Consider the following 72,089-nt stretch of genomic DNA (forward strand, 5'->3'; position numbering starts at 1 on the left):
ACGTCATGGTTCATTTCTAATTTTCATTTCGTTTGTTTTATCCATGCCTTGCTTTGTGTGGCAGCCAGTTGAGCACCCAAAAAGTCAATTAAAGGACTGCTCCAACCTAATTCAGCGAGCTAATAGATCTGCCTCCTTGTTTTAATATTCTGGGGGCCAACAGGGTTAGCATGCCAAGGCAGCGCAATGACCCAGGAGCCTCTCACCAATGTGGTTGCTGTGAGTTTCAGTCCAGCTCATGTTGACTTGCTCTGGTCGGGGGTTTCCTCCAGGCTCTGCACAGTTTCGTCCATCCCTAATGATGGCTGTCGTTGTATAAGTGAAATATTCTTGAGTATGGCGCAAAATACCAATCAAATGAATAAACCTTATCAGCCTTTCAATCTAAATGGACTCAATTTGCTAATCTAAAATTCTGACATCACATCAGTTTTACTGTTATGATGAATGTCAGATGGACTCTATGGACTACATAAACTTGATACTGTAAGAACTCCAGCAAACCTTTCATAGTGTTACATGGACGTACATTGCTATTGTCAGCACCTTAGTATGGTCATGGTAATCAACGCCCATCTCACAAAGCTTTCTTGATACTGAGCGTACATGTCCCTTCACTATACATTGCCGTGGACGTGACGCCAGGCACATCATGGGACTGCTTCGTAAGACAGTCCCCAGTAGTGTAAGCATAATGGCAACCTGTGGATCGTCGTGGGTTACCACCGGGCTTTGCTCGGTTGCCTCCCACCATAATGCTGACTGCCGGCGTATGAGCGAAATATTCTTGAGTGCGGCGAAAAACACCAATGAAATAAATAAAATAAATAAATGTAAGCATAATATTGCCCTAGTACATTAAAGTACTAGGGCAATAGGGCCTGCTAGCTGATACTGTTCATGGTATTACACTGTAGTTTTCACTGTAGCAGGCCAACTGTAGTTCAGTTGCCTGAATTGCGTTTACTCCAGATTTACATATTATATTGAATGTTCATTTCATCTGCCATGTTTTTGTTGTTGTTTTTTTATTTTTTGGGTTTGTTTTTTTTTTTTTTTTAATTAAGCTGCCATCAATTATCACCATGGCCACACCTGAAAACACGCTTTTGGTGCGTCATCTTCCAAGTGAACTGACATCTGTTGAGAAGGAGGGACTACTTCGTCATTTTCATGCGCAGAAAGTAACAGTCATGGTAACCAGCGGGAGAATGGTGAGAATATGAAGTTGTCTGGAATATATCTTAGTTCCATTAAGTCCATGAAGATCATCATAGCTGTTGTTTACATGTATATGTTCTACTTCCAATATCATGCTGGCTTCCTTTCTGACCGTACATGGCAAGGTCTCCCAGCAAACTGCGGATGGTCACGGGTTTCCCCCGGGCTTTGCCCTGCTTCCTCCCACCATAATGTTGGCCGTTGACATATAAATGAAATATTCTTGAGTACTGCGTGAAACAGCAATCAAATAAATAAATAAATCTACGCTAACATGTTTCTTAAGCATATAGATGGTTGGTTCAGTCTCACATTAGAGGGGCAGCATGTGACATGATTACCCTCACAGAACAACCGCCAGTCAGCCATATTGGAGTCCTGTTAAGATGGGCTGCTATAGTCATAGTACTCCAATATGGCTGCCAGAAGAGTGTCATGCAACCCCTCTATTTGTACTCTATTTTGCAAGTAAAATTTGGTGTCACATACATGTAGTTATCACTGCTTATAACAGTTATTAACTGAAAGATTTAAGATTAGTATAAGATGCTTTTGTAATAAAGACTGCATTTACAAAAGTATCACGCTGGCTTCCTCTCTGGCCATAAGTGGGAAGGTCTGCCAGAAACCTGTGGATGGTCGTGGGTTTCCCCTGGGCGCTACCCGGTTTCCTCCCACCATAATGCTGCCTGCCATTGTATAAGTGAAATATTCTTGAGTACGGCATAAAACACCAATCAAATAAATGAATAAATAAATGCAAAAGTATTATGAGATGCACTAACACAAATTAAAGGGAAAAATAATTTAACATGCCTCTGTTTCATGTTTAATGTGTTTTTTTTTCTCAGAAAAACACAGCCTTTGCCACATTTGACAGCCCTGAAGCAGCTAAAAAGGTATTCGGTTATATTTTATTTGGTTTATTAATTTGGTGCCATCTTGTATTAGTGTATTTATTTTAGCTCTGTCAAGTTTCTTGGACCGGCCCGGATAGCACAGTTGGTAGAGCGCCCGCTTCGGGACCGGTAGATCCAGGATCAATCCTTGATCGAGTCACACCTAAGACTTTAAAAGAGGAAGTTGTAACTTCCTCGCTTGGTGTTCGGCATGAAGGGGATAGTGCAACGACTGGTTGACCCGTATCAGTATAATGGCTCGGGCGGGGCGGCTTACTTGCCTTCGGTAAGTCGTCTCAGTGATGCAGCACTAAATAAAAGAGCGGTGGAAATCCGTCCTGCAACAAGGAGGCACATTTCACGTACATGCACCCTAAGGATTCCTTCGTCGTCATATGACTGAAAAATTGTTGAGTACGACATTAAACCCCAAGCACTCACTCACTCACTCAAGTTTCTTGCGTCCATAAATCTGCCCACCAGCAGGTAATAAATGAGATCTTGTTGAGTGTGTACGTGGTCAGGTCTGGCACCAACCTGCAGATGGTCATAGTTTCCTCCTTCCTCTGCCCGGTTTCCTTACACCAGAATGCTGTCCGCCCTTGTATAAATGAAATATTCTTCACTACGGCATAAAACTTCAGTGAAACAAATAAATAAATTGTTGAGTGTATAGAGGAAACCAAGGATCTTGGAAAATGACATTTATAGACAGTGGTTAAGAGCAAGTGCATCACATTGATTAGTATCTATAAAATCCTTATGAATTCTTAACTCTACTCTTGCACAGTAAGAAGCTTTGTGGATGTTAAAAGCTTAGTGTATTACAAATATGAAGAAAAAAAACAGTTGTGCCTAAAAGCATTGATTGATATGGTACAAAAGGCATCAGTAGAGGATTCCTGTTTTCTTTACTTCATTCAGAAAGAAAAATCTGGAAAAGTAAATTTTATTTTCAGATATGTTTTTAATTGGATTTTGTAGTGATCTTTTTGGTACAAATTACCATAGTTGTCATCATGGTTTCTTGCATGACTCTTGATGATTTGGTGAATGTTTTAGGCCTTACAGAGGTTACACTATCTGAAGGTTTTGGGGTCAGACTTGGTTGTAGTTTCTTTTTTGACTCTTGATGATTTAGTGAATGTTTTAGGCCTTACAGAGGTTACACTATCTGAAAGTTTTGGGACAGACTTTGTTGTAGTTTGTTTTTTGACTCCTGATGATTTGGTGAATGTTTTAGACCTTACAGAGGTTACACTATCTGAAGGTTTTTGGGTCAGACTTGGTTGTAGTTTCTTTTTTGACTGTTGATGATTTGGTGAATGTTTTAGGCCTAACAGAGGTTACACTATCTGAAGGGTTTGGGGTCAGACTTGGTTGTAGTTTCTTTTTTGACTGTTGATGATTTGGTGAATGTTTTAGACCTTACAGAGGTTACACTATCTGAAGGTTTTTGGGTCAGACTTGGTTGTAGTTTCTTTTTTGACTGTTGATGATTTGGTGAATGTTTTAGGCCTAACAGAGGTTACACTATCTGAAGGGTTTGGGGTCAGACTTGGTTGTAGTTTCTTTCTTGACTCTTGATGATTTGGTGAATGTTTTCAAGCCTTACAGAGGTTACACTATCTGAAGGGTTTTTGGGTCAGACTTGGTTGTAGTTTCTTTTTTGACTCTTGATGATGTGGTGAATGTTTTAGGCCTTACAGAGGTATCACTATCTGAAAGTTTTGGGACAGACTTTGTTGTAGTTTGTTTTTTGACTCCTGATGATTTGGTGAATGTTTTAGACCCTACAGAGGTTACACTATCTGAAGGTTTTTGGGTCAGACTTGGTTGTAGTTTCTTTTTTGACTGTTGATGATTTGGTGAATGTTTTAGGCCTAACAGAGGTTGCACTATCTGAAGGGTTTGGGGTCAGACTGGGTTGTAGTTTCTTTCTTGACTCTTGATGATGTGGTGAATGTTTTCAGGCCTTACAGAGGTTACACTATCTGAAGGTTTTTGGGTCAGACTTGGTTGTAGTTTCTTTTTTGACTGTTGATGATTTGGTGAATGTTTTAGGCCTAACAGAGGTTACACTATCTGAAGGTTTTTGGGTCAGACTTGGTTGTAGTTTCTTTTTTGACTCTTGATGATTTGGTGAATGTTTTAGGCCTTACAGAGGTTACACTATCTGAAGGGTTTTTGGGTCAGACTTGGTTGTAGTTTCTTTTTTGACTGTTGATGATTTGGTGAATGTTTTAGGCCTTACAGAGGTTACACCAGCTGAAAGTTTTGGGGTCAGTTTTGGTTGTGGAGTTTGCCAAAAGTGCTGACCAGAAACACTTCCCCAAACTGTCAGATCCTCCTCAAAGGTATTTTTAAAAGTTTTTTTCTCTCGACTTAAAGAAAATGATAAATTAACCAAATTATGATGTGCTTAAATGCCAATAAAACTGTCCAGTCGTGAGGAACAAAATGGCATAGAAGTCCTAACAGAAAATATGTACTTTATTAAAACGAGTATTTTATTACAGGACAGCATGCCTCAAACGTGAAAAATAACTTTTTTTAATTCTCTTTTGTATTATTTGCTTATAGTGCTACTTCAGTGCTAAGAGAAGCAACGCGGAAATATTAAAATGACAAGTAGGATACCCTAGAAAACATAGGTAACACCACGGGTTCCAAAAAATTTACAATGAGTAACACTACTTAACTCGTATAAGTGAAGAGTCCTAAAAAAAACAAAATCTTCAGGAGTTTCCCTAAAATTTTTCTGATGTGATTCGATGATGTTCCATATGTGACGATGAGTCAAGTAGATGTGACGTCAAGTGAGGCAGTTATGCTGGAATGATGTCATGTGCGTATGAAAGTATGACGTCATTTGTGGCTATACGTCAGGAAATGATGACGCCAGGTGTTCTTGCCCGATGTCACATCAAGCAAAATTGGAAAGGACCGAATACTTTTGTTTCTGTGCTATCCTGCAAAACTAGTGACAATGGTTTTTAATAGATTGCTTTTTTTTTAACAATTTAGCAAAGGAATTTCAGACTAATTTGTTAAATGATAAATCTCAGTCCTTATCATTTAACTTTCTGTTATCGTAAAGACGTTCCGGTCTTCATGCTGTAGTAACTCTTTAAACACTAAATATTTTCAGTTTTCATTCATGAAAACAACAGTTATCATTCATGATTACTTTAATGTAGCTTTCAGACACAGGGTGTTGTAACCAGTTAATATGTTTTTGAGTTTTTACTGGCTCATTACAACAGGAATAATAAGTCGTCTTGCGAAACAGCTGGGTTTTTAAGTCAAGATGTATGACAGGGTCATGTAACTCTGGTTTTCTCTGCCCATAATCTAACCTAAAAAATGTCAGACCTAAAACTCCTGAGATTTATTTGATTGGTGCTTTACGCCGTACTCAAGAATATTTCACTTATAAGACGGCGACCAGCATTATGGTGGGTGGAAATCGGGCAGAGTCCGGGGGAAACCCACGACCATCCGCAGGTTGCTGGCAGACCTTCCCACCTACGGCCGGAGAGGAAGCCAGCATGAGCTGGACTTGAACTCACAGCGACCGCATTGGTCAGAGACTCCTGGGTCATTGCGCTGCGCTAGTGCGCTAACCAACTGAGCCACGGAGGCCCCAAAACTCCTGAGAAAGTTACATGTTAAACACCCATCAAATAATAAAGTAAATACTTAGCATTTGCAAAACTAAGATATGGAACTTGACAAATTCATCATAAGTTTAGTATATGTCAAGAATGAGAAACTGTAGCCAAATAACATCTGATGTATTTTTTTCTGATAGACCCGTTGTTGGTAAAGAGAAGGAAGATAAACCAGAAGAGTTATCTCCCCCTGAAATCCAGCAGTGGAAGCCCCAGCAGGATGAGGTGTACGAAAAGCATGGGTGAGTGAAGAATATTACTCAGGGTATCTCTACCAAATTTTCGCTGCATTTATGGTTATAATATTTCTGACAGAGCTAAATGTGAAAAATTGTCTTCACTTGACACTCCTCACAGGTTTGAAGCATGAGGATAGGTCTATTTGCTATGTTCAAAAGGCATTGACTAGAAGGCATGGAGATGTGATGTCTGATGTCAGTGTACTGTTACCAGGGGGCATTGAGGTGTCAGATCTGGTGTCAGTATACTGTGACTAGAAAGCATGGAGATGCCATGTCTGATGTCCGTGTACTGTTACCAGAAGGCATTGAGGTGTCAGGTTTGGTGTCAGTATATTTTCACCAGAGGGTATTGAGGTGTCATGCCTGGTGTCAGTACACAGTTACCAGAAGACATTGAGGTGCCAGATCTGGTGTCAGTATACTGTGACTAGAAGGCATAGAGATGTCATGTCTGATGTCCGTGTACTGTTACCAGAAGACATTGAGGTGTCAGATCTGGTGTCAGTATACTGTGACTAGAAGGCATAAAGATGTCAGGTCTGATGTCCTTGTACTGTTACCAGAAGGCATTGAGATGTCAGGTTTGGTGTCAGTATATTTTCACCAGAGGGTATTGAGGTGTCATGCCTGGTGTCAGTACACTGTTACCAGAAGACATTGAGGTGTCAGATCTGGTGTCAGTATACTGTGACTAGAAGGCATAAAGATGTCATGTCTGATGTCCTTGTACTGTTACCAGAAGGCATTGAGGTGTCAGGTTTGGTGTCAGTATATTTTCACCAGACGGTATTGAGGTGTCATGCCTGGTGTTAGTATACTGTTACCAGAAGACATTGAGGTGTCAGATCTGGTGTCAGTATACTGTGACTAGAATTCATAGAGATGTCATGTCTGATGTCAGTGTACTGTTACCAGAAGACATTGAGGTGTCAGATCTGGTGTCAGTATACTGTGACTAGAAGGCATAAAGATGTCATGTCTGATGTCCGTGTACTGTTACCTGAAGGCAATGAGGTATCAGGTTTGGTGTCAGTATATTTTCACCAGACGGTATTGAGGTGTAATGCCTGGTGTCAGTACACTGTTACCAGAAGACATGGAGGTGTCAGATCTGGTGTCAGTATACTGTGACTAGAAGGCATGGAGATGTCATGTCTGATGTCCGTGTACTGTTACCAGAAGACATTGAGGTGTCAGATCTGGTGTCAGTATACTGTGACTAGAAGGCATAAAGATGTCATGTCTGATGTCCTTGTACTGTTACCAGAAGACATTGAGGTGTCAGGTTTGGTGTCAGTATATTTTCACCAGAGGGTATTGAGTAACCATCCAAACAAAAATGACTCTCCTGATTTCTGTGTGTCTTTCAGCATTGTCTACCTATGAAGCAAGCATACCAACCTAACAGGAAAGACTGTTTCATGTTATCCGTTCATCAGACTAACCAACCAAACAGAAATGACTGTTTCATGTCCTCTGTTGATCAAACTAACCAACCAAACAGAAATGACTGTTTCGTGTTATCCATTGATCAAACTAACCAACCAAACAGAAATGACTGTTTCATGTCCTCTATTTCGATCTTTCAGCATTGACTACCCACGAAACCCAAATCTTCATTATCTCTACCCACAGCCGACGGTGTCGATTCTCACCAACATAGCCAATGCTTTAGCAGGGTGCCCAAAGTTTTATGTCCAGGTATTCCTCTATTTTCCTCTCAAGTCAAATTTGAACAGATTCTATCTTTGCCCATTCGTGTATGTTTTTTTCTTTTTTTTTTCTTTTTTTTTTACGGGCTGGAGGGGGGATCTTTTTTACCATGATACAGGTTTTAAAATAAGCAACCAGGACTCCTACAGGTTATGCATCGGTCGCCCACATGCTAAATGTTGAGAACAATTTCCCGTTTCTCAAAAAAATAAATAAATATATTTTAAAAATCTGTTAGAAGACGGCATCTATGAATTTCGCGCATTCTTCTATCAGTGGCACAGATTGAAACGACCTCCAAAGACAGAAGAGTTCCCCTTGTTATCAGGGCAATATTCACGTTTTTCTTCTCAAGATGGCAAAAATGAGCATGACAAGAAGACTGCTTAATGACTTGATTATGTAGCTAACAGATATTACCAGCGATGTCAACACATGGCTAAATGGTCACATTGAAAACATTCAAATCATGGGATTTCCTTGGTGACTTTATTTTTGACTTGAATGGCGAATATAAATTGACCAATCTTATCGAAAAATCGCCCACATCTGCCAAGAAACGAGGCTTGGAGGAATCTCGGGACAGTCGCTACAAGCGCTGATAAATTACGTCGATGGCTAGATCTCGGTCTAAAGGTGGCTTATATGTGCTGAAACGCGGGGACCGCTGGCCACCCTTAACCTGGGAGTTATGTGCACCCAGTTCCGGTATAATGCTTACAAAGAGCTACCTCCTCGTTCAATTCTGATGCATGAGCTTTAGATTCTCCCTGATTACACATATAGCACGGCGATTCTGAAAGCTAAAATATTTACTCACATTTTGCCACAATCACTACTTTCCCTTACATCACCATTCTCCTGTAAATCCTAGCCAAAGTCAAAAATACGCCTAATTCCATATTAAAAGATCACGGCCGAGATCCTTTGCTATTGGATGGCTAGTGGAATTATATTCACAAAAGTAACATATTGAGGCACATCAAGTCAGGGTCACTAGTGGTCCATCTAGATGAACTCAAGTCAGGGTCACTACTGGTCCATCTAGATGAACTCAAGTCAGGGCCACTACTGGTCCATCCAGATGAACTCAAGTCAGGGTCATTACTGATCCATCTAGATGAACTCAAGTCAGGGTCACTACTGGTCCATCTAGATGGACTCAAGTCAGGGTCACTACTGGTCCATCTAGATGAACTCAAGTCAGGGTCACTACTGGTCCATCTAGATGAACTCAAGTTAGGGTCACTACTGGTCCATCTAGGTGAACTTAAGTCAGGGTCCAATTTTAAAATTCTTACATTCGTCGTAACTACATTTTGATATGGGAGTAATTTTAATGAAGTCCCCATTGGTGGCATCAAAGCTTACCTGAAGTAAAAATACAAGTTCTTTTTTGTGTCTTTTTGGATTGAATTAAAAAGGTTGAAGTTGTTGTCTTAGATGGAAAACGAAATATGATAGTTTTTAATGCCAGAACATAGTTACATTTCAAACCCACTTTAAGGCCTGATGATGTCCTTAAGAGGTATTATTTAATTGTAATATTACAGAAAATTACGAGTCTCTTCTCATCCAGAAAAAGATAAGGAATTTGTAATCATTAGTCGTAGTAATTTCTGGTTAAATCAACGGGCGGCACTTCAAAGCCTGTGCAACATCGGCAGAGTTATTCCCCTTACCTACCTGAGAAAGTACCTACCTGAGTAAAGATTTTATATATAGTTGTACATTTATGACTTTTGGTGGTGATAAGTATAAAATGAAAACAAAGAACTGAATCTACACTATGTATTGAAAAATCAACTTTTACTTCAAATTTAGCTTGCCTATATGACGGACAAGTTTTAATTCAGTCAGAGTGCGAAATATCCACAACGAACGTTGAAGTTGTATTGGTCAATCACCTGTCTCTGTTTCAGGTATTACATTTGATGAACAAGATGAATCTGCCTGCTCCATTTGGTCCTGTTACGACAACACCACCTATTGTAAGTTATGTATATAGATAGTTTTTTAATTACAAGGGGGGGGGGGGGCTTCCGTGGTTCAGTTGGTTAGCGCGCTAGCGTGGCGTAATGACCCAGAAGCCTGTCAACAATGCAGTTGCTGTGAGTTCAAGCTCAGCTCATGCTCACCAGCCATATGTGGGAAGGTCTTCCAGCAACCTGCGTAAAACACCAAATAAATAAATAAATAAATAATTACAAGAGCACCTAAGGTACGGATTCAATCCTGGCCTTGGAAAGGGAATTTGTTTATTCATTTATTTGATTGGGGTTTAACGCCGTACTCAAGAATATTTCACTTATACGACGACTGTGGCCAGCACTATGGTGGGTGGAAACAGAGCAGACTGGGGGAAACCCACGACCATCCGCAGGTTGTTGCCAGACCTTCCCACTTACGTCCGGAGAGGAAACCCACATGAGCTGGACTTGAACTCACAGTGACTGCATTTGTCATTATATTGCGCTAGCGCATTAACCAGCTGAGCCACGGAGACACCAGGGAATTTGTCCCAACTCTCATGATCATGAGGGCTTGGTGATAATAAGCTGTCAACGTCACTCGACATTTATAAATCTAAAAACACCGATAAGAACTGACAGCCATGACAGAAGAGTGGTATTAAACAACAAATTAAATAAATAAACATAATGTTTTTGATTGTTTGTTCTTGAGTGTCATAGTCAAGAATTTTTTATTTGTATGTATGTATGTATCGGAAAGCCTAAGAGAAACCAAGGTACCTAACAAACCTGTTGATATAAAGCCACATCTGAAACAGCAAGAGCTGGATTTGAACCTGTGACCTCTGTGGTGTAGGTGCCATTCAGCTGCAGAGGGAATGGTTATATAGCAGACTTAATCAACAGGGCAAAATATGTATTATAGGAACAACTCAGATATGTTACAACTCAGTAGATATATGACTGGACGACGGAATGACTGAAACACAGCTAACAAGATAGTGGTATGTTCCTTGCTGTAGCCATCTGGAGATGAAGTCATTGATAGACCTGACATTTTGGAAATGGAGGAAATGGATGTCTCAAGCACGGAGGAATCTGAAATTGAAAGTGAAGAAGATGACAGGTGAGTATGGGATAGACATAAAACATTCACATCTGAACTCCTAAAAAATACAGGCGCATGTAAGTGTTCAAATCACATTTCATTTCAGACCTTAATTTATTTAATTTATAATTTAACCAAAATATCTCTTCAGGCCCAAACCTAGTCAGCCTGTAATGAAAAGACCAGCAAGAGCCAATCCCAACAAAGTCAGAAAGCGGAGAAAATTGGTGATCCCTGTGCCTCAAGAAATAACTGCTCCCCGACCCCCTGGAGTCCTTGTTATCTCCACTAGCGAAATGTTCGAACAGCCTCAGCAACAACAACAGCCGAAAAAGATTCAGTTGATTTTACCCTCCAGTGTACAGAGTGATGATGTTGAGAAGGAAGGTGAAGAGAAAACAGAGGGTATGGACATCTATTTCTGAAAACTGTCATAGTGTACATTCCACACTGTTGTAGCGTAAAGCACCTGCTTTATAGGAAAGCAGGAAACAGGCTATATCCTGAGTCCGTACGTGGGAAGGTCTGTCAGCAACCTGCGGACGATCGTGGGTTTCTGCTGGGTTCTGCCCGGTTTCCTCCCACCACAATGCTGGCTGCCGTCGTATAAGTGAAATATTCCTGAGTATGGCGTAAAACACCAATCCAATAAATAAATGAATCAAATATCCTGAGTGTGGACATGAAAAGCTTTATATCAGCTAATTTGTTTGACGTACACATTTACTTGCCTTGTTTGATGCTAATGCCACACCAATTTGAATTGTTGTTTTATGGGCAGAATAAATATCTTTTCATTATCAGAGAAGGATATAAAAATAAAACTTTAAAATCATCTAATTTGTAGAAAATGTTGACCATCCAGGAATTTTTTTTTTTTTGTTGTTGAAGACGCAAATACAAGATCAGAAAACATTGAAAAATTGGAAAATCATTAAAACGTCAATCCTCATCAGCATATGGGAAATTCTGTCAGTAAACTGCAGATGGTCACTGACTTCTCCAGGGCACTACCTGCTTTCCTCCCACCATAATGCTGACTGCTGTCGTATGAGTGAAATATTCTTGAGTACAGCGTAAAACACCAATCAAATAAATAAATAAAAACATCAAGAGTTGACAAGTCCATTTTCATTTTTATTTTTATTCCACATTGGGATTTTTTTGTGTTGGCTTGCCTGTAAAAACATGAAATAAAATTGGGCTCGCTTAAGTATAGGTGGATAGGCCAAGTAGTTGTCAGCTCAGTGTCTTTATGTGCTGTGATTTGGAGGTGGTCATGTCTAGAGTTTACAGCATAACATTTAAGTGAAGCAGCACTATAAATGTCGGTGCTTGGACTGCCTCCACACTGTCATTTATGTGACTGATACTCTGATGAAAGCAACATTAAAAAGTGATCAATCTTATAATAAATAATAACTGATTTAGATTGTTTCAAATGTTATCGTTTTAATATGAAAGAGGCTATCAATATATGTTTAAATTTACACATACCACATATATATATATATATATATATATATATATATATATATATATATATATATAGTTAAACATATGCCAAAAATAAATAATTTGAACAAAAAATAATTACTTTGGAGGGAGTACAGCTGTGTATAATAATTATTATGTGCTGGTGTTTAAGTTTCAGTCGTTAACGAGGAATCAGTACAAGGGTTGTGCCAACTGAGCCAGAGGTGGAAGTGGGCGGGTTTGGGAAACTAGAACCTGTTCCACAGGTATGTAATCATCCTGTCTGTGATTGGATGATAGAGTTTTAGCTTACAGTGTTGTTTGTCACCTGATAACAAAGCAGGTGGTCAGTACTTTGAGGGATTCCTGATACTGAGGAACTTCCAGTATTATTTCGAAAGATTGTGAACATTTTGTGTAGTTATAACCTTTTTGTTTTGTTTATAACTTTAGTTATAACCTTTTTTTTTTAGTTATAACTTTAGTTATAACCTTTTTGTCGTAGCCAGAAGAACCCGCTGAAGATTCTGTGAATATTTTGATCAGTTGTATTAGCCTATTTCTTTGCCAGAGCAACTTTCTGAAGATTCTGTGAACATTTTGATCCGTTATAGCATATTTCTTGTAAAAACAAGAACCCACTGAAGATTCTGTGAACATTTTGATCAGTTATAACCTATGTCTTGTAGCCAGAAGAACCCAGTGAAATTTATGTGAATATTTTGATCAGTTGTATTTAGCCTATTTTTTAGCCAGAGGAACCTTCTGAAAATTCCTTGACATTTTGATCATTTATAACCAATGTCTTGTAGAAAGAACCTACTGAAGATTCTGTGAACATTTTGATCAGTTATAACCTATGTCTTGTAGCCAGAAGAACCCAGTGAAATTTATGTGAATATTTTGATCAGTTGTATTTAGCCTATTTTTTAGCCAGAGGAACCTTCTGAAAATTCCCTTGACATTTTGATCATTTATAACCAATGTCTTGTAGAAAGAACCTACGGAAGATTCTGTGAACATTTTGATCAGTTATAACCTATGTCTTGTAGCCAGAGAACCCAGTGAAATTTATGTGAATATTTTGATCAGTTAGAGCCTCTTGTCTCTTGTAGCCGGAAGAACCTGCTGAAGATGATGCTGAGGATGAACTGAGAGTGGACAAGTCCAAGTTTGTCAGCTCTGACCAGCTGCGTAGAGGAAGAATATCCAGTGAAGGTATGTAACTTATTTCCTAATGTATTCATTTGGTTTACACTCAGTTATCTTTGTTATTTTGTTGAGGCATTGTCTGTCCGTCTGTCCATCCTTCCGTAAACTTTTCAACATTAACACTATATTTACAGATCTCTTTCACTTTAAATAGATCTATTAATCTTCGTGTGTACTACAATTAGCCCAGAATCTTATAGATTTCGAAGGCAAATACATAAAGAGTTACGACCCTTTTTATGATGTATTGCTTTAATTAAAACTGTATCTACAAAACCACTACACTTTAAATACAGCCTTTTGAAAATGGATCCTAGTGACAAATATTGTACAGAGTTATTCCCCTTTTTGTGATGCATTACTTTTACATATGATGTATCTACAGGTCGGTTTCACTTTCAGATTTAGACTTGTGATACCTGTATACCCACTGAAGGCCCAGAAACCCATTGGAAATGGCCACCAAGGGGCTACCTTGAAATTGTGTTCACTTTTAAGGTGTAGGTTAGGTTTGTGGGTGGAGAAAACAAGGCAAACCCAACGATCTCAACAGATGTTTTTCTGTCCATAGAGCAGTAGGATGTCCCAGGCCTAAACAAAAGTAATTGAAAATATTTTGTTTTCTCTATTCAGAAATGAAAACGTCATCTGTGTTCAGAAATTACCAGGCAGGGGAGCCCACGACACGACTGTACATCAAAAATCTCAGCAAGCAAACAACTGAGGAGGTACGTACATGCAGGGCAGTTACCTCCCTTTTTAGCTCACCAGTACATCTGCACACCTCACCTGTAGCTTATGGCATACCCTGAGCATCCGCGTTAAATAAGAGGGAAGGAGCGGCATCATAATAAGTGTTGTTGGATGTTCTGAGCTCAGGTTTTGCACACATGTAGAGCACAATAACAGGAGAGGGTTGTTCCATGCGCTGAAAGCATATTCATTGTGGTAAATTACAAAATTCACAACTTCACTGCTTGATGTATGTGAGCTGAAGTGTCTCCATGTGTCTCCTACAGGCGAGATCTTTAGCAGTCTTGCTAGCAAATATAAGCTTTGTCTGGTCTCTGTACTTTGATCTCATTTATTCATTTATTTAATTAGTTGGTGCCTAACCCTGTACACAAGAATATTTTCCTTAATGACTGTTTATTGATTTTGAGCAAACAGTAACTCTGTCCAATGTTTGTTTCTTGTAGGACTTGCTCTACATATTTGGACGATACGTGGATTTGGAGTCAGAGGAAGTTAAGGACATGTAAGTTGTACATGGAACGATTTCACAGACTGTGAAAGTCAAAAGTGAAGAGGTTGAATCTTTTAACCATTTTTTTCATAGAAGCTTTTTCAGTATTCTATTTTGGGCCTCAGTGGCCCAGAGGTTAATGTGTTCTCCTTAGGAGCCTCTCACCAATGGGGTGGTACCGGCCTGGATAGCACAGTTGGTAGAGCATAAGCTTTTGGGGGTGGTAGATCCAGAATCAATCCTGGGTCGAGTCACACCTAAGACTTTAAAAGAGGAAGTTGTAACTTTCTCGCTAGGTGTTCAGCATGAAGGGGATAGTGCGACGACTGGTTGACCCGTATCAGTATAATGGCCCGGGCAGGGTGGCTTACTTACCTTCCATAAGTCATCTCAGTGAAGCAGCACTAGATAAAAGAGCGGTGGAAATCCATCCTGCAACAAGGTGGCACATGACCTGCACTCAAAGGATTCTTTCGTTGTCATATGACTGAAAAATTGTTGAGCACGACGTTAAACCCCAAGCACTCACTCACTCACCCAATGGAGTGGCTGTGAGTTGTAGCTCAACTCATGCTGTATTCCTCTCTGGTTGTAAATATTCTTGATTAGGGTGTAAAATAAATAAATAAAACGAATATACATTTTATAAAATAATTGGCTATATCTTGTTGGTTTGGATAGGATAACAACATTTTTTAGCATTTTGTATGCTTTGATTCCCTCTCAATGCCTTCATCGTACTAAAGAAAATGTTAAAAAAAGAAAAACAAACAAACAGAATTCCAGAAATAGCACTGAATCCTGATATGTATGAATAATAAAGCCCAGTATGAATGACAGATGAACTTGTGGCTGTACTTTCACCACGTGGGAGAGTCTACCAGCAACCTGCAGATGGTCGTGGGTTTCCCCCGGGCTCTGCCTGGTTTTCACCCACCATAATGCTGGCTGCCGACGTATAAGAGAAATATTCTTGAGTGCACCGAAAAACACCAATCAAATTAATGAATAAATATTTTCACCAGGTGGGACATTCGTCTGATGAAGGAAGGTCGGATGAAAGGTCAGGCTTTCATCACTTACCCGTCGGAGAAGCCTGCCAAACGGGCCGTGAGAGACGTCAACGGTTACATTCTACATGGCAGACCCATGGTGGTTGTATCCTTTCTATTCGTTATATTCTTACGGGAAAAGTCATTTGGGGAAAGTCATGAGTTTTCTCTTATCTGGGTATTTCAATGTGGAAATGTGTATACGCACATGAGCCTATCCAACTGTCATCTGTGTGGGGCTTTTTTGTCATATGCGAGGTGAGCGAAATAAAATCCACTACTGGTAACACCTGGGATAAACAGAGTTGTCAAACAGTGATGAACTCTCGTTTTCCTCACTCTTCACCTGTGCAGCATAGGGTGAGCCAGCAAAAACATAGAAATAGAAAACTGGTGCTGTTTGAACACTCTGTTTTCAGCACTTTTGACATGGGAGAGATAGAAGAAAATGAAATCTGCACACACTGTTATAACAAAATGGCCTCAGAAGGGATGTTTGGACATCCTCTTTCACATGTCTGGCAAGCCCCCTGCTCTGCTGTGAGGGAGTCGGCACAGTAACAGATTCAGTGCACAGGCATTAGGCAGTGACTGTGGGCACGGTAACCCATTCAGTGCACAGGCACTGGGCAGTGGCCGGGGGCACGGTAATCCATTCAGTGCACAGGCACTGGGCAGTGGCCGTGGGCACGGTAATCCATTCAGTGCACAGGCACTGGGCAGTGGCCATGGGCACGGTAATCCATTCAGTGCACAGGCACTGGGCAGTGGCTGTGGGCACGGTAATCCATTCAGTGCACAGGCACTGGGCCGTGGGCACGGTAATCCATTCAGTGCACAGGCACTGGGCAGTGACCGTGGCCACGGTAATCCATTCAGTGCACAGGCACTGGGCCGTGGGCACGGTAATCCATTCAGTGCACAGGCACTGGGCAGTGGCCGTGGGCACGGTAATCCATTCAGTGCACAGGCACTGGGCAGTGGCCGGGGGCACAGTAATACATTTAGTGTGCACAGATATTAGGCAGATCACTGAGAAAGATTATTTCATTTACTACGCTGACAAATATAAATCATAAAATCTTCACTTTTTTTATAAAATACAAGTTTGTCAGAATTGTGTGAGTTAAGCTAGCGTCTAGCTAGAAAAAAATACAAAACAAAAAAGTGATGGTAGTGTTGTTTCGTGCAAGTGTATCAATTTAATAAAGGACATATTTTGTTGCATCTGTAGTGATACAAAGAACTGATCAGAGAAATTCACTGTTTACAGTCTCCTTTTCTCCAGAAATGGAAAGTTGTCCCCTTTAATAGAATTATGACATTATCATCATCGTAATGTTCATGCATGGGTGGATTTTTCTTTCTTTATTATTCTAGCCTTATATTGGAACAGCTGGTCTACGTGGTATAATGGTGAAATACTTTAGATTTTGCCACTTTGTATATGATAGAATTCATGATTTACTGTGTTTAGATGTGAAAAGTCACTAAAAGTCATGAATTTTTGCTTTGAAACATCTGTGGCAAGGGTGAACATTGCATTTTTTTTACCTCTCAGCCAATACTGGCCAAGAGGTATTGTCTGTCCATCTCCTTGTAAATGCTCTATCTCTAGAACGGTGTAGCCCAACTTCACCAAACTTACACCTTGCCATGATTAAGAACCCTATTGATTTTCAGAGACCTTGACCTTTTTTTTCAAGGTCATTGAGGTCATTTAAGTTAGACTTTTTAAAAGGCTTGTAATTATGCTATCTCTAGGAGGTTTAACCCAAGTTCACCAAATTTACATCACACCTTGGCATGAGGAAGAACCCTATTGATTTTCAGCGACCTTGACCCTTTTCTTCAAGGTCATAGGGTTCATTTAAGCTAAATTTTATATAAAAGGCTGCAACGACAGTGTGAAAGAAACAAAAAAGTTGTTATCCTAAAATGGTATTCTCTACCTCAAGTTTGACAACTTTCCAAATGCCTCTCAAAGCAGATCTACATATTATTACAAACCACCGTTAAGTTGGATCTGTTCATTACATTGTACCTGTGTTCATTGCTGAGGGGTTTTAAGTGCATTGCACGTTTTTTTGTTTTTTTTTTAACTATGATAGTTCATATACAGCATATGCAAATCAAATAAAATCAAATAACCTCACTGTTATTGCCATTGGGTTAATTTGTCCGTTTCATAAGCGGGCAACCCAGGTTCAATCCCATGTCAGGTCCCTGAGACTTGTTGTCCCTTGCATACCTGTTGCAGATAGTGAGGATGGGATAATTCTGTCGGGTGTCTTCAGCATCGCATTTTTGTGAGCACTGTAAATATGTCCTGAATTGGGGTTGCCTTTTCATGTTTACAACTGAAGTAATGTTCTGCCTGTAAGTGATATTATATTCCAAGCACAACACAACGCTATAATTGAAATTAAACTTGAATTTGGCAATAATTTATGCTTCACAAAAGTGTGTAAGTTTGACTTCACTACTTCAGAAACGGCAATTGAGTACACTCTTTCACCATATAAGAAAGATGAAGTAAATGTTTCAAATAGTCAGTGATACATTGTTCTCTTGGTATTATTTTAGGAAGTATTTTATTTCACAATTTCAAAGAGAATGACCTTAACAACCTCTCAGCAATTTGCTCGATCAGCCAAACCCAAACAACCTGAGGATGCGAAACCGCTAAGATGACCAAGGGAGACAACTTGTTCAAGATTCTATTCCCTTCCTTTTTTTGTACACGAATATTTACTGAATAAATTTATGTGTGAAGGCACATTTTTGCTTTGTTACATAGTGATTGAGACGAAGAGTTTACTAGAGGGGTCTGCGATGGAAATGCAGGTATATTTTGAAGGAAAACTGTGAATTGCTGAGACACAGGAGGTGTAGACATTTATATTGGGCAGGGAATTTGTAGACTCTCTCACTGCTTGTGGGCCTTTGGTAACAAAAGCCGGTCGCTTTCACTCCTGGGCATTTGCGTTGCGCTATGAAGTATCCACCTGTGTTGTTTTTTTTAATTTCTACATTCATAAACCTGCCTACTATATGGTCCGTGGCCGATGGGGTTATCACTCCAGCGCGGCGCAATGTCCCCGGAGCCTCTCACCAATGTGATCGCTGTGAGTTCAAGTCCAGGTCACGCGGGCTTCCTCTTTTGCCGTAGGCGGGAAGATCTTCCAGCAAACTGCAGATAATCGTGGGTTTCTCCCGGGGCTCCGCCCGGTTTCCTCCCATGATAATGCTGACCGCCATCGTATAAGTGAAATACTCTTGAGTACGACGTAAAACATCAATTAAATAAATTAATAAAATACGGTTCAAAGCCTCGGTGGTTTTACCCACTCGCCAGGTGACGTATGCCTTGAGTAATACTTACACTTACAACTTGTTCGAACCACGGGCGTCAGCGTGTATTGGAGACTGGCAATTATAGTTAAACTTTCAAAAACAAAATTTAACTTCCTAAGCTCATCGCATATATCTTCTTTGAGCTGTCCTGCTTCACATATAGGGACCCATGTAGTTACATGAGCGATACGCAGAGTTATGCTTTTACACATGGTTTTTGGATTTATTAGTAGCGCTAAATGGCTCTCTCTACATGACGTGAACAACAGAAGCAATCTCGAGGAATATATGCATTGAATATGTAACTTTATTTCCATGTCAATCAATTAATGCGGTGAATTGGTTAAAACCTGAGTGTCGCTATTAATGTAAAGAAAATGTATATATATATTAACGAAATAATACAACCATATAAACTAGATTATATAGAAAGCAAAATTTCTCCCACAACGATAGACGGCAATCATTTATGGGTTTATTTAAGTTTTATGGTTGAAGGAAACTGGGTACCCGGCGTAAACCACCAACCTTTGGCACATCACTGACGAACTGCCTATTATTTGACGTACATATTCGCACACCACATTTGTGGAGGCTGCGGAAACGGCCAAAGGGGCGTCATCGACCGCTTATAAACAATGGTGAAGTAGTCGTACTAGGCCAGTTTTGAGCCCGGACCTCGTGTATTCTAGCGATTAAAACGCAAACGTCTTTGATCACCAGACCACGGCCCTCTCCCAGTCACCACCCCCTAAACTATCAGTGAGGTCTTAGGTCCGAATCCAGGGTTTGATAATTTGACCGTAGCTTAAGGTCAGAATGTGTGTAAGGTAAACATGTACCTGTCAAACAGAGCTGGTTGACTCACCTTAATATAGACGTAAACCTGACTGTAGCGAATTAATGGGCGACAAAATCTGTAGCGCTAAATGACAACAATGAATAGTTATTTCATCTTAATGTAGATTTTCTCGTTTGACGTCGTGGTGTACAGCCATTTTTTCGGGGAAAAATAACGGAATGAAAGATTTAACCACCGAAAATGGTGACAACAAATGAACAATTGTTTAATGACGCGTCAGTGTGACAACGATCACCATACATGTACTCACTAATTTATTGTTTTGTCACAGAATATTCTTTTTTGTCGTATGGGTAGATCCTTTTCAACCAGAAAATCTAGCTAAATGGAGCATAATTTTGTTAAAAGTGAACGAGTGCTTTTCTAAATTAAAGCAGTTAATATCTTTATCATCTCTCACCAAAGCAAAGCATTTTTGCTTGAATATTTATTTATTTACTTATTTATTTAATTGCTTGGTGTTTTACGCCGTACTCAAGAATATTTCTCTTATACGACGGCGGTCAGCATTATGGTGGGTGGAAACCGGGCAGAACCCCGGGGAAACCTACGACCATCCGCAGGTTCTTTTGCTTGAATAACATTTTGTTGTGCATCACGTGACGATATCACGTGACGGTGTCACAGGCTGACCGTTACACGCCTACCACCAGCCTCAACACCACAACGAAGCCCACAATCAGCGTTACCACGAGAAATACCAGGAACGCCATCCAATCAGTGATCTCAGCGATTTGTCTCCAGGTCATCACGTGATCAGAACCGTCTCGTTTGTTGCTCCCGCTTTTTTTCTGAGCAGACGACAGCTTCTCGTCTCCTTTTGCCACTGTCCACGCCACATGTGTTTCCTGCAGTCCGTCTTCTGTCCGGATGTCCGGGCCTACTTTGTGGTTTGATATTACAGGGTGTCCCTCCGGATTGCAAACCGGACACGAACTGTTTCGTGAACACAGAATCTTTGATAAATACCCACAGTAAAGCGTTTTCAGGTACCGTGGGACTGGACCCTCGTGAAAGTGTAGACGCAGAACAATTGTGGCCACCACGACTGTAAAGACACTGATAATGAATGTTGTAGCCAGATAAACACCTGAAACCAAACAAAGAACATAATTTTTGTTATTTTTTCTTTCAAATATTCCGTTATATGAATAAATGATTATGGCTTAACGCCACTTCGGTAATATTGCCGCCATATGGCGGGGAGTCATTATATGGGAAAAAAGAACACTTCGACAAAGTTAGCTTTTAATAAAACAAGAAAGTGGAAAAATTGTTATCTTACCAAATATGTTTACTTATATGTGGTATATGCCATTTATTTATAGTTCTTTATTGACATTTTGGCGTTTAACTTAGTATTTAAATCTGAAAATGACTACACTGTCAGTAAGTTACTAATGGCATTATTGTTAAAACATTTTGATGTCTTAATTTAAAAAATTACGAATTACAACTATTTAACTGAGATCATAGCCAACAGTTTAGTGATGAGAGCATTGTCAGCAATTCAATCTTCTGTTGCCTACACTGACCACAGTTACCTGGCGACAATATTGTCAGCAGCTTTCCAATGGCGTCATCAACCTGCTACTTGCAAAATTGCCAACAATATACTAGTTGCATCATTGTTAATACTTCACTTCAGCACTACGCCAATATCTTGCAGCTCGCAACATTTTCAACAACTTACTAATCATACCACTGTTAACAACTTATTTATCGCTGCTTTGTCAACAGCTTACTTATCACGGCATTGTCAATAACTTAGTATTCGCAACATTGTCGATAACTTACTATTCGCAACATTGTCAATAGCTTACTATTCGCAACATTGTCAATAACTTACTATTCGCAACATTGTCAATAACTTACTATTCGCAACATTGTCAATAGCTTACTTATCGCAGCATTGTTAATGGCTTACTATTCGTTGCATTGTCAACTGCTTACTAATCGCATCATTGGCAACGGCTTACTAATCGCATCATTGGCAACGGCTTACTAATCGCATCATTGTCAACGGCTTACTAATCGCATCATTGTCAACGGCTTACTAATCGCATCATTGTCAACGGCTTACTAATCGCATCATTGTCAATACCTTACTATTCATACCACTGTTAAAAGCTTACCATTCGCTGTATTGTTAATGGCTTTCTAATCGCTGCATTGTCAATAACTAATTAAATACAGCGTTGTCATTAACTTATTAATTTCAGCACGTCAACTTCCCAATCGCAGCATTGTCAATAACTTAATAATCGCAGCATTGTTAATAGCTTACTCATCGCAGCAATGTCAATAACTTACTAATCGCTGCATTGTCAATAACTAATTAATTACAGCGTTGTCAATAACTTATTAATTTCAGCACGTCAACTTCCCAAAAGCTGCATTGTCAATAACTTAATAATCGCAGCATTGTTAATAGCTTATTCATCGCAGCAGAAATGTCAATAACTTACTAATCGCTGCATTGTCAATAACTTATTAATCACAGCATTGTCAATAATTTAATAATCGCACCATTCTCAATAGCTTACTAATCGCAGCATTGTCAATAACTTACTGATAACAGGGGTATGTCGGGAACTGTGCGGCATCTGATCGCTGAAGAGGGTGAGGAAAACAGCGAAGGACAGCAGGTTCGTGATGGATAGAGACATCTTCTCTCCGGCATCCGGTGGAAGGACGAAGACAATGATGTTGAGAACACTGAGAAACAACATAGGCAGAATGATATGCATCGTGAAGAACGGACGACGTCGTCTGAACTTCAGCGTGTACCAGAGGACGGACTGAGGTTCGGTGTCGAAGGTCATATCGTGACGTTCGCCATGAATGGATGAGATCTCCCACTCGCCGTTCGGACGGTAATTGTCAACGTTCACCTCTTCCGTTGTCATGTTGACTTCGTGCGTCGTGTACACCCAGGCGCCGATCATTATCTCACAGGACTGCGAGTCGAAGGGGTAAAATGTCATGTCAATCTCACAATGTGTTTTGACGACTTTTCCCGCTTCCATGGTGATTTCCCCGTTGTGTTTGATAACCACTGGGACGTCACTGCTGCCAAGTTTGGTAAACTGGTCTATTCTGTTAAAAGATATTTGCAAGGATTTATTTTATGTGTTTATTTGTTTATTTGATTGATTGTTTTAACGCCATACTTATACGGTGGTGGGCGGTCAGGTTTATAAGTGGGGGAAACCGGATTGCCCACCGGGGTAAACCCCGGCACATCGGTAAGTTTCTGACGAACTTGCCCAACTTCCTCACTCGCATACGTGCACACCAGAGCGCTGGAAGAAAAGTTGCCTTAACGAGCGTTAGCTGGTTAAATTATGGTGGGAGGAAAGCGGACGAAGCCCAGAGAAAATCTACGACCATCCGCAGGTTGCTGGAAGACCTTCCCACGTGAGACCGGAAAGGAAACTAGCATGAGCTGGACGTGAACTCAAAACCATCACATCAGTTAGAATCTTCTGGGTCACTGTGTTATTCTAGCGCGCTAACCACTAGGCCACAGAGGCGCAAATAACCACATTTATTGTCACGTATTAAGGTGCTAAGGACAGTGACAACGGATGAATATACATATTCCCTGTCCATGTATATATCAACATATGCTTAGTTTTATATATGAGCATTTTGTAAATTTGTCATCCTCTTACCCACAAGAAATGGAAGTTACTCCTTTACATAATGTAATCATTGTCATCCCTTGCAATATGTACTAGTGTATATTTTCCTTCTCTGGCGGGGCCTCCGCGGCTCAGTCGGTTAGCGCGCTAGTGCAGCGCAATGACACAGAAGTCTCTCACCGATGCGGTCGCTGTGAGTTCAAGTCCAGCTCATGCTGGCTTCCTCTCCGGCCGTACGTTGGAAGGTCTGCCAGCAACCTGCGGATGGTCGTGGGTTTCCCCCGGGCAGTGCCCGGTTTCCTCGCACCATAATGCTGGCCGCCGTCGCATAAGTGAAATATTCTTGAGTACGGCGTAAAAACACCAATCAAATAAATCAAATAAATAAATCCTTCTCTGGCTGCAAGACTTACATCATGTACAACTGGTGTTGCGTGTCAGATGTAAATGTACTAATGCATCTGAAACCATTATTGTAAATGGCTTTACTTGTACATGTTTATTGTACGTAACCCATAAAAGAAAAAAAAATAAAGATCAGCTTTGCCTAAAAAAAAAAACAGTTCCTAACCCAGACCAGGACTGAACACGTGTCTCGAGGGAATAACGAAGTACTTACGTATTAGATACGGATATATCTGGCTTCCAGACGTCATTATCGTCACCGTCGTGGACAAAGAACTTCTCAGCTCCGTCGTAAAGATTTTTATCCCATATCATTTTCTCGTCTATCCATTTCTGTAAAGGGTGAAACGGCTATCCAAGTTATCCGATATAATATTTATCTTTCTCCTTGCATATATCAGGAAAATACATCCACAATACTTATGTTTGTTACAGCGTCTAATTTTTTTTCGCAACTTATAATTTACTGAAATATTGAATGGCTTATAAAACCCTAATTGAAAAAAATTGACAAGAGGCCGGATTTCCACGTGTGACCATTTGCCAGCTATCATACTGTCCTCATTGTTCTGGTTTTACTTTTTTTGCAGCGTAAGTAAAAGAACGCTGTAACGAGTAGGCCTGTGATGATCACTTAACATTACTTACACAAAAGCCCCAGGTGGCTACTTCAATTCCTCTCTTTACACTGGGATGGCAAAGTATCGCAGCCATAGGGGGAACCAATGGTACCATACACCATACACCGTTTCACGCCATGTCCGGTAAGTCCTTTCCAAACAATGGCTGCAGTCCAAAACTGCTGTAAATGTTGGCTCTTACCTCTCAACTGCCATGCACACGCAACATCTCACATATATTCCTCTAGGCAAAATGCTAGTGTATTGTAACGTGTAGGAAAGAAAAAGTACTTACCACGACAACCCAGATAGTGGAGGCTAGCGTTTGAGTTTTAATATCCTGTGAACAAAAATGTACCGTAAGTTAGTTTTACCTTTTTTTTTTTGATGAATGATAAGCGGAAAAGAATTTGTGAGACGCATTTTTAGGAAAATACTTTTAGGAAATACCAAGACAATTATAATGGTTAACAATGTATGGAAGGTATTTATTGCTAATATATCTACACACTACAAACAGGTATTTTGCTTTAAACACATGTAAACATGTGAAATGTTTATTACACTAAAAACGTTTACATCTTAATCGGCTCTATACAAGTAAATAGTTTCAAGTCATACTTACTTGACTATTTGTGTTATTACTAGGTAAACATTTGACGCGTTTACTATAATCAACACATATCTTTAGTTACTAAACACTAGGACGCATTTTAAACTGTAGCTGGAAACACTTATTTTAGTATGTATAAATAAACGATTTTCTACGTACTTTTTCATTAAGACTAGACAGTTATATCAGAGCGGCTTTTTGATATGTGGGTTATGTCGATGTTATGTTTTCTAACCAAATTACAGGAATTCGTTTTACTTTATCTTTCATCAGAACGTATTTTCTCAGGAGAGTCAAGTGAAATATGCGTTGAAGAACATAATTTTAATTTGTGTTTCTAAACACACTGTGCTCACATCTAAACACCAGCAATCCATTTTTACAGTGTATCGTGTGTATTACCAGGGACTCCACGTTGAGCAGCTCCAATTTAAAGTGCACGTCTACAGAGTCGTTCTGGTCGAGAACAGGCCGGATGGAGTCGCTGTAACCATTAAACATGGCGGCCCGTAACGAGCTCTCATTCGTGTACGAATAGGGCATGACTGCAAGTAGAATTTTAAACTCATTAAATTTAAAACACTTAAAAAGCAGAAAAAATAAACAAGCAAATAACAAACAGCCACACTCTAATGCAAGTACTGGCAGGACTCGAATAAAAATCATTACGAACATTTTCTATTCGGAAATTCAAGCTCGTCGTGCATATTTAAGGCGAAAGAGGATTTTTTTTATCGGAAATTTTTGTAAAATTACATGAAGAAACATAAGTAGAAAATAAATATACCATCGGTGGTGGGTTTTATTCTTACCGTTCCTGTAAATGCTTAAATAGCAGCACATTACAAGACCTCTAAAAGGCTGAAGCAGAATTAGGTAAAACAAGCAGTGATGTTAACTGCAATACATTATAGGCCTAGAATTACTCAAAATGCCGTATTGTCATTATATTTAATATGCACTCAATTGAAGGCAATGGAGGCCGCGGTGATGCTTACACTCAAAAAATTAATCTGTTAACGGTAAAAAAAGTCTGTTGTTTGAGTGATGCTTGAATGTATTCTGTTTATAATGTTAATTTCTGTTGAAATTAACAGATTAATTTTTTGAGTGTAACAGGCTTGCTATTTAATTAACACCTGTGTGCTCTGGTGGTTTGGGCTGGTAGATGAATAGTTGTCCAGCCCAGGGTAAAGCACTTCACATTGGGCAATTTATAAAACCAACATTGGTGAAACCTGTTCCAGACGAATTATTTTCAGATCATTGCACTATATCAAATAATCCTGGTCTTGTGGAGGAATACAATATAAAACATTATAGTGTAGAGAGTAAAACCAGAGCAGCATCGACAGTGTGATAGTTGGGTCACAATCATACCATGACAAGTTTGCTGCATGTGTAAATATGGGAGTATGATCGACTGGCTTTCCTTGGCAAACTGTCAGGTGATGAAGGCCGCTAATGGAATCGCATAATAGCACCCATACCTAAACAAATACCTGCAATTAACGTTTACATGTACCTCCCGAGTTCATGAACAAAATCCTTTACCCTTGAGAACTTATCGGGCGTGGAATCAGTTTATATGAAGCTGCCATTGTGAAACTATTTAACATGAACACGTGCCTCTTTTATTTTTATCAACTGACGCGTGTTTCATATAGTGCAGTGATTTGATAATAGTTCGTCTTGAACAGGTTTCACCAATGTTGGATAAGGGTCCCGATAGCACAGTTGATAGCACGTCCTCTTCAGAGGTAGTAGATCCAGGTTCAATCCTGGGTCGAGTCACACCTAAGATTTTAAATTAAGAAGTTGTAACTTCCTCGCTTGGAGCATGGAGGGGATAGTGCAACGACTGGTTGACGGGTATCAGTGTAAATGGCTCGGGCGGGGCCGCTTACTTGCCTTTGGTAAAGCAGCTCTAGATAAAAGACCGCCCTGCATCAAGGAGGCACATTACATGCACTCTAAAGATTCCTTCGTTGTCATATGACTGAGTGAGTGAGTGAGTGCTTGGGGTTTAACGTCGTACTCAACAGTTTTTCAGTCATATGACGACGAAGGAATCCTTAGGGTGCATGTACGTGTAATGTGCCTCCTTGTAGCAGGACGGATTTCCACCGCTCTTTTATCTAGTGTTGCTTCACTGAGACGACTTACCAAAGGCAAGTAAGCCGCCCCGCCCGAGCCATTATACTGATACGGATCAACCAGCCGTTGCACTATCCCCTTCATGCTGAACGTCAAGCGAGGAAGATACAACTCCCTCTTTTAAAGTCTTAGGTGTGACTCGATCAAGGATTGATCCTGGATCTACCGGTCCCGAAGCCGACGCTCTACCAACTGTGCTATCCGGGCCGGTTCATATGACTGAAAAATTGTGAAGTACGAGGTTAAACCCCAAGCGCTCCTTCACTCACTTACCAATGTTGGTTTTGTAAATTCCCCATTACGAAGTGATTTACGATGGGCGGGACAATTATACAACCACCACCCAAACCACCAGTACACTCAAAGAATAATCTGTTAATTTAATAGAAAGTCTGTTACACTTAAAAAATTTGCCTGTTCAATTTTAACAGAAAATCTTTTGTCTGAGTGATGCTAGAACGTCTTCTTTTATTATAACACAATATTCTGTCGTATTCAACATAATATCCTATTAGTCTAAATGAATATTTATGTTGAATTAACAGAATATGGGTGTTATTTTTAACAGAACAATCTGTTGTGTCAACAAAATACATTGTAACGTCACCCAAATAACAAACTTTCTGTTAAAATTAACAGATTAATATTTTGGAGTGTATCTTTGTGATGCTAAAATGTATTATGTTATTATAACATAATACTGTGACATATTCAACATAATACCCTGTTAAGTTAATGTAATCTTACTTAATAAAAAGCCTGAGATAGACCAATATTTAACAGAATAATATGTTGAAATAACAGAATAGTTTGCTGAAATAACAGAATATACTCCAGCATCATCTGAACAACTGACTTTGTTAAATTTAAAGTATTATTTTATGAGAGAGGTAGAACAGAAAGGTCAGAACAATAACCACAACAACATAATGTGGTCGCTTAAAGAATAAGTTGTAATTTTAACAGAAAGTCTATTGTCTCAGTGATGCTGAAATGTATTATGTTATTATAATATAACACTGTGTCGTTTTCAACAAAATATCCTGTTGGTCTAATACAATCGTTATGTTGAATTTATTGCATAGGCGTGCTATATTTAACAGAATAATCTACTGCAAAAATAAAACAGAATACATTCTAGTATCACTCAGATAACAAATTTTCTGTAAAAAATTTTTTTGAGAGCACATAGCACAGAAAAATCGCCATATGTACCTGCAAACATTTTAAAAATGTATTCTGGGTGGGTCATACAAAATTAGAAAGATTTCATTGGTTAAGAAGATGGTGACTTGGTTCTTTGATTCTTTCTTTTTGTATTTTTTAAATGTATATTTATTTATTTATTTGATTGGTATTTTACGTCAAATTTTTATTTTTTATTGGTATTATGGTGGGGGAATTTTTATATATATAATTTTTTCAGGAGCGCTGTCTCGGTTTCAGAAAATTATAGTAAATATTGGTGTATTTCGTTTCTACATTTGGCAACTTCATAAATCTGTATTACGAATATAAACTCACCTGAGGTACAGAACATCAACACAAGTCCCAAGGTCAGACAGGCCATCTTGGATTCCTTACTGTATTTACTGACTATGGAACGCTATTTCTTCTTCTAAGGGCTGTACTTCCTTTTCAACTAAAACACGTTGGATCTTTTCTGAAACACAAAACGTTGGTCCCTCTTAGCTGAAACGTTGAACGGATTCAGATGTTGAAACACAGTGAATGGGATTGCACACCTGCCGCCCAACGTTATTCCTTTTATCTGAAACACAGTGGGATTCCACACTTATAGTCCAACGTTGTTCCTTTTAGCTGAAACAAAGTGGGGATTCACACTTATAGTCCAACGTTGTTTCTTTTAGCTGAAACATAGTCGGGTTTCACATTTATAGTCCAACGCTGTTCCTTTTAGCTGAAACAGAGTGGAAATTCGCTCTTATCGGCCAACGTTGGCACAACCTTTCTTTCATCAGGGTTTCCCTGAGGCATGCGGTAGTACTGCGCTGCTTCATGTGTCTAATTAGCCTCTATCAGCACGCATTACGGTAGTCTTTTTCTTTGAAGATTAATTCACCTCAAACACGTCAGACTGTTTTTCATCGGTGACGGATTTTCCTCTCACCTACGTATCAGTTAATCTTAGCGCCTTATCCAGGGGTCAACGTTTCTACTTGTCATCACGTACACCTTAAAAGTATATCGCACACATTTTGTCCGCTGAAAACGTCACGATGTTTTCACCTGGTGCGTTCCACCGCTGAAAACGTAACGGTGTTTCTCTCAGTGCCATTATCAACGCTTTATCGCTAAATGGCTTGCCTCTGTGTGTGTACTTTCTCCTGGCTGGCTCGCTATGTTATGCAGGGATTCAATAATCATAACAGCTTGGGATTGGCTTCGCGTATTTAAGCCACAGGGATTTACTTGTTTATTCGTTACCTGGAATTCATTTGGCGTGTGTGCACCACCAGTGCAATCCTGTAAATATCCAATTAATTTCAAAGGTTTATCATTTATGTCCGACAGGACCTTTAATAACCTCTTAATATAACAACCCTGGCGCACAAATACCGGCCGATATAATAGCTTTGTTTGCGTAGTAAAGTTTGGGTAAAATCTATTGAAACTCATCAGGGACTATTTGACCAGTTTAGAATGTTGATATCTCCGGAGGGGGGAAGCTGAAGAGGAAAAATAAAATGAGTGTAAAAAGATGGAAAAAAAACTACCTTTTTGAGGGGTTTAATTATCTTGTGTGAAATCCTGTATGCTTTGATTGATCTATACAGAAATGTAATCTAGGCGTATCGGATTGGTCCAGTAAGCAAGTTAATGGCTGTCTTGGATGCCTGGATGGTTTGACTCTGCTCTGCGTCCCATGTGATTGTTTTCAGTTTAATCGCAAATGTTTTTACGCCTATCCTTGAATGGGAATCAAAAATAATCCATACTGAATAATTATTGAAATGTTTCCTATGCGTCTTAATGACTTACCATTGCTCGCCATAACCTATGCTGAATTCTATGACGCACGGTTTATTCGGTCTAGTGTGAATACAACCAAGCACTTTGAGTAATTCCGGACCAGTGACATTGAATGCATCACGGCAATTTTTTTTATCTAGTTCTTATTAGGTCTTGCTGTGAGGGGTCCATCGCCACTTTTCAGACATTTATATAAACAATTTGAATACAACTGTGTGGTAAATTGACAATAGGCAGTGCTTCACGGGTTACGTGTGACCATCTGTCAGCTATCACACTGTCGCCGCTGATCTGGTTTTAATCTCTATGTTGTAATTCTATAATTATATAGAGGTTCTACACGGAGGCAAACGACCTAACACTGGAACTTTTCCATTGCTTCGCTTGTGACTGACCTTTCGTTCTGGCATGCTATGAGAAACGCACAAAACACGTACTCTTAAACCGTGAACAAACAACCTAAAATAAGATCAATACTACTGCTTAGACTTAAGGCTTATTTACTCTGTCATAGTCGTCAACCATTTTGTTCCTCGTAATCCTTGCTACCGCGGGAATCCTACTGGCAAGCTATGGTAGACCCACAAACATGTATTTCGAAGAGCAACAACCTAATCTAGCTTACTCCTTTCCTTGAGACAGATTTATTAACCCTGTGATAATCACTAACCATTTTGTTTCCCGTAGAGAGAAATCGGTTGTCCGAAAAGCTCTTTCCAAATTCAATGTAACAATGCATCGAAATTCATGAATTATGTATCATAATATATAATGATATTAATTCGATTAAATTCGATGTCTCCTGCTCTTCCACTTGGTTATTTGGAATCGCGGTGTGCATGCGTCATTAAGAATGAAATACAACCAATTTGATCAACCAATCTGTTGATCCTTGGCATTGGTTTAACCCAGACTATTCCAAATGTGGGGCAGTTCTCCGATTGGCCGAGGAGTAGGCAGGTCCCAAAACTTTATAACCCTGGGACCAGTTTCACAAAGGAGGGTACGACATTCTTTATCACAGTCTTGTCGTGCGATATTTTCTACGTCACTTCAACATTAAAATAAAACAAACCGCGATATCGTTAATGGATGTCGACGTCTGAAGAAGGGTCAAAGGGGTTTGAACTATCTTGAAACACGCTCAAGTGGTTCTGTCCGATCAAGTGCGTCGAGAGCGTAGAGAAAATCCACCCTCATTAATCAGAAACAAAGGACCAAATGCTCATCTCAAAGTTAAACCTACCCCAGGGGAAGTTAAATATCTCTCTTCAAGCTCTAATTTAAACTAATCGAGGTTGGCATCATGGATTAGGTTTTTATCTCAACTAAAGACAAATTTAAACCGAGTGACGATTTAAACCACGTTGGTGTATACGGGCCTAAACGTAGTGATGAGGTTTTAAGTTTTGACTTAAGGACAAGACAGTACCTGGCTAACTCATGTTTCAATCGAAAGCAGGATACTCAAGCTTTCTAAAAAGTATTATACTTTATTATTTTCAATGAGATTTCGCCAAATAACATGTAGAACAAAATGACAATACTGCGCAAATGGCTGGAGTGAATCGAGGCGGCCATCTTGAGAATTTTATCCAATCAAACACGTTACTATCAGATGGGTCAGATTGTACGGCCTATGCTGTCACGTGGCCTTTATCATTCACTCCATAAGGTGAAATATGATAACACAGAACTACTGTATAAGACATCATTTTGAGATCATTTACAACGATTTAGTTACGTGTAGCCGAAGGGCCATTCACACAGTGTTGTGGGACAGGTCTGTATCATTCACGGACCACCACAGACGTAAAATAAGTTCATTTATAAGACGTGTATTATTCAACGACGCCAAATTATGCCAGACACTAGCATATAGTCTGGACTCAAACCGAATTCATCTCCCCAATAGACCATATAGGTATACTTAGTCACTCTGTCCACACTACACAACTACATATTTGTCGTTCAGTTTATCGTGTAGTCAGCAGTTTCTGTATTGGAGAAACGACGAGCAAAAGTTGAATTTTTTTTTAAGAATCAACTGTTGCGAGTCACTAGGTGTGTAAGATTACGGACGGTGACTCGGTCTATGATTAGGTATGCAGGAAAGGAAATCTGAAATGACTGACGCTTACATATAATCTGAGGAAGTCCGATAGTAGATTATACAATTTCTGTCACATTGGCATAACCAGGCCTCGAGATATCCAAAATGTTCGCAATCAGAACGCCACAAACTAGACCCACTTAGTACAAACTCTTTTTGCTCATCATATTTGTACTTAAGAGAATTAATGACGCCATTCTGCCTTTTCTCAAACTGGAAACATTTGGTGTATTTGAAATGAAGGGGAAGAACGAAACTGTTAGAAAATAAATTTCACACTGATCAGAAACGAATGGACCCTTCATATATAACATTCTTATGTTAGACAAAGGATCGACTTCACAACAAACGTTTAAAGTCGTCTAAAAGCAGAAGGTTGTGTGGTCTTCGCGGATACTTCAGTGGGATATTGGAATATTTCACAGCATTGAGTCCCCCTCTACCGCACACCAATTGTGCGGTAGCGCACTCAGGTGGTATAGGTCGTCATCCATCAGCACTCAAACCACAAACTCGCATTCTTGAAAAATACTTGAAAAATAATCAACTGCGCACACTATAGCGTGAGGTCACAGTAAACGCTTAAAAGTAACAAAATTAATTTGGGACGCCGAAGGTTTATGGGAATGAGAAAACTGCATCTCACCGGACAAGACTTACAATTCACTAAATCTTATGATAAACTAAGTTAAATCTTAATGATATAATTCTTTTTTGGACTAAATTTATTACAACTGAAGTTGTAAATTTAAATTTTGCTCCTTCGTCTTTCTCGCATACAAGCGATTTTCTCTCCGTTTTCTTTTACAAAATACAGTGAAATTATTAAAACGTCGTGTTCAAGCCGAGGTTCTTTCTCCGACGTCCCCGATAACTAAGTCAGCACTGCTCTCAGCTTAGAAGCCACCATTACAAAATCGAACCATAACATCCAGCGACAGTCGAATGCACGGATCAGCCTCAGTGGTGCCTACATTTAACACGGACCACAATCATCAGCACAACCCCTCCGGGGTAGCCGCAGATGGCTACTTCAGCTCCCTTCTTTATGCTGGGCTGGCGGAGTATCGTAACCACAGGGTAACCAATGGTAAACCATACACCGATTCACGCCATGTTCGACAAACAATGGCTGCGGTCCAAAACGGGTGTCAACGTTGGCTCTTACCTCTCAGCTCGCCCGCACATGCAACATCCCAGGTATATTCTACTTGGTAATTGCCCACCAGACCCGTATTCACGACACGGCAACCCATTTCTAAACAAGGCGGCCATTAGGCTTGTCTTTTCCATGTAGAAATGATAGCTGTGGTGAAGGTAAAATGGCTGATGCTTTAGCGATGACTGTGAGGTGAATTTGGGTCTCATGTGTACTTACTGAATGGAATATACCTGTGGTGTTGTATATGCGGGCGACCAGGAATACCCCGACCGTGCATCTGCAGCTCGGCTATATTTAAACAGGGCCGCCATAGATTACTGCTTAGACTATTATGCGGAAAATACCTTCTCTCGATAATGAAGACGTGCCCAAACGGTGTCAAGATGAAGTTTCACTAAACATTTAGTGGGTTGAAAAATATCTAAAATCTAAAAATAAAAAAACATTTAATGCCGGTTTAAGATACCTTGAGTGGTAGTCTTTCAGTGGACATAAACATTAGTCAGGTGTTGTCTTTCACTTCAATCCAGAAACGGCTTTGTAGAATCGGTCTTTGGGCCCATTTGTACGAAGCCCACTTAACGTTACGAGCACGCAACGGACATTGCCACGTAATACTTGTATTGCTGATTGACACTGGAGTTACGTGCTCGCAACGTTAAGAAGGTTTCGTACAAGTAGACCCTGGTGATTCGCAGTGTTAGAATAAATGTAAGTTTTATCTCACCTGTGAGTATCCACGCCGCAATTTCTCATGAAAAAAACTGCAAGGGTAAATCCAGGTCTCTACGGGTGAGAAATATAACTCCGTGTAGTAGTGGATGGTCACCTATGTGAAAAGTCACAGCAAATTGTCCTTCATGACGGAAACAGCCCTAGGCATGTGGCCTATAGCAGATATATTAATACACACACACATGTACACGCTATTCCATAGAGTTAACACCACAACGTTTGTGTTCACCCTCTGCCGATTTCACAGTTTTGCTTTCTGATTTTCGTCACGGTCGATCACTTCTGTCAGTTTGATCAGTTGATTATCGACGGTAACTGTTACTTGTCTGCACACGTTCTCGTCATGGTAGATGACGCTCTGGAGTATTGCTAAGTTTTAAGGGTAATAGCCTCCGCCTTCCCCCTCCCCCCAACTCCACCAAGCCCCCCCCCCCCCCCCCAACTTCACTTTAAGACCTCTGCGACAAAATGATACCACTTCACAAGCAGAAAAAACGAAAAAGGGCAATTCAAAGGTGCAAAAGAAAATATGTCTAAAATAGTAGGGTATTACATTCGTGTGTCATGGCTGTAGCCAATAGGGAAGTTTCGAGTTTGAACTCTTTTATCGTTTAAGGTAAAGAAAGATCCTGCTGTATCATGTGACCTGTCAAAAATGTAAGGCAACTGTCTTTGGTCACATTTATTACATGGGCGCCTAAAAAAAGTTTAACGAAGTAATCTAGATCGATTAGACGAAGGATAGGAAACATTTGTTCTCTGGATCACCATGAAACCGCCAGGTGATCGGTAAATTAATGTCAACAAAGCTTGCCTAACATTTTTCACATGTCACAAACGGTTGGGGTAAATTCAAAAAAAAATCCCCCAAAATTAGTTCCTGAAAAAATCCTGAACCAGGAATTCATAATTCTTTGTACGACTAATTTACCGTAAGCAAAAATGAGAACATTTAGTGCAGCCACGACCATTTCATCATGGAAAAGCACTGGGCACGATTCCTCTAAACCATTTCTGACCTAAATCAAAATTTGAAATACGATTTTAGAGCTTATTTTGGGATCCTACAAATTAAAATTTTGACCACATCTCAATGTTACATCGAGACAAATATTCAAATATTGAATATCACTCTAAAAAAAAGGGTATTGCCACGAGGACTTGTGTCTTAGACGAATCCGCCCCTCGCTCCTACCTTGTACAGTATTTTATCGGCCTTCCTTCTGTATGTTTTACAAAACAGGTCTACCAGAATATGTATCAAGTTGAGATGCGTTGCTATTTTTAGAAGCTGATAGGGTACCTTTCTATGGAAGCGGACAGAGGACCTTACGCTACCCCACTGCCTCTCTACTTCGTCAAATTCCTGCATCATACGCAACGACCGCTGTATGGCGATTACGAATGGTTCGCTATCGGCTTCCATAGCATGTAACCAAGTGTCAGAACAATCAGGATCAAAAGGTGCACTTGTCCTCTATGTTATTTGGTGTAAAGTGACAGATCTTCCCGCAGTCTGCTGTCACAACTCTCATTATTGTACAAAAAAACCATGAAGCATTTTAACCGGCTCTGCAAACTATACACATGTCCTGTATTCTAACTGCATGCGCACATTTGGCTATATGGGTTGTATACGCGTCCATGTATTGTTTGTTACGTCAGTGTGGTGTTTTAAGAAAGAGCTGTAATCGAAGCATGCCTTAGATACTCATGTTTGTAATCATGCAAACAACGAAGTTAGTGGGGTGAGGGGTATACCAGAATCACCCTGTCTGTCCGTCTGACTGTCTATTAACTCCCCCCCCCCCCAAGCTACACAAATCTTGTCTAGCTTGTCTAGCAAAAACTTTAATTTGTAGGATTTGTCTAACATTTAAACTTTAATTTCCATAATTAGCCTACTCGCATTCCGGACATAGCGTAGCCTTGCATTTTTGTTTAGGCAGCCCCTGCTAAAGTACAGTACCGATTTCTACGAAAATAACCTGCATGCTTGTGTAGGCTTAATTTTAATGACAATCGGATCATTTCCTGAAATATGGGGGCGTTGAGCCATAATCATTCATTCATTCCTGAAATATGGTGATGTTAAGCCATAATCATTCATTCATTCCTGAAATATGGTGGCGTTAAAGGAGAAGAAAATTTTTTAAATATGACACTATAGGCTGAAAAGAGAACATTTTTTTCTATCTGGTGGTGCCTGCTGCATAATTTTGCAATTTTTCCTCGCCATACACGTAAAGCCTGGAAATGGCAAAGTTGGCATAAATCGCCAAGTCCATCGCGTAATTTATGCTGGGGGTGTGATGCGTCTCAGCCAATGACAGTCGTTAAAACTGCCGGCTTGTTCGTGTAAACTCGGAACCTACGTCCAACATTCGGGTTTCCCGATCGTCAAGCGGAAAACGAACTGTACTGTTCGCCACCTCTCTTCGGAAGAAGAGTTCTACCGGAAATGTACAAACTGCACTTCAGCGGTTTCCGACGGCAATTCTCCTTCTAACACAGAGGACTTCAGGACTAGTTCTTAGGCAAAATGGAGTCGCCCACAGCGGATTTTTGCGCTGAATTTATTTATAATTTATCAACTTGAGGTACATATTAGAATTTTTATGGCATGCACCTGCGAGGAAATTCATACTCTTTTCAATGGTATTTGATTGATATTTAAATTTTCTTTTCCTTTAAGCCATAATCATTCATTCATTCCTGAAATATGGTGGCATTAAGCCGTAATCATTCATTCATTCCTTAAATATGCACAATTTTCATCTAAACATGTACATGCTTAATTTTAAGGACAGTAGGATAACATTTTTTATTTTCACAGTTACTTCCATTCATGTACATGTCGTTACCGTCTATTTTATGTATACGGCTAAATGGACAAGTTCCAGACATATTTCATTACTTCTAACTCCACTGTAAATATATGCAATCATTTCATGCTTTCATACGATGTTTTGCACATTTTTCTAATCTGTATAAAAATATAAATAAAGCTTTCATAGAGTTCTAAGATGAGTTTTATGAACTATATTGAATTTGGTACTGCTTATCTTCAATATCTTACTGTCATATCAATATCTGCGTTATACCTGAGTCAACAAAAAGAAAATATTTGGTGGATAAAAAGATTATCGGATATTACTCTATCCGTAAGCCCACTACAAAATGTCAGTCTTTATTACCATCTCATTCACCGAAGAATTAGGTAATAAAAACGTCACAAAATAAACAAAAATGCACCGTATTGGGAATCGAATGAAACGACCTTTCAGACAACATGCGTTTCTTTTTTTCTAAGGTTCTTGGCAAATGGTAACACACGTAACCGGTGAAATACGGCTACAGCATAAAGAGTAAAACCAGAGTAGCAACGACAGTGTGATAGTTGACAACTGGCCATACGTAACCCACGAAATACGGCTAAAGTATACACAGTAAAACCAGAGCAATGAGGACAATGTGACAGCTGGCCAATGGTCACAAGTAACCGCTGAAATACGGCCTCCTGTCAATTTACCTCAGTTAGGGTTTTATTCTAACCGTTCATGTAAATGCTTAAATAGTAGCCAATTACACACCTCCTAGCACCATGGTTTAAGCAGATTTAGGCAAAACACAATGCAGTGATCTTACTGCAGACATCACTGTCTTTCAGTCGTTAGGACACACGAAGTGTGGGTTTAATCTGGGCATTTTGGGATCCCCCCCTCCCACTCACTGCTTTGCAACAATATTGGTCTCATTACATTGATATCAGCAAAATACATTAATATTTATTTTATTTATTTATTTATTTGCTTGGTGTTTTACGCCGCACTCAAGAATATTTCACTTATACGCCGGCGGCCAGCATTATGGTGGTTGGAAACCGGGCAGAGCCCGGGGGAAACCCACGACCATCCGCAGGTTGCTGGAGGACCTTCTCACGTACGGCCAAACATACTTGAATATACCAGCTGAATAATTTATTCATTTATTTTGTTTCATTGGGTTTTAAGTCTGACTCAAGAATATTTCGCTTACATTCCGCTTTATGGTGGGAGAAAACCGGGCAGAACCCGAAGATAACACACGGCCATCAGGTTGCTGTCAGACCTTCCCACGAGCGACAGGAGATGAAGCCAGCATGAGCTGAACTTGAACTCAAAGCGAACACATTAGTAACAGCTCAATAAATGATCATCCTATGTCACCCTGGTTGGGTGTGGCCAATGACTGAATGTCAAGGTAACACCTTGTGACGTGACACTTTTTAGGGTCTATATACCGTTTATTACATTCTCCGCCCACTCGCGTTCTTCCACATAACCTGGCGTAACGGATTTCCAATCATATTACTTCGTAATGTATACATATATGTAATAAATGTTCACATGTCACTCTTTGCTAACTTGGAGTTTCTCCCACTCGGCGAATCTGGTACATAACAAATATTTGGAGACCTGGAAAACACATTAGTGCCTTTTCTGCTGGTTTTGTTTTTTTATTTATTTTTTTTTTTATTCTTTTTATTATTGATGATTGTTGTTAAACATCATACTCCAAAAATGTGTTAATTTATCTCTGTGTTATGGATGGAGGAAACTGGACTGCCCGAGGTAAACCACCGACTTTTGGTAGGTCACAGGCGAACTTTCTCACATATGTACACTGTAGTTGTGGAAAACAAATGGTCTTTAACAAACGTTAGACTGTACTCACGGACAGGGTTAGAGAGTTGTCGACCGCCAATTGTCACAAGACCCAACAAGCATTGGACGTGCGGGAAAACACATTCCCTGCTCCCTTAATTTGAACCCAAACCCCGAGTGTCCAAAAGAGAACGTTTTTAGAGATATCCCTCATATAGCAGCCAACACGCACTCACTGTGCACTTGCTTGTCCCGAATACAGAAATAAACCTTATAATTCAGCCGCTTGTGTTACCACGATAGCTGCAGAGCTGTCAACACGTACATTTGTAAACACAACATTTCTCTTTGAGTAGCAAATTACTCCCTGGTCAGACCGCCTGGAGAAACTATTAACTGGTCATCCGATCAAACAAAAGAGGTAACAGACAGGTATTTTTAGACTGGAATATTGCCTTCCTGTGTAGTCAAAGCTTTGAAATGCAATGGCAACAAGGAAACACCCAATCGGTGTTTTCGCACCGTCAGACGATTTGAAATATTAAGGCAAAAATGTTGACACACCTTTCAAGTGCAACATGCACTCGTCTCTCATCGTTCAAGAGATAAGGTACTGGTGCACCCGATATCGATACACAGTGGCCTGACACTTTACTCCATAAAAGCAAATGTGTTTGTGTAGCTCTCTATATAAACACAGATACACAATATCTGCAAGGCCTACAGAAAAATGATGTATGCAAGGTACACACCAATGTTCCTGTGCAATTTTTTTTATAATTATTGTGTGCCTGTGGGACACATCTTGTGTGTTTTTGTAGACATTTGCTTTTTAAGAATAGCGATGCAGGTGGAATTTTCTCTGGTAAAACCTAGAACCACCAAATAAGTATATAATAAATGAACAAATAGTTCAATCGATCAATCAATCAACCTTTCAACCATTCAGTCAATTAACCTATCCATTACCAATGTGAAGAAATTCTGAAAAATAATTCCATAATATCCTTAGGCCTAGCTGAGTCCAAATACGACAGAAATAAATAATGGTGTCCTGATGACTCATTCTTTGGCTCTAGACTCATTCCTAGATTAAAGTTCACAAAGATTTCACTGACAGTGGTTAATGGCGGTAACACTCAGAAAGACAGGCAATCAGACACACAAAGTCACTGGGGTGAAAATATCCAACCTACCTTCTGTATGTGTGATCTTTGATTTTGGATGTTTGCATAGCCATAACTGTTTCCAGGCTGTAACATGTTATCGCCACGCTATGGCTGAAATACTGTCAATTTGACGTGAAACCCAAATCATTCATGAATTCATTCATTTTGGATGTGGGTGCGAGTCTATTGTGTGCAAGGGAAAAGATTAGTTCCATCGCTCTTTGCATTCACGTTCGAAAGCTCAGCGCCATATAGTTTATTATGTTCCATAGCGACTATCTCCTCTTGAAAACGGTCATATCCTAACTTGATCAAAATTTCACACGTTTTTTTTTTTTTTCGTTCCCACGCAGAGAGCAAGAATCAAGGCACACCCAGTCACGCCACATTTGTGATACGCCAAGGAAAACGATTTTATAATAGATTCTTAAGAAATCCATCTGAATCATGATTTTTCTGAATCACGATTCAGAACTATGAATATTATGAATAACTATGAATATTATGAATAACTATGAATATTATCCAGGTCAGTTTCATATCTTACTGTAATACATTATAGGCCTAACTTTTATTGGCTTTTTACACCTATTGATGGCATACATCTGCGCATATATTTCACTTCAGTCCATGCATTCACCCGATTAGCATACATATACTACTGCGTCCAGCTTTAAATCGGATGCAGATTTAGCCCATATATATATATATATATATATATATATATATATATATATATATATATATATATATATATATATATATATATATATATATATATATATATATATATATATATATATTATATATATATATATATATATATATATATATATATATATATATATATATATTACATTGCTTCTTACATGTTATATCCTCACATGCCGATAGTAGACGCACATTAGCTTACTCATAAGTCTCAAGACGAATGTATTCATGCATGAATCTGTCTTACTTTTGTACTTTGTATGCCATAGTTCTTTGGTGGTTTTTGTGGAACGCTGTTCTGTAATGGAAATGGTCCTCGTGTTCATTCACCCGGAACGTCACGTTATGATTGACCGCTGGTAGACGAATGTCGGTTTCGATGCACCCCGCTCTCGTAAGCGCAATATTATTCAGCGCGGCCTAAATGGGTTATATGGACATTTATATATTGGAAATAAATGTGGTTATGAATAGACTATAGCTGTATCTTTTCACGTATGAAAGTGTGAGTGATCATTTCATGTTTTTATCAGTCTTTGTGTCTACATTGTGAAAAACATGAAACATTTTGCAATACACGTGAACTGAGCCGGACAGACTGTGCATGCAGTATTTATTTATTTACATATTTATTTGGGAAGGTCTGCCAGCAGTTCCAGATAGCCCCCCCCCCCCCCCAACCCCACCCCCGCCCCTCCCTTTTGATTGAAGCCCTGGTAGAACGAACCATTTGCAATTTGAAAGGTTCTTTGAAGAGCCATCTCTCGGAATGTGAAGAACCATCATTCGGCAAAGTATGAAGCTATAAAGCTTTATAGCTCTACTCACATATGAAGAATCCTTCTTGCATAGGAGACATCTGGCATTATACCATGACCAACCCTATATATTATATTAGACCACCACCCAGAGAACATTGAAAATGATACACAGGGTACTTTACTTACATCGGATTTATCTATTAGCCCTATTTATTTGGCAGAGACCAATTACACTAACAGCTTAGTGTCATCGACTTTGGTTTTACTTGATATCATTACCATTCCCTGCCAAGATTTTTTCTACCTGCCTCATGTGTATGTGTGTTATATGATATATTACGGTCTTATGTTTTACCTAAACCTTCACTATACACTTCAGCTTAAAGTTTCCCAGAGTACTGTAAATCTTAAACCGTTTCGACCTCTAAAGCACTCAGTTTTTCAATGGAATTTATACCCACAGTTACTGACACTAAATGACACTAAAACGATTCGTTTGTTTCACTAAAGATGCAAGCTTCATAAAACTGCGTAAATTATTTCTGTACTTTCCATAGTTCTCTGAGGGTGTTTCAAAATATTGGCTGCAGAGGTGCTTGAAAAAGTTGAAGAATTAGGGTAACATTTGGGTTTTTTTCTAAGTTTTCTATAACGAAAAGAAAGGTACTTTTAACAGATTTATGTATACTTATTTTCCTTACGTAATACATAGATTTTGTTTTATAATTAATAGTGTTATTGGTATAATATTTATATTTGATGTTATTTGGATTCGAGTATATGCGCTACTTAGTAAACGAACATACCGTGCAATAACATATAAACCCATTTAAACAATTTTAATATAGAATGACATATTACATTAAAATGTAGCTCTGGTAAAACAAAATACACACTTCACAAAGAAGTGGAATACATTTCGGATTTGTGCCGTGTACAGTTCTAATACAACCCGAAAACAGTTCAACTTCAACACAGTTCTCAAGAACACGGACACGAACACAGTTCTCATACAATCCGATCACAGTTCTTACGCAACCTGAACACATGCAGTATTCATGCACCTTTACAGTTGTGCGGCTGTGCGTCAACCGCCTTGCAGTTCTGACCCAACACAAACCTCCATCAACGCTCCTGTTTTCGTAAATTTTATGCAATTCTCATGCAACCCTAACACAGTTCTCGCTCAACCTGATCGAAGCTCCAATTTAATCATAGCACTTGTACAACCGACAGTTACGAAACACCTTCTCTGCAGTTCTCCTATAACTTCTATACTGTTCTAGTACAACTAGTAAATTAAAGCAATTTCTGTCTACAGTTTTAGCACCTCAGAAATAGTTCTCTTGCAGCCTGAATATAAAGGCCTATAGCATAGAGTGAGTGAGTGCTTGGGGTTTAACGTCGTACTCAACAATTTTCCAGTCATATGACGACGAAGGAATCATTAGGGTGCATGTACGTGTAATGTGCCTCCTTGTTGCAGGACGGATTTCCACCGCTCTTTTATTTAGTGCTGCTTCACTGAGACGACTTACCGAAGGCAAGTAAGCCGCCCCGCCCGAGCCATTATACTGATACGGGTCAACCAGTCGTTGCACTATCCCCTTCATGCTGAACGCCAAGCGAGGAAGTTACAACTTCCTCTTTTAAAGTCTTAGGTGTGACTCGATCAAGGATTGATCCTGGATCTACCGGTCCCGAAGCAGACGCTCTACCAACTGTGCTATCCGGGCCGGTCCCCTATAGCATAGAGAGTAAAACCAAAGCGGTGACGACGCTTTGATAGCTGTCAAATGGCTACGCGTAATCTGTGAAGTCCGGCCAATCGTCAATTTACCTCAGTCAGGGTTTTATTATAACTGTTCACGCAAATGCTTCAAAAGAGCCCACATACATGTGCATTGCCTCTAACACCATGGTTTAAGTAGAAATAGGTAATAAATATACAACCGATGGTAATTGCAATTTATCAGACGTTATCTGAATTTATCTACAATTGAACCTAGGCGTCAAAAAAGACATTCGTATACCAGCCGTCTACCAAAATGGACGTTCTAGGTCATTGATAGCAATATAATGAAAGATGAACAACACAGAGAGTAAGACCAGCGACGACAGTGTGGTAGCTGGCAAAGGGTCATACGTAACCGGTGAAATACGGCTACAGCATAGAGAGTAAAACCAGAGCAGCGACGACAGTGTGATAGCTGGCAAAGGGTCACACGTAACCAGTAAAATACGGCCTTTTGTCAATTTACTCAGTCAGGATTCAATTCCAGAATAACGTTCCAAACAAACCACCAAAAATTAGAGCACACATTTGGATTATCGACAACTTACAAACTAACATGGTAGTTTTAAATTTAAATACTGATTTCATTCATTCGCACAGAACATATTCCTTGCGTCTTTTCGTCATTGTTGAAAAGTGTTGACTGCTCCCTATTGCGTAAATACGTCCCACATTTCTTATTTTACTCTAGCTTTCTGATTTCGTTGGTGATTTATCCTGAACAAATGTCCTATCGTTCGAGAAATTGGTCTTGCGGAATAATTTGAATATCTATTTTGATGCCCCGCTTCAAATCGTATGTGGAGGATTCCAGTGTGATGGATGCGAATCCAGTTTCCGCATTCAAGTATCGGAACAGCAAAACAATCGCCGTACGAGTACTGTTGTAGAGCAATACATGCATTAAGGATTTGTCAGCAATCTACGGCTGATATATTTTCTTCAACAGTGCTCGAGAAGGAGCCTTAAGTGGAGATTTGGCCTGCTACATGGTAGAACGATTAATCACCATCATAAGTGTGAGCAGGTATAGGTCTTTATGATTCATAGAGAACCCGGGAAGGTAGTTAGCTGTTAGGGGTGGGAGAGGGTAAAAATGTGTATATGCTATCTATAACGCATGTACGGAAAAGTTTCATTCGGGACTACATGTAAAGTCAACAAACGATAACATATCTGCCGTAAATCGGAGCGCCTTGAAAAAGGCATGAAGTGAAAACGTATGCAGGAGAAATCATCCTTGATCTAGTTTACACTGAAATCGTTTTACATTGAACGCGTTTTATATTGAACACGATTACATTAATCGAGTTTTACAGTAAATATGTTTACATTAATCACGTTTTCATGAAAAACGTTAAAATTAGTAAGTCAAACACGTGAACTCAAATTGAAAATGTTTTTCACGAGACGCGTTTACATTTAATCATTTGTATACTTAACTTGTACATTAGCTTAAACAAGAAACTTGTCAAATAAGAATAAATTTTGGATTCAGTACGACTGCAACGTCTTCTACATGTACATCCCTATAGTGTCATCTCAACCTTAGAATTACATGTAGATAACATTAAACACGAGCCTCAGTTGAACGCAACAAAAATTCACCAATTTCCACACTATTTTGCAGGTAAAACAAATGGCGTCTTTTTCAGTCTGAGTTTATACTCGTAGCATTTCCTCCGTGCTTAGCATGCACACAATCAAGCCTCTGACAGCGCAGAGCGATGCTCAGAGCTGAGCGAATCATCTCAATGGACCAACCACGGAGGGAGCGGCAAAGGTTAGCAATAGAAATCATTTACCGTTTACTCTTCTATTCCGAATTAATTAAGTGTGATAAATTTGCTCTCGTTCATTCCGTTTTATGAAGGAAGGTCACAAACCTTCTCATAGTTTGGCACTTAAGCGTATGTATATGCTTTTATGGTCCGATTTTAACAGTCTGACAAGACCACTTTGATCTTTGCCATGTATATTCATATATAAGTTTTACACATCCTCAGGTAAGTTGTGTTAAATTTTAATTATCATCAGTGCACGTTTTTAAATAATTCTGCCTTAGTCATGATTCTAGAGAGGGTGTAAATTGTTATTTTCTGTGCATTTATATGAGTAGTGAGAATAGAATCTTAAGTGAGGTTATCTGACAGGGAGGCCATATTACATCTGTTACGAGTGATAATTTGCTAACTATCACACTGTCGTCGCTGCTCTAGGTTTACCGTCTATACGTTACATCTTTTTATAATGTATAGAAAAGCATCGTTTATAACTACCCGAGAAGTTTATATTCCAGCAAAGGGTACCAGTCAATTACTGGTTTTGGCTGGGTTGAGAGTCATGTTAAAATTGACAGTCTTGTTCGACTGACTTGGCGCTAAACCCGACGGCAGACCAATTAGCGCACGCTGTGACAGGCTGAGACGTGATGCCTGATGTTTTCACCATGTTATTACAGTCAAGCAGCACCATACATATTATGCCGCTTATTACAGGCCAGGGTGATCTCTAAAAGTAATAGAATGTCTGACTCCACAGCTAAGACGGGAAACGAAGTAGTACATAATCGTCATACTGAGACAGAGTGGGATATCTGGTGTTTTCAGCATGTTATTACAGTCAAGCAGCACTATACATATTATGCCGCTTATTACAGACCAGGGTGCTTTCTAAAAGTAATAGAATGCCTGATCCCACAGGAAATAAGGGAAACGAAGTAGTACATAATGGGCATACTGAGACAGAATGCGATGCCTGGTGTCTTCTGCATGATGGTACAGTGATGCAGCTCTATAAATGTCGATATGTAAATTTGACTGGTGGCCTCCGTGGCTCAGTTGGTTAGCGCGCTGACCCAGGCGCCTCTCACCAATGCGGTGGCTGTGTGCTCCAGTCCAGCTCATGCTAGCTTCCTCTCCGGCAGTACGTGAGAAGGCCTGCCATCAACCTGTGGATGGTCGTGGGTTTCTCTCGGGCTGTGCCCGATTTCCTCCCACCATAATGCTGGCCGCCGTCGTATAAGTGAAATATTCTTTAGTACGGCATAAAACATCAATCAAATAAATAAAATAAATCGATGCCTGGTGTCTTCTGCATGGTACCACAGTGGTGCAGCACTATAAATATCGAGATGTTGTATAAGGAGACATTATAATATTTAACAGAATAATCAGATGCAATCACGGAATAATCTGTTGCAATAACAGAATAAATTCTATCGCTAGGACAACAGAAATTTTGTTTAACTGAACAGATTTATTTTTTAAGAGAAGAAATACTGAAAGCCACCTTAACCATTCAGCTATACAAGGAGGCACATAAACATACAAAATGAATTGGTGTCCGGTAATGGTCCGGTAAAGATCGAAAAACCGTCTGACACTTACGGCAGACTTAAACCATACGAGTTCTACATAAACCTACCAAAATATGTAGGTCTTCTTGTGGGCTTTGCTGTTATTTTGTAACCATAGCACGCCACCTTGAGATCTGAAGTACATGCATTTCGGGCTAGGTAGTACCGGTACTAATCAACAATATCGGCATACACAAACACAGTTTTAAGACTCATTTCGTTCAAGTTCTCAGCACCAGAAACTACCGAATGACTTATCCTTCATTTCAAAATGCTTTTCTCCTTTAACAATTATCTTACTTAAGGAACGATTAATTAAAGATTAATCCTCGTCTTAGGCCCAGGTGAGAATTTGTGTTGAAAAATTCAAATCTAAATTCAGGCATAAACTCTACAATTTAAACCAAATCCTCATTTACGTCTAACCTTCATTTCAAAATTGAACAAAATTATTTGCATTGCTCTGCATCTTGATCCAAAACATGTCGTCCAGAAATTCTCACTTAGGCATACGTCGATACCCTTATTTAAAATTTTAAAATTTAATATAATATTTGTATTGCTCTGCCTGTTTACCCAAAAACAGGTCATCCGGAAATTTCAACACCATGTTATTACGAGGACGTAGTTAATTTCAGTCTCTGACATTTGAATGAGAATCTCCCGATTTCTCATTTCCCTCTACAAAACTCAAGTATTCTCCTCTTCACTCGCCATTAATCATCCCCAGCGATTCTAAACAACGACAACAGTAAGCAGTCGTTACAGGTCGAGAGCCCACTCTTTTCACCTGAACTCAAACGATATAAATAAATAAATGCGAAATTCCTTCGATATTAAGCGTAGCGTAAATAAATTGGTGATTAATTACATTGGTGTATGCATGCTGATCGCTTAACCTACGGAGGCCAGCGTGTGACATAAAACGCTGTAAAATGTGAAATGTATATCCAGAACATTTACTTATTTATTGTATAAGCTACGGAGGAAACTTGTCACACAGACAAAAAACTGTAAAATGGGAAGTGTAGGTTTGTTTATTTATATCGGTCTCCGTGACCGATGTGGTTATTGTGGCAGGACGGCGCAAGGACTCATTTATAAGCCTCTCACCGATGCGGTAACTGTGAGTCCATGCTGGCTTCATTATGTCCCATATATTTGTGGTAAAAATATGAAAATAATGTAAACACGGCGTGAGCTCAGGAATAAGGGATCGTCGGCCTTCCATAGACTTTGCTGCCGGTGAGCGATGAAGCGTGACATCAGTGTTTGTACAACACACACTGTACCCGTCTCCTTTCACCCATCATTGTGGCGTCGTCGATTGGTTAACGAATCATCTCATCCAATACTCACAGCAACCAATGTATTAAATTGTATTTTTACAGGTTCCCACGCCAGATGCAAAAGTGCACCGATTGCCAGTTGTGGAGCGTCTGTAGTAAACTGGCGAGCTCTTACACGTGAAACTCACACGCGTCGTACCGTGGTATGAGGAGTAGACCAATGGCTAGTGGGAGATAGACGTTGATTTAGGAAACGACGTAAAACTGAGGCAAATTAGGTCATTGATAAAGACAAGACCCACAGCAAGAGGTATATAGACAACGTTTATCGAGGAAACACCGTAATACTGTTCATGCAAATAAGGTGCATGTACTTCGTGTAGACAAGACAGGGATATAGACAACGTTGATCTAGGAAGCGTAAGACCTTGATGGAAATTAGGTAATTCATGAACACAAGACTCACCACAAGAGGGAAACAGATAATGTTGACCCATTGAGGAACCAACGTTACACTAATCAACCATATAGGAAAGGTATATAAAGTATAAACGTTTTACACTCTGCTATTCAACTAGGAGGAAAGTACGTGCGTTGAGAATAGGGGATCACCGCCTCATGTTGAGTTTGCCTTTTATAAATATACATGGAATCAAAGATGGCCTGGTTCACCTTGGGGCTTGTGATGATGTTATTTCCCGCAGGTAAGATGTTATCCATCATACAGATATCCACTTTATGTCCCAATAATATTTTTACTCTAAGAAATCACAATTATAACTGTATAATGCCATAAAAGGACGTCAAATTACAGCTTACGAGGCCACACCAAAATAGTTATTTCTTTATATGGCTATATCGACATGCTGAGTTTACTTTCACTTTCAAATACATTTCGGTTGTTAACAAACGTTGAGTTTACACACGTGTGACAAAGCGAGCACACTCATAAAACCCGAAGTGTAGTATTTAACACTTATGACGCTGGAGAAGTGATCACACTTTCAAAGTGTTGCAAAGAACACTTAACGACTGTTACATGTTATGTGCAAGTGTTACAATGAACACTTAACGACTGTGAAATATTATTTACAGGTGTTACCAAGATGGCTTGACGACTGTTACATGCTATTTACAGTTCATACAAAGAACGCTTTTAAAGTGTAGTCACTCACCTGCCTTTAAATGCTGCGCTTTAGCTGTAAAATTACACCAGTGTTTGTATCAGAGGTAACAGGAGAGCTTTCCTTTTAGCTCATGTAATTGGTCGAGTGCATGCTGGGATCGTATTTCCCAAGCAGCATCATAGTCATAACTTGCAAATGCTTAAAAACCGAACGTAGAACAGGAAACGGCAAGAACTGTGGTTTGTAAATTGTTTTCCGGTAAAGAATCAGTGTACAAATTTTAATCTTCCTGGAACAAAACATTTTAATTGTACCTGTGTCTTTATTTTGGGCTAAAGTCTTAAGATGTTTGATAAATACTGGCCCGGGGTCTTAGGATCATGAGATCTTTCTTCAAACACCGTTGTGACACAGGATGAATCATTTGGATAAGGTGTCGATATCCCTTATCAAACCAATCATTTGATACGGATGCATATATCACGATATGTTGTAGAAAAAAAAAACAGTATACCATGGTTACCCATTATAAGCCTTTTTGATTTTACCCGATTCAAGACAGAATCCTATTTTTCTCATAGGGCGTACATAACAATTTATGGGTGAACAGGAATTCCGAGAAATCTATGTTTGGCAAATGTGGACAGAGCGTGGCGGATCTCTGGCTATCCGTTTCTCAGCTGTGACAACCGTGACATACAAATCCGCTTAACCCGTGGCTCGATGATATATAAGCGTTCATTTATTTATTTATTTATTTATTTGATTGGTCTTTTACGCCATACTCAAGAATATTTCACTTATACGACGGCAGCCAGCATTATAGTGGGACGAAACCGGGCAGAGCCCAGGGGAAACCCACGAGAGGAAGCCAGCATGAGCTGAGTGATGAGTGAGAGGCTCCTGGGTCAGTACGCTGCGCTAGCGCGCTGACCAACTGAGCCACGGAGGCCCCCATATAAGGATCCATGGTTGTCATATCAATAAGGTGCTTTTGCGGTGTATTCAAAGCACTCCTCAAATATCTAAATTTTGTAATCGACCTGAAACCTGTTTACGGACAATATGCGAGTTTGGAATTGGAATCAGAATAACTGGCTGCTTCTCTGTTACATCTTAGCCGCTTTATTTACTGTTTGCATATTGTTTATTCGCATATTCCTTTGGAAATTCGATTAACGATTTACCTTCCTTCAGAGTTTAAGGGTGGTTATACAAATGTTGAACTTGAGGCTTTGATTGTGAAATGTAAAACCTTATGCATAATGGTCCTTATTGCAACTAAATGCCCTCTATGCATGAGTTTAAAGCATTACTTACAAATCAATAAATGGCCTGAATATTGTACATACATGGAGAAGAATATGTAACCATTACTTACACTGAAATGAGAGATTTGTTTTAGCATCGGTTTCTTGACAACGGCAGGGAAAATCTAGGCAACGCTCTTGAGTGGTCGTCAACCAAATTTAGTATACAAAATGTGTTTGTATACTAAATATTGAATGTTGAAAAATACTTTGAGTAATTCTTCACCGCTGATGTCGAATGAATCGCAGCTAAAAAGAGCTGCGAAGGTCGGGGGGTGGGGGGGGGGGGGGGGGATGGCGTGTGCTGCTGCTTTTCAGGCATGCGCATGAACCTGGAGAGGAAGTCAGCGTGAACTGGATTTGAACTCACAACGACCGCACTGGTGCGAGGCTCCTGTGTCATTGCGCCTGCGTCATTGGCACGCCACTGGTGCAATCAAAACGCCACTAAGATATATATTAGGATTATCGGCAAACTATAAACTAGCAAGGGTATATCGGAACACGATTTGAAAACTCATTTTATCCATTCTTCTAGAACATTCCTCTTTTCAAGATGATTGAAAACCTGTTGGCTACTCCTTTTATGAATCAGTTTTATATTCGTACTTTTTTAGCTCTTTGGTGATTTGTGTTGAACATTGCTTTGGAAATTTTCCATTGCGATTAATGGAATTTGCGTTGCGATTATTGACCTGGAACGTGCATTTTGGCTGACGGCTGGTATACGAATATCTGTTTTATCGCCCGGATTCAACGCTTTAGCCGCTAATTTTTGTATGACTGCGGTCGTGTTCACGGGTTGGGGATAACAGTATAATCCTCGGGAAACCATTTACACCTGGCCAGATATAGGCCTACCTGAGAAACGTTCTGACGCAAAGCAACAGTCTGGAAAATGGCGTAACTCAAACACTGCGTCAGTGGTCCAGCGATAGTTGTCTAAAGTATGACAGACCATGTATAAACCACTTGTCTCCGTGCAAGCCTTCCTACACTTTACATGCAGGAAGCCTAAATCGAACATTTAGCCTAACAGTTTATGCCACAAAATGGAAAAAATACACCAGTCTACAATATGAATTCCAACCCTCGCCCTGTGACCAAATGGACCGTGATGGTCGTGGTGTTCGGCATGGAGTTCCATGCTGTAAGACGGAATATGTCGCCATGTGACCAAATGGACCGTGATGTTCGGGATGTTCGGCATGGAGTTCCATGGTGTAAGACGGAATATGTCGTCATGTGACCAAATGGACCGGGACACTCGATGTGTTTGGCATGGCGTTCCATGTTGTAACACAGCGCATGTCGCCACTGTGACCAAATGGACCGTGATGTTCGGGATGTTCGGCATGGAGTTCCATGGTGTAAGACGGAATATGTCGCCACGTGACCAAATGGACCGTGATGTTCGGGATGTTCGGCATGGAGTTCCATGGTGTAAGACGTAATATGTCGTCATGTGACCAAATGGACCGGGACACTCGATGTGTTTGGCATGGCGTTCCATGTTGTAACACAGCGCATGTCGCCACTGTGACTGAATGGACCGTGATGTTCGGGGTGTTTGGCATGGGGTTCCATGCTATGAGGGAGCGTGTGTCGCCACTGTGACTGAATGGACCGGGACGCTCGATGTATTTGGCATGGCGTTTCATGTTACTTTATTTATTTATATGATTGGTGTTTTACGCCGTGCTCAAGAATATTTCACTTATATGATGGCGGTCAGCATTATGGTGGGGGGAAACCCACGACCATCCGCAGGTTGCTGGCAGACCTTCCCACGTACGGCCGGAGAGGAAGCCAGCATGAGCTGGACTTGAACTCAAAGCGACCGCATTGGTGAGGGATTCCTGGGTCATTACGCTGCGCTAGCGCGCTAACCAAAGTGTTTCATGTTACGACACGGCGTGTGTCGGTACTGTGACGGAATGGACCGGGACACTCGGTATACTGTTCTCCATCAACTCCAGAAGGAGACACCGCCATGATAGGACTGAAAACATATAATATGCTGACAGTGACGTAAACCCACTTATCCTGGATCAGACAACATACTCCGGTTTTAATTGGACAGAAGAGTCACGTGAGGATGTGTATATTTCCGTATCCTGCAGCCATTGTCATATCTGCGTCTGTTGATTGTTGGGGTGTGTAAAAAGCAACCACGACGCTGAATCGACCTTCCGCGTTAAATTAATGGGTGTTTTGAGGGATAAATTCTTTACACGGTTACTCATTGACAGTATACGGAAATATATGGCGCCGGTGGCCCCCTTACTGAGCTAGGCTGAGTAACTGTCTGTCTAATAAAGCACTGACTTGTAAACATTAACTTTACGGCTTTGTTGATGCATGGGATTTGACATGTGGTCTGAGTATTGCTGAACAAGAGAATGGTACTTCAAACAACTACTTTGGCGGGCTCTTAACTAACATAAGAACATGTGTGTTGTTGAGATTTGATGTACAGTATACATGTAAAATGGATTTGGCTGTATACACAATGCTTACGTTAATACTACTCACGTCAGAATAAAGCTCTGCATGAGAAAGAGGATGTAGACGCCGCAATACGTATACATTTGGCTAATATTTATTTAATACAATACATGTACGTATGTGTGTGTGTGTGTATATTCTCCGTAAATCTAATACCGAAATAACACTTCTAGAAGCTGAATGTGTCCCGGATTATAATATTTAAAAAAAAAAACGATTACGCAGCGCAACTAATTAAAATAATGGCATTTATATTTTACAACATTTGACATGTTGTATCATTTTAGCACTTCGTTTATTTATTTGATTGGTGTTTTACGCCATACTCATGAATATTTCACTTATACGACAGCAGTTTAACACTTTGAAAATGATGACATTTTACATTTTAAAATAGAAAAAATTACGTTTTAAGACAGTGTATTTTTGTCTACGTTCATATGACTGAATGACATCAAAAGGTTTCCCTCTGGCTTACGCCTGCTCTCACTCTACAGTCTTCCGAGCTTTCGCAATCTGGTTAGCCGTCTAAATAAATCGATCAGGAAATAACGGCCCTATCAAACAATGCAATCCATTAGCGGTGTTCCTTGTTGTCGCGGCTGTTGTTTAAACAACAGCGAATCCGGAATGACCAACGTCATATAGGAATAATATAGGCGTGAATGAATAAGGCTTAATGGAGTGGTCAGTGGTCAGCTATAAAGTGACCGGAACAAGCAACTATTACTAATCACATACAAGATTACGATAAAGTCGATGTACTATGTGCATTATACAATACATTTGAGAGGCTCTTCTCGTGCTAGGCGAACTCTCAAATGCCTCGCTGTTTACGTGGATAAAAGGGTATTAGGCCCCGTTCTTTGGTTCGGGCTACAGCTATATGTGTTTTGGGTGTGTGTCACTCTATGTGACGTCATTGTTCAAATATACAATTGTTCAACAGTGTGTGCCGGAGACGCGCATCCTGGTTCCAGGGCCTATAGATATTACGCGCCGATCCGAGCGATGTGAGGCCAGGGAACCAGGATGGTAAACTGTGTGCGAAAACGTGACTAATGTAACGTCACACAGCATTTCAACCAGGTTTGAATACAAAACAAATACCGATTATAAATAACTCACGTTTATCGAATGCACGCGGCTAACGTTGGGTTTTAGCCTAATTGTTCCATTGTAAGCCATTGGAAAAGTGCAATATCGATTAGTAATCGTCAAGTGACTTTTCTCTTGTTCAAGCAGATTTCCCCAATAAAACCTGATTTCAATCAAATCGTTTCCGGTTCGAAAACATCTCCATGGCATGCTTATACCTAGTTTCCAGATGCCTTTATTTAGGTACTGTCTACATAGTCTCACGTGATCGCTCTGTTCAAACTATGGTTACCGCGGATAACGTAGAGGGCGCTGTTGGAGCGTGCACGCCATTGTAAGAGTCCATTAGCAACCGGATGCGCTCCAGTGCCATGAACGGTATTTGAACCTACACGTATGTGATATCGTTTACATGAATGGCCAGTGCTATAGTTCCGTTTATTTTCTGGTAACACCCTGTGTTATTTGCCCTGTGATTTTAGAAATCACGTGTCTGATATTGTTCAGAAATGTGACCAATGCTACCTCAGCGTAAAATGTTCTGTATTGATTTACTTATTGATCGATTTATTTATTTATTCATTTATTTGATGTTTTTCGCCATACTCAAGAATATTTCACTTATGCGTCTGCTGCCGGTGGGAGGAAACCCGCCACACCCCGGGGGAATGGGTAGCCTGTAGACTATGAGTTGATAAATCATAATTAAAGCATTAATTGGAACTGGCCTGGTATAGTATGTATTTAACCCACTGTATACAAATGATCCAGTCCATCAATTTCCAGTATAATAGGTACTTCGCTTTACACATCACCGCAAGAGTTTTTTTGTATTTGAATTCTTTTATCATTATTATTACTCATCGTATGTGGTAAACAAATGGTCAATGACTCTTGTAATCTCCATGGGCAGATGGAGGAACGATAAAAAGGGATCGCATGCAGATAAAAACTGCCTCGTTTTGTGCTCACTACTAAGACCTAAGAGTAAAGAAACCGGACAAGTTGGCAAGGTGTTGGTATAATGTGACTGGGTGGGGTGTCATGTCTGGTGTCTGCGGCTTGATACTTCAGTGGCAGACGCACTTTGGCGGCATGGACTGGCCGTGCCACAAGAAGACACAATATATGTACACATACCTAATGACGTCCAATGACTCAAAAAGAGTTAAGTATGACGTACAACCCCATACATGCAGATAACTCTGTACCATGGCTAATGACGTAAAAGATGCAGTGATGCTGATAGCTATTTGGTGATCTAGAGTGCCTTAAATTCTGTGTAGTCATTCCCCAAAGCAAACGCAGTAGAAAATAAAAAAGACACGATATGAAACAAAAATAATCACTACTGCAAACCAAAGTCAAATGTATCAGTATACTGTGTTCATCTGTCGACGGTCATGCTAACCTTAGATAACGGTATATAATAACCTTATTTACAGTTTAAACAAAGAGAGAATTGTGGGTTGTGTGCTTGTTTCTGTATAAATACTGGTTGTCATAGAAACCGTGTGCGATATGGGATGGTGGCCAGTCGCCAGTCAAAACAAGTAAGACGTTGTCACGTTCGTTTAGCAAAGATAACCACACAGTAATGAGAGCTTTACACAATTAACGGGGAAATATCGTTTAGCCAGGCTCCATTCATTTGAACATTTAACGTCTGTAACCATCCCCAAAGCAGCAAAAAATATCGGACTTTTTTTTCTCACCGGTAGGCCCGACAGTATTTTTAACCGAAAGGTGTGCCTGCTTTGATAAAAAAAACTGAAATGTTAAGTATACACTGTTAAAATTTTCCCGTAAACGTTCACTGAAAAAGGTGCAACAGGACTGCATCCCATGCAGTAAAGTTTCACTTTTCATAAAATTATCCGTTTACTTTCGTAATGTAAAAGCTAACATTTATCTTGGTAGACTTTTACAGGTCAACAGTAAACCTTGACTCAAAAAGATGGGGTCTGAAGATTTATATTCTTCATTCATGCTTATAGGCCTATTTGCTTAGTGATTTAATATACTTAATTTAAAAAAACACACAGGCGTCCTACATGGTCAAATGTAAACGCTCAGCTATATTGGGTGGAGAGTGAGATTTACCCGTGCCTGAACTTGTAAGAGATTACCATTTCAAGTAAAAACACTTTAGGTCATCTTGTAAATGTGGAATCATTACTGTAATAGGTAAACATTTACACAATATGTGTAAAACATTTACAGTAATCGCTAAACGTTTACTAGAAATTTTTACAGTGTATGAAGATAGCAATGGTATAAATCCCACGTTTTGGCAGTAGCGGAGGAAGGAAAGCATTCACTGTAATTCTTCAACCTTTTCGTATATTTGCAAGGTGTTTATTCAAGCAAATTCTTAAGCATTATTCACTGTAGACTGATAAAATTAAACTTTTATTGAAGCCGTGAAGTTGGCCAATCCAACCAATGTTAACCAACCAATCTCCAAAATAAAATTAAATACATGCATAAGTCTCACTGAGAGTTGCTCTTGTGCAAAAAGGTTAAGGAGTTAAATAATAATGTTGGGGTAACATTTTCAAACTTGTTAGAAAATGACACTTTACAAAATGGTTAAGAAATGCTATGATTTAACACTGTACCAAAATAACACTTGTATATAGGTGGTACCAATGCTCCTATAGTTCTATACAATGCTCCGATTGAGATTTTGGAACTCCTATATACAGCATTTAACTCGTTATACGATGTTTAAGACTTAACAGTTGCGACTTACAGTGGTTTTCCTCCATGATGCTGTATGGGCATTTCTGGTTTCCTCCATGATGCTGCATGGGCATGTCCAGTTTCCTCCATGAGGCTGCACGGGCATGTCCGGTTTCCTCCATGATGCTGCATGGGCCTTGTCCGGTTTTCCCCCTCCATGAGCCTAACGGCCACAATCTAACAGAACTATTCTTGAGTAGGCCTGTGTGATGTGAAACAGTATAATTAACAATAAATCAACGTGTATCAAATACACGGCATATGCCTCGAGGTCAGTGATTTACTCGGGTCACTCGAGTTTCTTCCACCCATTAACCTGAGTTATAAGTGTGACATTTTTAGATTCCGTGGGGGCATCCGTGGCAGAGTTGTTAGCGGGTTAGCAGAGCACAATGACTTAGGACCCATGCAGTGCAGACGCTGGGAGTCCAGCTTATACGTCCTTACAGCGCATGCGCCGGTGTCTACGCTTGCTTCATAGATCGCTGCCACCACTAACAATTTTTGTACAGAATCTTGAACAATTATTCTTTATACAATTAATTTACAGATAGAGGGAAAGAAAAAAGAAACATCTTAAATGATTTGTAATTATTAAGAACAAAAATATTAACAAATCAGAAACAGAACCATTAGTCCATCAAATGCTCGAATAGACCGTCGTACAAACCACACATTTGCGCATGCGTTTCCAGATGTATCCTCCGAATGGAAAGTTAACAACCGGAGACGTCTGGGTTGTTTTTTTTTTATTAGCCATGTATAAACTCTATTCGTATTTACTTTCATGTGCACTTTCATTTCCCCACTTTGTCTCATTTTGTACTTTAATACAACTTGTGAAAAAATATTTTCCCCGACCAATATTCATTCATGAACAGAAAATGTTCGTAATTTAGCGAAGTACATGTTGTTTTTTGGGATCTTGATTGCAATTGTTTTTGTGGTTGTTGTTGTTGTTGTTTTCTTTTTCTGCTTGCAGTTGCGTGTTATTCGTACGCCAACGAAGCCTCGTTACGGGCCGCCATGTTTAATGGTTACAGCGACTCCATCCGGCCTGTCCTCGACCAGAACGACTCGGTACAGGTGCACTTTACTCTGGAGCTTCTCAACGTGGAGTCACTGGTAACACGCACAATACACTGTAAAAACTGTCTTATCCTGGTGTTTAGAAGTGAACACAGTGTTTTTACAAACAAAGATGAAAACTAAAGCCTGATCAACGAAGTATGCGTGTCTGGAGCACATATACATGTAAACATGAAAAACGCATTTAAACTGTTCAAAATGTACACTGATAAACATTTCACTGGTTTCTTCATGGAGTTTATGAAGTCTACATACAGTCCAGTCACTTTGTTGCATGACTTTACAATAATTAAATGTGAAGTATTGTGATACAGGTTTCATTATAAAACAATGATGAAGTTCTTTTATTCAGTGTGTATGTAAAGAAAAACACTAATGAAATACATCTTTGAATGCCTTTTAATGTTTTTTACAGAAGCAAATTTATGTAACACAAAGACAATACGATTTCCAACACTATAAATATTAAATTTATAGCTCTGCGTTTTTATTCAATTAGGTTCATCTTAAGTTTTTCATTCTATACGTTAATTGGGTCATCCGTGGCTCAGTTGGTTAGCACGCTAGCGCATTGTAATGACTGGCCGCCGTCGTGTAAGTGAAATATTCTTGAGTACGGCGTAAAACACCAATCAAATAAATAAATAAATAAATAAATAAATAAATAAATAAATACGTTAATCTTAACTGGAAGGCCAAAAATACGTACTTAACTGTATTGCTTTACTTACAGGAGGTGAAAACACAGACACTGTCCTGTACCATTTGGCTTGTTGTTGTAAGTGACTTTAATTTCAAGCATGTAACTATTTTTATGTCCTAGGGTTTCGCAAATTTGGGCTGATAGTGAATGCGCAACTCTCTACTGATGAAGGGAGAAAAGCTCGGAGCTGCAAGATGTCTATAGTTTTGGCTTGATAGCACGTGTAAAGCTACTTGATCCGTAATACTTATAGATGTGTTCACCATGACTTATGATAAAAATAGATCTGCGGAAGAAATATATTTTTTCGAATGGCGTATACATGTATATTACTTAAAGAGTGTAACTGAGACGGACGCATGCTGGTATAATAATCTGGATCATTTTTCCTTTCCCGACGTCATAAGACGTGTCTACTGCGTTACGTAATCACTTTATGAGCGAAACGTCACAGAAACCGGGATACACCGCGGAAATGTAGAACACGCTAAACTGCTACACCTGTAACACGCATAACATAGAAGGTGGAGAAATCATAAACTCAGGGGGAAAACTGAAACAACATAACATTTGTGAGGGTTAAAGACTTATTCTAGTCAGCGCAATATTTTTCTTTGGTTTGTAGACTGACAAACACGGTTTTCCTTTAGTCATAAGTACCTTTCATTTTCAATGGTCTGTTGTCAGTTTTGCGTTTTCCAAGTATATATAAATATATATATATATCTATTTGTTTGAGCGGTGTACTCAATAAAATGTCATTTATACGACTTATGGTGCACATCTAGCATATGCTGTACGTCTAGCATATACTGCACGTCTAGAATATGCTGCACATCTAGCATATACTGCACGTCTAGCATATATTGCACAACTAGTATATACTGCACGTCTAGCATATACTGCATATCTAGCATATACTGCACGTCTAGCATATGCTGCACGCCTAGCATATACTGCACGTCTAGCATATGCTGCGCGTCTAGCATATATTGCACGTCTAGCATGTACTGTATATCTAGCACATACTACACGTCTAGCGTATACTGCACGTCTAGCATATACTGCACGTCTAGCATATACTGCACGTCTAGCATATATTGCACGTCTAGCATATACTGCATATCGAGGACATACCGCATATAAGGCACGTCTAGCATATGCTGCACGTCTAGGATATACTAGCATATACTGCACGTCTAGCATATGCCACACGTTTAGCATATACTGCATATCTAGCACATACTGCACGTCTAGCATATGCTGCACATCTAGCATATGCTGCACATCTAGCATATGCTGCACGTCTAGTATAAACTGCACGTCTATCATGTACTGCACGTTCAGCATGTATTGCACGTCTAGCATATGCTGCACGTCTAGCATATGCTGAAAATCTAGCATATGCTGCACGTCTAGCATGTCTTGCACGTCCAGTATATACTGCACGTCTAGCATATACTGCACATCTAGTATATACTGCACGTCTAGTATATGCTGAACGTCTAATATATACTTGGCCAATGGATGGATCCATTTTCATAACAAAAAGGCAATAGAATAAACCCGAGTATTTGAGTGTTTGAACCAGAATGGGACAAACGCTGTTTCATAAGCCGCGTTCACACGGTTAATTCGATGTGACGGTTTCATCAAATTATTTGAAATAACGTTGGTATGTATATCATCAACGATGCATTCGCTGGTACTCTTGCTGGTGCTTTTGTTCTTGGAATGAGTTTATAACTGATTTATGGTGTTTGTGTTCACATTTATTTACACAGTCACATTTTACATTCCAATACACTCCAACGTGACCGCCGATGTATACAAGTGTGAGTGGAGTTACTGGTTCGGCTTTGTTTTCGTATGTGTGAGCTTTTATGCTCTTATCTGTCTATCCAAAAAACCTGACCGTCATTGTTTAAGTGAAAGATTCTTTTGTAAGGAGTTAAAATCCATCTATACAAATAAATATTTTGTTATTTAATAAATAAATATTGTTATTTCTTTTTCTCTCACAGAAATGGATGGACGAGAAAATGAAGTGGGACCCGAGTGTGTATGACGGAGCAGACAAGTTTTTCGTTCACAGTGGTGACGATAACGATATCTGGAAGCCTGATCTGTCCGTGTCTAACACGTGTGTATATAACCATGGAAGAGCATGGATATAACTGCAGTCAACAAATAACCTGTTAACTTTGACAGAAGTCTGTTGTCTGAGTGAAGTAAGAAAGCATTTTGCTATTATAACATAATAGTCTACCGTATTCAACATATTTTCTCGTTAGCCTATTACAATCTTTATGTTGAATTTATAGATTATGATTTATTTATTTGATTGGAGTTTTACGCCTTACTCAAGAATATTTCACTTATACGACGGCGGCCAGCATTATGGTGGGAGGAAGCCGGGCAGAGCCCGGGGAAACCCACGACAATCCGCAGGTTGCTGACAGACCTTCCCACTTACGTCCGGAGAGGAAGCCAACATGAGCTGGACTCACAGCGACCGTATGGAATATGAGCCTTACATTTAACAGAATAAGCTGCTATATACTGGCACAGGCAGAACGGTCTGACACAGTAGCAGATTGCATTCTAGCTTCACTCAGACAACTGACTTTGGGTAAAATATAGCAGATTAAGTATTCTAAGGCCAACCTGCGGATTGTCGTGGGTTTTCTCCGGGCTCTGCCTGGTTTCCTCCCACAATAATGTTGACCGCCGTCGTATAAGTGAAACCCAGTCAAATAAATCAAATTTTTAGAGTAGGGTATCTGGCGGCCAAAACTATTAATTAATTGTTAACTAGAGACCACTGGATCAATTCCGTTTGTGTGAGTAGCAGCAGTCGTTTGACCGATTGCAAAATCTTATGTTCGTTAAAGACTACTCGTCTTACGCCAATACACGCGCATGATTTGCGTGAGACGTCGTGAATTTCGTCAGTAACTTGAAACCCACGATCATCCACAGGTTGCTGGAAGACTGAGTTGAATTAGCTCAATTTTAAAACTCAGATTTTTGAGTCAGTTGACCCAAACTTTCTCTCAGTATTACTTTGACTTAGCAGCAAAGATTTAAAAAAAAGAGCTTCAAAAACGTATCAGGTTTCTTGTCTTTGTCAGAATCGACACATTCGAGAGACTTGGCAGCAGTGACGTCCCCATTATCATCCAACACAACGGCCAGGTTACTATGGAAGCGGGAAAGGTCGTCAAAACGCACTGTGAGGTCGATATGACGTATTATCCCTTCGACTCACAGCAGTGCGAGATTATCATCGGTGCCTGGGTATACACGACGCACGAGGTCAACATGACAACGGAAGGCGTGAACGTCGACAATTACCGTCCGAACGGCGAGTGGGAGATTTCATCTATTCATGGCGAACGTCACGATATGACGTTCGACACCGAACCTCAGTCCGTCCTCTGGTACACGCTGAAGTTCAGACGACGTCGTCCGTTCTTCACGATGCATATCATTCTGCCTATGTTGTTTCTCAGTGTTCTCAACATCATTGTCTTCGTCCTTCCACCGGATGCCGGAGAGAAGATGTCCCTAGCCATCACGAACCTGCTGTCCTTCGCTGTTTTCCTCACCCTCTTCAGCGATCATATGCCCCACAGTTCCCGACATACTCCCATCATTAGTAAGTGAATGGTGATACTTAAAGTTTAAAATGCATTTAAATGTTAAACTTAACAGAAAATAGAAGAGTGATGGTGGAATGTGTTGTGTTATCCCAGCAGATTCTTCTGTTAAATATAACGCACATATTCTATGCAACTTTCTTAGATTATTTTATGAAGTTTCTATTAGACCAACAGCTTATTATGCTGAATATACATGACACGACATTGCCATAACAGAATACATTCGGGCATCACTCAGACAGCAGACTTTCTGTTCAAATAAACATATAAATTTTGAGTGAAGGAACTTCTTTAGTAATGTTAAATGTCCGTGATGTGAAACTAGCTTGTAATGTTTTGCTTGTGTTTTTTATTTTGAAAGAAATTCTGCTTTTAATGCAATTTTTCCGAAAATCTGTCTACTAAACCGTAGACTGGGGTAATTGTCCCTTTAACACTTCAAGTGTTGTGATCATAATGTGTCGATGACGCTATACATGGAAATGCACACACAGCAAGAAGCCTTACCTGTGATGTAGTGGGAAGCTGCCTTCATTTTCACTGCAATGTGGGGTGATTTAAATTCATCTCTTAATACAAGCATCGAGCTTTTATACTTGTACTGTTGTGCCGGGTGGCCGGCATCTCTCAAAATGGTGTAGGCCTAAGCCATTCCGCCCTACATCCAATTGTTAAGAGGAAACCGAGCAGAACCCGATGGTCGTGGGTTTCCCCTGGGCTCTGCCCGGTTTCCTCCCCCCACCCATAATGCTGGCCGCCGTCGTATATTTTTTTTCTTTTTTTTTTTTTTTGATTGGTGTTTTACGCCGTACCCAAGAATATTTCACTTATACGACGGCGGCCAGCATTATGGTGGGTGGAAACCGGGCAGAGCCCGGGGGAAACCCACGACCATCCGCAGGTTGCTGCCAGACCTTCCCACTTATGGCCGGAGAGGAAGCCAGCATGAGCTGGACTTGAACTCACAGCGACCGCATTGGTGAGAGGCTTCGGGGTCATTACGCTGCGCTAGCGCGCTAACCGACTGAGCCACGGAGGCCCCCCGCCGTCGTATAAGTGAAATATTCGTGAGTACGACATAAAACACTAATGGTTTCTTCACTATATTAGGTTCAGGTACTGTATATTTTATTTTTCAGGGGAGGCCTACGGATGATGCCAGAATAGTGTTAATAAAATAAAAACTAATCAAAATGTGCAAATTAAACTTTTCTTTATTTTGGTTTCAGGCGTGTATCTGGCCACAACATTCATCATCAGCGTGTTTTCCGTCGTGTTTGCCACACTTGTGCTGCGTCTGCACTTTCACGAGGGTCCAGTCCCACGCTACCTGAGAACGCTTTACTGCGGCTATTTATCAAAGATCCTGTGTTCACGAAACAGTTCGTGTCCGGCTTGCAATCATAAGGAACGTCACGTTCAAGAAGAAAAATGGGTTCCAGAAACTCCAACAGAAGACAGACGACCCGAGGCAAATTTGGCGTGGACAGTCGCGAAAGCTGACGAGAGTCCGTCGTCTGGTCAAACAAATCTCGCAGCCAGCGGACGACAGGCTATAGATCATGTGATCACGTGGAGAACGATTGCTCAGATCACAGATTGGATGGCGTTCTTGATGTTTCTCATGGCGACGCTGACAGTGGGCGCTATCGTTGTGATAAGACTAGTGACCGGAGAATGAAATAGCGCTTGACGTCAGTTGACCAATGGGAAGCTGACGTCTCTGATTTAGTTGCACGTCAAGAATCTTTTATTAAATTGACCAGTGCTATAATCAAGATGGCCTCATTACGTTATCACAATCCTTTGTACTTTATTATTGATAAGAATTCGACGCTCGAATTATTTGCTATCAAACTAAATGGGAGTGACCACAAAATGTACAGCCGTTCACAACTGGTGAAGAAATAGGAGGATAGTCTTATATTCTTGTGCATAATCTCGCATTTTCGTGAATAATCTCATATTTCCCCTAATAATCTCGTATTCTCGTCACTAATCTCGTATTCTCGTAACTAATTTCGTATTTTCCTGAACAGTCTAGTGTTCTCGTGAATAATCTTAAACTTAAACACTAACCTTGTATATAGAAAACTAGTAGTTTGTGTGATAAATTGTATTTGATAAGTGGGTTACCCCAATTTACTTCATATGGGAACGAAAGTTATGGTATTTAATCTTCTCTGGAAAATAACTACGCTATCTACATTGACATATCCGCCTGAAAGTAAGCCATGATTAATATCGATACTCACCGATCCATACTTAGTAGAAGTGTGATAATTGCACATTGTGACACATAACTTAAACTTGTTTAAGAGATCTTGGTTATTTAAGCTAATGTAGTAACAATAATATTTATCGTTTATATAAAGGGGAATATTCAACATGCCATTACTACTGTATTATAATGTTTTGTTTTTGTCCTTTATATAATGGGGGATATTCAACATTTCATCATTTATATCAAGGGGGATATTCAACATTTCATCATTTATATAAAGGGGGATATTCAACATTTCATCATTTATATCAAGGGGGATATTCAACATTTCATCATTTATATATAGGGTGATATTCAACATTTCATCATTTATATAAAGGGGGATATTCAACATTTCCTTACCGCGGTATAATAATGGTATTAATCATTTACACAACGGGGAATATTGGAGATTTTCTTCACAGAGAAAAGTGTGTGTACTGTAATTCTTCTAATTTTTGGGACATTTGGCCTGCTCCCTTTTGTCAATATACATGTAAATGTAACAGTCACGGACAATTTATCTTTTCTCTTCTGGTGAAACCATCTTATGAATAACATGAAGATATCTTCAGAAAACGTGAAGATATCTTCCCAGAAAAACTGTGCAAGAAAAGTAATTGTTTGCTTTCTGTGTTACGAATATCTGTACTAAAATTAGAAGAATAAGAGTATTCGGTTGTGATATCACATTACACTTCACGTTCTAATATCACGTGGCATTTCACATTGATATCACGTAACAATTGGCGCTGTACTTCTGGACATCGGTGTGTTGTTCTCCATGGCGCTGACTTTTTTCTTCACTAAAAAAAAAAAGCGTGAAATACTTTAGAATACTTCGCTGAACACCCAGATTATACCGACACCAGGTCAACCAGTCATGTTTCCCAGTTCTAACTTCTCGGTGGTGGGTTTCCTTCCACCATAATGCTGGCCGCGGTCGTAAGTAAAATATTCTTGAGTACGGCGTAAAACACCAAATAAATAAATAAATAAATAAACTTCTCACTGCTGAGCGTCAAGCGAGTCAGCATTAAGTACCCTCTTGGACCTGGGTTTGAACCCCAGGTCTCCATTACATACAACCTAGTAGTCTAAGGTTCAAATCCAGTTTATCACAGTTCATTCTGGATGATCATTTGTGTCTCTTTTTTTTTTTCCCCCATGGTCATGAACACAATATATGCAACAGACTAAAATAAATGGGTACACGCTTATACCGTGAACCACGGCAACGGTATTGGCTAACGGGCTTGAATTTATATTTGTATTGGACTGTCGGGACGCAATGCCCAGGCATTTCTCACTTATATAAGCTGGCGGCAAACTTAATTGAAGAATGACAAAGGTCCAAGGCTTTTGGGAAAAAAAAAATTACAATTGTTATCTTCGTTTTTCTTTCCTTCGGGTTCTAGTGATAAAATTAGCCGACCGGCCATAAGAATAGTAACCGCCACCGAGAACAGGACCCGCGGTATCACGAAGCGATCTTAGACTTTGGTCCAAATTTCAATCATTAAACTTGGTATGTTTCTTTCCGTTATTTTAGCTGAAATTTGTATTACAATAACACCCAGAATTACCGTTGTCGAGCAAAAATATATACCTTGTTCGACAAGAAATAACAATTTTAAGATGATCTGAAATTGACTTAAGTCTAAGATCGCTTCGTGGTCCTAAGAGTCCAACACACGATCTTTATTCCGGAACACCCTATTCTCCCAATTTCTTACTTAGGTCTGTCCGACCAGGTTCGGGTTTTTAGGTGGAGAAAACAGGCGGGTGCTCAGTTTTCAGTGGAAGCGTGTCCTATATCCTTACTGCATGGTTGTGGCGTTATTTATTTCCTCGGTGTTTTATGCCATTCTAAAGAATATTCCACTAATACGAAGGCAGCCAAAGCATGTCCTATATACTTACTGCATGGTTGTGGCGTTATTTATTGCCTTGGTGTTTTATGTCATACTAAAGAATAATTCACCTAAGCGACGGCGGTCAGCATTATGGTGGGAGGAAACGGCGCTGGGCCCAGTGGAAACCCACAACCACCCGCTTACTGGGCTGCGACTTTATATCAACAGGTTTGTCAGGTAGTTAACGAATCTTAAGTTATTGAAACTTTACCACAATCGGTATGCTATATAATGAGCCATACGTGATTACAGTTGAGGAAAGGGTCGAATGTCGTAAATTTTACCCTAGGTCCAGATTTGCAACTTACGACTTTTAATGACTCGCGTTCCTTGATTCTATATAGAATCAGATTTCTCGACACTATCGGCTGATTAGGAAGCAACACCTTTGACAACTGAGCCAGCTCAGGCCTCTAACTAAAATATGTTTCACCGATCAGGTCGGTGGAAATCGGGCATGTCTGGTGTGTGAACTGAGCAGAACACAGGAAGGTGACACAGTGAATTATGGCTGTGATATGTTTAATGACAAAAATATTCAATATATTGCTCGAATACATGGTTAATGACGTGCATAGCCAGGACGGATTCGGAAGCCTGCAAGCCACAGGCCTGTCGTGATCAGATATTCTTCAAAAATTAAATGAAAAAAAATAAAATAAAATAGACATAACCATATACAACAACAGCCGAATTCCATACATAATGTATATCAAACTACGTAACATTTGATTTAAACAAAATAGAGAACATTGAACAAAACAGAAACCACAATTAATAACCTACAAGCCAAAATAAACTGAATCAGTAAAATATTTCTGAGACTAACGATGAAAGACTATCGAACAAGAAATCACGATCAGTATTGCTGGTCGTTGCCATGGGTAACGGATTACAACTCGCCACGATCTGCTTTTCTCATATATCATACTTACACATTTGGGCGTATGTATTCTTCAGCAGACATTATACCAAAACATCTTATGATTTTCAAATAAAAATTCAACTAATTTTCAAGCTGAAAACATTCTCCCATGATAAATAATTGGCTAATTTATTCCGAGGGTGTCATTAAATTAAACTCCATCAAAGTCCAGGAATAAATCCATTCCGATATAAATTTCTGCATAACCAACTCATCACTTAATATACAAAAAAGCAAAACATAAAAAACGAGTTTCCAGTTATTTTAGAAAATGACAACAAATCTGCCGTTAATTACTTTGAAATTACTGAGCGACTTAACTATGGATAATTTATCAATACTGATCTAATAATGACTCTTCACAACATAGGTTTTAACTCCTTCATAGTTTGTAACTAAAAACTGAACGCTTGGATTTAATAAAAAAAAAACTATTTTCTTTGGGACAATCTAACAAAATCTGAGGTTCTGAAACAATGAAAATAACATATTTATTTATTTCAGTGCACTTTAAAGCCACACTCAAGATTCTTTCCTCAACCTCCACATGACGCAGGCCTCATTATTACGACCTCATTATAAGCATTAAATTCAGTTCTTGCAAACTTGTTTATCGATACTGGTTTGTATATAAATCTGTATGATTCTTTGCAACGTAAACATATCACATCATTGCAAAGTTTCACCTAGAACAATACCCCCACCCAAACAAACATACATCAATACAGAGATAAATATGAGATATACTTCTTTGGTAACTGATAAACCAGAATGGCTTTAGGTGGTGCAATTGCCTATAATCTAATTAATTTGTTCTACGATAACACCAATCATACAAAATAAAGAAAAAATCCTGTAATTTGTCCTTGCTTATCCTAGCCGTAAACATGAAGTGCAAGTATAAATACCCATTTAAGTTACAAAATGTCTATGTTATACAACAATCGTGAGAAGCTACTTTAGGATTCTGTTTCCATGACAATCCGTGGACGGAAGATATTGCAAAAAATGGTAACTTTAATGTAAAGTATAATTTCTCAAAAGCAATTCAATAAAGCAAATTGCAATCTACATATAAAAAAGTGAAAGCTTAAATGTATATGCAAGTCATATTCATATACTAAATATATGAACATAAATATATAACACATATCACAGGTCAATACAGGGAGTAGAAACCTCAATAAAAATGTGGAAAAAAATACAATTTTTATAAAACTCTGTGCAATACTTGAATTGAATAATAACAGTATACATTTCAACAACTGTACACAAATTGAATTCACAAGTACATCACAAAATTTGTGATAATGTACACATATACATCATGGAAATTTATCAGGCATCCTTTACACAATTTGCATATTAAAGCACATGAAATACAAACTTGAGAAGAAATTCTTCATGGCGTGCTTAGGTCAATGTATATGTATTCACATTTTCAAAATATACTCAAAGAAAACAAAACAGTCAAATAGATCTAGTTTCAAATGTTGAAACATCTCAAGGTCATACCAAGGTCACTGGTCTACACATGTGCAAGGTCAAGGACACATATCAAGGCCATTACTTTTTATGCTTGAGTTCAGCCTCTTTCTTTGAGATCTTGACCTCTGTGTCGGCCAATCGTTTCATCAGGTCTTCCTTCCTGAGTGACACGGATATTAATTTCTCGCGGGCGGAGTTCAGTTTGTCCATTTGTGGGTACCCCTCAGCTGCCAGCTTCTTTGTGGCTTCTTTCAACTGAGACTCTTGCAGTAAAACCTGAAAACCAAAGCATAGAAAACAATGGAATGGTGCAAAATTCATGAAGTTACATAAATAAACAAAGTTAGAAACCAGCTCATCTTAGTTCCCAAAACAATGACCTACTAGTGAACAATCTAAAGGCCATTTTGCGTCTAGAAGCCTTAAATTTCGTCAAATGCTGGCCACCAAGGGAAGTAAACACGGCCAGGTATCATCCTGAAAATCTTTGCTACATGTCTGTTCACTCCATATTCGCTACATATCTGTTTCCTACATATCCGCTACATATCTGTTCCCTACCTATTCGCTACATATCTGTTCCCAACATAATCACTACATGCCTGTTTCCCACCAATTCGCTACATATCTGTTCCCTACATATTCACTACATACCTGTTCCCTACATATTCGCTACATACCTGTTTCCTACATATTCGCTACATACCTGTTTCCTACATATTCGCTACATATCTGTTTCCTACATATTCACTACATGTCTGTTTCCTACATATTCGCTACATGTCTGTTCCCTACATATTCACTATATGTCTGTTTCCTACATATTCGCTACATGTCTGTTCACTACATATACTCTACATATCTGTTCCCTGCCCCTGGACATCAACTGAGAAATCTTCAGACAAGACAGAAGATCTGGCAATAATGCTACTAAATGTAACATCATGTAACTTTCATTTCATGAGTTAATTTGGTCAAATGCGTATTTCAGCTGTCAGTCAGTGCCCTGTGTCACCGCCTCGTAAGATGATTACTCTGATCTAATATTATGGGATGTACAAGTTGTGCAATAAACTGTCAATTTAATGAGATTTCAGGTCCATGTCAAGAGGAAGATTTTAATTTCACTACTTACCTGTGCCAGGTGATCTGACATGTTATCCCACTCTGTCTGCAGCTCTACTAACTGGCTGTCAATCACATCCTTAGGGGCATGGAGAGGAAGGGCAGGGCGACCAATCGGCGCTGGTCTGAAAGTCAAAACATCAGCACAATTATTTACCTGTAACGGATAGCTTTCACCTTCCCAAATTGGCTGCTAACCTCATACAACCAAGGATACAGGACTAATTACTTTAGCCTATTGGATAAGATCTCTCCGGAAACTTCACACCTATATATATTTATCAATCATCTTAAGACAAATGTCTTATCAAAAATTACAAACACAAGTACAGTTACAATGTTTTGCCCTAGGAAAATTTAAAAAAATTGTACCATGATTTTATACTGCAGACACAATGTACCAACCACAATTTCAGTTCTTTCCTGTTCTCAGTTTGTCCTTGTTAGCACTTGCAATATAAAACCAAAGTCTTAAATTGCTTTATTAACATGAGTCCAGGGTTTGAACCTGTTGCTTAAGGAGCTAAGTTTATTAGAAAACAAGAGTTTCCTGAGTCATCAGGGATTGTGCTGATGGTTGAAATGCATGTAAACAGGATCCTCCCACATCAAACTCATAAGTAAAACACTTCTCAAATAATGCTGATGTAAAACAGTTCTCAAATAATGCTCATGTAAAACAGTTCTCAAATAATGCTCATGTATAAAACAGTTCTCAAATAATGCTCATGTAAAACAGTTCTCAAATAATGCTCATGTAAAACAGTTCTCAAATAATGCTCATGTAAAACAGTTCTCAAATAATGCTCATGTAAAACAGTTTTCAAATAATGTTTATGTAACACAATTCTCAAATAATGCTCATGTAAAACAGTTCTCAAATAATGTTTAGGTAAAGCAACAATAAATCACAAAGGGATCATCGCCAGAGCAGGTGCATGCTGAAAGCAGCATGTCACATGGCTTTAAGACAAAAATGACAGAAGAACTGCAGCACTAATCAGCCCTAGATTTTCCACCTACATGGCAACAGGCCATTTTGGCAAAACTTATGGAATTTCCTTTCAATAGGCTTAGCGACATGGTGGATGCAACAGTTAAATACATTAATCTGAGCACACGGAAATCAACATCTGTAAAGATTTGAAGAGATCAAAAGGCTCATGTTAGCGCTACAATGACCACTTCTGCAAAACTCCAAAATTTCCTTTAATTTATTTATTTATTGATTTATTTCATTAATGTTTTCTGTCATACTCACGAAAACTTAACCAAATTTCCTTTAATGTTGAATAGGTTTAGAGAAATGGCTGTGACAAAAAAATGCTCATAGTTATGCAAATTATGATGATCAGTATACGCATTACTGCAGGGATAGACCTGAAGGGGGGGGCACATATGGCTTATACGCATTACTGCAGGGATAGACCTGAAGGGGGGGCACATATGGCTTATACGCATTACTGCAGGGATAGACCTGAAGGGGGGGGACATATGGCTTATACGCATTACTGCAGGGATAGACCTGAAGGGGGGGCACATATGGCTTATACGCATTACTGCAGGGATAGACCTGAAGGGGGGGCACATATGGCTTATACGCATTACTGCAGGGATAGACCTGAAGGGCGGGGCACATATGGCTTATACGCATTACTGCAGGGGTAGACCTGAAAGGGGGGGGGGGCACATATGGCTTATACGCATTACTGCAGGGATAGACCTGAAGGGCGGGGCACATATGGCTTATACGCATTACTGCAGGGATAGACCTGAAGTGGGGGGCACATATGGCTTATACGCATTACTGCAGGGATAGACCTGAAGGTGGGGCACATATGGCTTATACGCATTACTGCAGGGATAGACCTGAAGGGCGGGGCACATATGGCTTATACGCATTACTGCAGGGATACA

The 72,089-nt window shown here is 39.6% G+C and overlaps 4 protein-coding genes across 4 annotated transcripts in view; 2 read left to right on the forward strand and 2 right to left on the reverse strand.

Annotated features, from left to right (window-relative positions):
• Nucleotides 1–1,071: 1,071 nt before the first annotated feature.
• On the forward strand, nucleotides 1,072–19,119 carry LOC135464378 (RNA-binding region-containing protein 3-like). Its single transcript, XM_064741803.1, has 14 exons — nucleotides 1,072–1,214; nucleotides 2,073–2,120; nucleotides 4,368–4,477; nucleotides 5,935–6,036; nucleotides 7,626–7,737; nucleotides 9,672–9,740; nucleotides 10,745–10,848; nucleotides 10,982–11,235; nucleotides 12,496–12,572; nucleotides 13,422–13,524; nucleotides 14,152–14,246; nucleotides 14,718–14,776; nucleotides 15,790–15,922; nucleotides 18,454–19,119. The coding sequence occupies exons 1-14, from the start codon at nucleotides 1,086–1,088 to the stop codon at nucleotides 18,508–18,510; spliced, it is 1,452 nt and encodes a 483-aa protein (XP_064597873.1). The 5' UTR covers nucleotides 1,072–1,085; the 3' UTR covers nucleotides 18,511–19,119.
• A 1,551-nt stretch (nucleotides 19,120–20,670) lies between these two features.
• Nucleotides 20,671–29,047, reverse strand: LOC135464379 (neuronal acetylcholine receptor subunit beta-3-like). The gene is made up of 6 exons (XM_064741805.1): nucleotides 29,002–29,047; nucleotides 25,723–25,865; nucleotides 25,003–25,047; nucleotides 24,302–24,420; nucleotides 22,608–23,134; nucleotides 20,671–21,125 (listed from the first exon to the last, which is right to left on the reverse strand). Exons 1-6 carry the CDS (start codon nucleotides 29,045–29,047, stop codon nucleotides 20,671–20,673), a joined length of 1,335 nt encoding a protein of 444 aa, XP_064597875.1.
• A 28,949-nt stretch (nucleotides 29,048–57,996) lies between these two features.
• On the forward strand, nucleotides 57,997–64,828 carry LOC135464926 (neuronal acetylcholine receptor subunit alpha-7-like). The gene is made up of 5 exons (XM_064742499.1): nucleotides 57,997–58,123; nucleotides 58,821–58,865; nucleotides 60,815–60,933; nucleotides 61,925–62,451; nucleotides 63,685–64,828. The coding sequence occupies exons 1-5, from the start codon at nucleotides 58,025–58,027 to the stop codon at nucleotides 64,134–64,136; spliced, it is 1,242 nt and encodes a 413-aa protein (XP_064598569.1). The 5' UTR covers nucleotides 57,997–58,024; the 3' UTR covers nucleotides 64,137–64,828.
• A 3,523-nt stretch (nucleotides 64,829–68,351) lies between these two features.
• LOC135464837 (uncharacterized) overlaps nucleotides 68,352–72,089 on the reverse strand; it is a 6,987-nt gene continuing 3,249 nt past the window's right edge. The window contains exons 4-5 of the mRNA XM_064742405.1: nucleotides 70,183–70,297; nucleotides 68,352–69,323 (exon numbers count right to left, since the gene is read on the reverse strand). Coding sequence (XP_064598475.1) covers nucleotides 69,126–69,323; nucleotides 70,183–70,297 — 313 coding nt within the window. The 3' untranslated portion in view covers nucleotides 68,352–69,125. The remainder of the gene's footprint in view (nucleotides 69,324–70,182; nucleotides 70,298–72,089) is intronic.

The sequence above is a fragment of the Liolophura sinensis genome, chromosome 4 (assembly GCF_032854445.1).
Source record: "Liolophura sinensis isolate JHLJ2023 chromosome 4, CUHK_Ljap_v2, whole genome shotgun sequence".
Classification (NCBI taxonomy): Eukaryota; Metazoa; Mollusca; class Polyplacophora; order Chitonida; family Chitonidae; genus Liolophura; species Liolophura sinensis.

Excerpts from the sequence above, each read along its gene's own strand:
- LOC135464378 (XM_064741803.1), top strand. The coding sequence starts at position 1,086 with ATGGCCACACCTGAAAACACGCTTTTGGTGCGTCATCTTCCAAGTGAA. Across the intron at positions 7,738-9,671 it reads GCCCAAAGTTTTATGTCCAG|GTATTACATTTGATGAACAA; the intron begins GTATTCCTCTAT and ends TCTCTGTTTCAG. Across the intron at positions 11,236-12,495 it reads AGGTGAAGAGAAAACAGAGG|GAATCAGTACAAGGGTTGTG; the intron begins GTATGGACATCT and ends GTCGTTAACGAG.
- LOC135464379 (XM_064741805.1), bottom strand. The coding sequence starts at position 29,047 with ATGGCCTGTCTGACCTTGGGACTTGTGTTGATGTTCTGTACCTCAG. Across the intron at positions 24,421-25,002 it reads CCACTATCTGGGTTGTCGTG|AAATGGATAGACGAGAAAAT; the intron begins GTAAGTACTTTT and ends CACCCTTTACAG. Across the intron at positions 23,135-24,301 it reads GATATATCCGTATCTAATAC|AATAGACCAGTTTACCAAAC; the intron begins GTAAGTACTTCG and ends ATCTTTTAACAG.
- LOC135464926 (XM_064742499.1), top strand. The coding sequence starts at position 58,025 with ATGTTTAATGGTTACAGCGACTCCATCCGGCCTGTCCTCGACCAGAAC. Across the intron at positions 60,934-61,924 it reads GATCTGTCCGTGTCTAACAC|AATCGACACATTCGAGAGAC; the intron begins GTGTGTATATAA and ends TGTCTTTGTCAG. Across the intron at positions 62,452-63,684 it reads CCGACATACTCCCATCATTA|GCGTGTATCTGGCCACAACA; the intron begins GTAAGTGAATGG and ends TTTTGGTTTCAG.